The sequence below is a fragment of the Emys orbicularis genome, chromosome 18 (genome assembly GCF_028017835.1).
Source record: "Emys orbicularis isolate rEmyOrb1 chromosome 18, rEmyOrb1.hap1, whole genome shotgun sequence".
NCBI lineage: Eukaryota > Metazoa > Chordata > Testudines > Emydidae > Emys > Emys orbicularis.
In genome coordinates, this window is record NC_088700.1 from 6,291,053 (window position 1) to 6,363,141 (window position 72,089).

The 72,089-nt window shown below is 42.2% G+C and overlaps 1 protein-coding gene across 1 annotated transcript; it reads right to left on the reverse strand.

Annotated features, from left to right (window-relative positions):
- Positions 1-24,513: 24,513 nt before the first annotated feature.
- NACC2 (NACC family member 2) lies at positions 24,514-46,489 on the reverse strand. Its single transcript, XM_065418925.1, has 5 exons — positions 45,625-46,489; positions 33,892-34,059; positions 29,428-29,533; positions 28,426-28,523; positions 24,514-25,013 (listed from the first exon to the last, which is right to left on the reverse strand). The coding sequence occupies exons 1-5, from the start codon at positions 46,487-46,489 to the stop codon at positions 24,514-24,516; spliced, it is 1,737 nt and encodes a 578-aa protein (XP_065274997.1).
- Positions 46,490-72,089: the final 25,600 nt, after the last annotated feature.

Below are 72,089 nucleotides of genomic sequence, written 5' to 3' on the forward strand. Positions count from 1 at the left end.
GGGATTCTGATAGCAGAGAGTTGCTGGTCAGGATTGAAGCGTCCTGGCAGAGCTGACCCATATATCTGCCTGCACCATGCTTGGCTCCGCCCAGAGCTATTTAGTCTCTCATCAATATGCACAGCATTGTAAAAAAGAAAAGGAACTCACCTTGAGCGCTGAACAGCTCCCCTTTTATGGGCAGATAAAGTCCTGTGACAACAAAGGTTTATGCTGCAGACTGTACATCAAGGATCAAAGTGAGAAGAATCAGTCTCAACCTTGCAATCTTCCCCACAAAGAGCTACTGTTCCAGGGGTCGCGCACACTTGGCAGGGGATGGGCCACTCAGCCTGGCTTGGGAACTGCTAGTACAGCTGTGTTTTTAAAGAGACAGAGCTTCCGCTGGTGTAGGTTACTGCAGCTCCAATGGCTAACCTGGTTTACACCAGCCGCGGATATGGACCAAATACTCTGTTCTGTATTGGTAACTGCCCTTTCAACTGCCAGATAGGACCTTGCAAAATGTCTCTGATTCCGTGATTCTTAGAACAAACGCTTTCTTTCCTCAATGTGATAAACAAAATTCATCCACTGGTCTGACTAACTAGCCATCTTTTTTTTTTTTTTTACCTCCCCTAACTACAGCCAAGATCTATAACCAGGATTGTGTTAAGTAAAGCTACAGACAGCCAACAATCACAATATTAGGAGAGGAAAAAATAACCAACCCCAAACAATAGACGCCAACAGCAATTACTTGGGCTAGCAAAGCCTGCCCTCTGTAGGGCATTGCCGGAAGGTGCAACTGCACACTACCCATGTGACCTCCCAGCACTGTAGCATTAGTGGACCTCCTGGGATGTACTCTCGTCCTGTGTCTCCCCTTCCACCAAGTGGTTTCTAAAGACAAAGAGTCAGTTCTGGTGCTGCCTATGTCGCTTCTCCAAGCCACCCGGGTCCCCCTGATCCCTTTTTGCCATTCAAACAGTCTGCATCTTTTATGCCACAAAGACGTAGGTAACACTAGAAGAACTGCATTTATTTATATATTTTTACAAACACTCAGCACGTGACAGGAGCCAGAGCTCAGAGTATGTCTAACCTGTTGCTATTTATAGCTTTTCCTTTTCTGCAACATTCTTATCATGTCCTATCTGCCAAGGACCAAAAAGCCATTTTTTAAAAATAAAGTTTTAATTGCTACTAAGAGGCCTGACCCTAGTCCCATTCCGATTTCCCCATCGACTTAAATGGGACTAGGATCAGACCCTTAAGAAGAAGAGTGACAGAAACCAGTGTTTCTGCAACTCTAGAAATCGCCCTGTCCTTTTCTAAAGCCGCCCTTAAAACAGGCCTGTAACCGTGATACCTCCTACTCACTCCCACTTGCCATTGATTAAGCAAGCGAATGGCTGAGGCTCCTGTTTTTCTGCTAAATGCTGTTTGTTTTATTACAGGCGTGGGCAAACTTTTTGGCCCGAGGGCCACATTTGGGTATGGAAATTATATAGCAGGCCATGAATGCTCACGAAATTGGGTTGGGGTGCTGGAGGGGGGGGAGGGCTCTGGCTGGGGGTGCGGGCTCTGGAGTGGGGCCAGAAATGAGGAGTTCAGGGTGCGGGAGGGGGCTCCAGGCTAGGGTGCAGGCTCTGGGGTGGGGCTGGGGATGAGGGATTTGGGGTGCAGGAGGGTGTTCCAGGCTGGGACCGAGGGGTTTGGAGGGCAGGAGGGATATCAGGGCTGGGGCAGAGGTTTGGGGTGTGGGAGGGGCTCAGGGGTACAGGCTCTGTGCGGCGCTTACCTCAAGCAGCTCCTGGAAGCAGTGGCATGTCCCCTGCTCTGGCTCCTATGCGGAGGCATGGCCAGGTGGCTCTGCTCACTGCCCCATCCGCAGGCGCCGCCCCTGCAGCCCCCATTGGCCTCGGTTCCCAGCCAATGGGAGCTGCGGGGGCGGCGCTTGGGGCAGGGGCAGCGTGCGGAGCCCCCTGGCTGCCCCTACATGTAGCAGCCGGAGGGGGGACATGCTGCTGCTTCCAGGAGCCACACGCAGAGCGGGGCGAGCCCCCGACCCCGCTCCCTGGCTGGAGTGCCGGAGCAGGGCGAGTCCCGGACCTTGCTCCCCAGCAGGAGCTCAAGGGCCAGATTAAAACGTCTGAAGGGCCGGATGCGGCCCCCAGGCTGAAGTTTGCCCACCCGTTTTATTACCTTGTCTTCTACCCATCCTCATCCTGTTTGTCTGTTTCATCCACCTGTCGGATCCTGTGCGATACCTAGATCGTGAGCTCCCTGGGGCAGGGACGGTCTGTTTTGTACTGGTCTGTACAGTGCTTAGCACAGTGAGGCCACAGCTGGGGTCCTGAGCCCTACCAGGAACCCCAGATAATTACAACAGAGCTTATATCATAGAATAAACTGCAAAGAGTCTCCGTGTTTTGCAAAAGGTCTAATCTGCAGGAAGATGCCAGGCAGTGATCAGAAGAAAGATCTGGTTTTTTGGTCTCTTTTCAGACTGGCTGCTTGGCCATTTTCTCTCTGGGCATATAACAGACAGGGCTGTTACAGCTCGTTTAGCCACTCCTATATTTTAAACCTGGTTCTCAAGAAGGAGATGGGGCAAAGTAAACATTAGCTGAAATATAATCAAATGTATTCACACTTTCTAGTAAGTGTCTCAAACAAGGATTTAATTTAGATTAAATAAGACATTTATAGTATGTTAATAAAATATCAGTTGGGCATTAAAAAAAAGTAAGGCCTATAAGTCACATTTAAATAAATAATGTATCTATAACAATGTAACAAAGGACCTGCTGGTGCCTCTCTGAGAATTCACAGCCACTTCCAGCAGAAGTTTCTGTTTGATATTCATGAGCTATGCGGACTCCATCACTCACAGGTGACACAAAGTGGGATCTGAATGTATTGGGGGAGGGGAGTGACTGGCAAAATTCAGAGTGAAAAAAAAGGCAGAGGAGTTTGTGTAATGGAGGGGAGACTTAGAGACAACGGGGTCAAATGGAGATGTCACAGCCTGAGACAACTGGGAGAAAGAAACAAATGAAGGTACCAGACATCCTCTCAGCTAAGAGTTTTTGGAACTTTGGGGTAACTGGAGTGTGCATGTGAAATCTGGTGGGTGGCAGCTGCACCAGGTACGCCGTGGTGCGCAAGGGAGCAGGTTGGTGCAGTGAAGACGACATCTAACGCAAGGCAGCCACTGCAGTTTCTTCACTGGCCAGCATCCTTATAACAGCTAGAAGTTCCCCAGCCTAACTTCCCTACATTTTACATCACGTCATCTCCCAGAGAGGGATTGCAAGGGATGTCTATACATTTACACATCACCCTAGATATCACAGACCTGGGCAGTGTAAAAAGGGATCATATTTTTAGGTGGATTAACTGATCTGGAACAATTTTTCCCAGTGTGAACTCAACCAATCAGCTTCTTTAAGAAACTGTCTACTCAGCAGGTGGATACATATTTTGGATGATTGAACCATCAAGAGAGTTAGGATAGGTCCATTTATCGGAACTATCCCCAATGCCGGACGTTCAGGACATAGAAGGACCTGGGTCTGAGACAGCCCTGGGCTTTTGCAAAGCCAACACTTCTGCAAAACCAAAACTTGCACCTCGCTGGGCAAAAAGATGAGCACCCATCAATAAAGAAACAAGAGGCCGCCAGAATCTTTGCATTCAGTAGAGGCTGTAATGGATGGAACAACTGCCAATCAGTTTTGCTTTTGGGGGTGGGGGGAAATAACTGGTCATTGCCAAGCCTTAAGAATATGATTTTTTCCCCCTGGAAATTCAAGAATCTTTAGCTCTCTAATTTATCTCCAGAATGTCAGGTCTATCTCTCCTCATCTTTCATCTCAAGTTGTTAGTCAATTACAGGGTTCTCTTGGGAGCACAGCACATGGTAATTTCAGACATGGCTGTAATACTACATTATCATTATTGAATGTATTAAAAGAGGGACACCGAACAGCATCAGGAATAGATCTGTAATGATTCCAGTGATTAAAAGCCTAAAGTGATGTGGTGGAAGAACTAAGTTAACTGACGGTGTAAAGTTTTAGTGAATAAAGTTCCTCTACCATGTTTCCTTCAGGAAGGATTCTCAAGAAACTGAAGACTTGCTGAAGTCGGCCCTTTCACCTTCAGATCCTTCCTTCTGTAAATCAACTGTGATTGCAGCAAAGCACTTAAAAAAAAAAGAATCCCCTCCCGCAACTCTATAGCAGAATTTGGTGCTACAGAAAGTGAGGGGTAATATTAGCATAGCCATGAGCCAGGTACTGCACAAACGTCCCCACACACCTCTCCGAATGCACGCAGTAACCTACCCTTCTGCCATTCTACCCCTTAGCTCCTACACAACTCTGCTGATGGGCCTCAGTCCTGACCCGCAGCACTGTTCTGCTAAGCTACCCCAGCTCTGCCAATGCGCTTCACTGCTCACCTGCACAACTGTCTATTACGGTAGTCCGAGCTTTCTGGGGAGCTGACACTGCAAATTGCCCATCCTACTGAACTGTACCACAGTGGGCAATCGTTGATTGATGTCCACTAGGAACTAAAGCCCAGACCACAAGCTCCATTGTAACTGGTGATCTCGGACAGGACTGAACATGACACGTGTCTCTTTGGTAGCGATATAAGCTCAACTGGAAAAAGCAATAAGAGGGGATGACACCGGTATAAGACAGAGGTATAATGATACCAGAACAGTTATGCTGGTGAATTTCCCTGTATAGACAAGCCCTCACAGGGTGGAGGATCCAGCCCTGATATTGCCCAGGATCAGGCCCATCAACTGCAGTACCCGAAAAGCGCTTGGCCACTTGGAGCACTGTGAGGCTCTGTCAATGAGTCGCGATCACATGTGTTCAGCTTACACGTGACAATGTTTTCTCTGCCAGCCAGCCCTGTGAGCAGCCTGAGCATTGCAAACTGAGGTCTGCCTTTCAGTGTCATGCGGCATCACCCGCAAACCGGCCCCTGCCAAGCTGGGCTTAGAGCAGGCTGAAAAACACCAAGGATTCTGCTTGGGACATTTTGAAAACTATATTTTTTAATTTCCTGAAAAAATATATGTTTTTTGACACAAAAAATGCAACCCACGCCTGATAAATAATGTTTTTTAACAATCTTTTCAATAAGGAAAAAAAGCAGTTTTCAAGTAAGAAGTTTCAAATGTCAAAGGGCAAAAATGTTTACTCAAAAAGGTTGTTTTTTTCCCCTCAAAAATCTGAAATGTTTTGATCAAAACAAGAGTTACCCATGAACATTTTCATCTTGGTTGAAAAGCTGTTTTTCACTGGTCGATAGGAAAAGCAGCAGTGGCCTGGTGCTAAGGGAGGCGGTGTTTTAAAGTGAAGCATTAGGAGAGAGTTCCATCAGTGACAGCAAGTGAGCCATGCAACAGAAGTAGCGTTGATCAAGTCACCAAGAAAAGTTTAGAGAAGATGTCAATGGGATAAGGTAGGGAGGAGTCCCGTGAAACACAGGTGGTCCATCTGCATGACACACAAGACTTCTCGCCGATTCAGCAAGGAAGAGGGTAGGTATATTACAGGGGGAGTTAGTGCGCAGTGGGGGCATGTGGCTGCATATCTGAAGGCAGGGCCGGCTCCAGGCACCAGCTAAGGAAGCAGGTGCTTGGGGCGGCCAATACAAAGGGGCGGCACTCCGTCCAGTATCGGGGCGGCACGGTATCGGGTCTTCGGCGGCGGGTCCCTCATTCCCTCTCTTCCTCTTTGAGCTGCCGCCGAATTGCCGCCGAAGAGGAAGAGAGGGGGGGCCTGCCGCAGAAGAAGCGGCGCGATTGAACTGCCAAAGTGCCGCCGCTCGTCTTTTTTTTGCCGCTTGGGGCAGCAGAAAAGCTGGAGCCGGCCCTGTCTGAAGGTAAAGGTTCTGCATCTGGAACTTAGTCAGTTTCGTCATGATGTTGCCGGAGCCGGAATAGAACCCAGCTCCCCCTCCAGTAGCTATTTTGCCTCTGCAGGGTTAATAGGAATAAAAACTAATTTTGGTCAGTGAACACGGCTCCGACTGCACAGAATGAGCACACCGGCTGAGTAAGAGGCAGCCACTTTTACATGACCTTTTCTGCCCGCACTAGCACTTGAAAGTGTCCACATGAAAACATGATTCAGCCCGTGGGGAGGACGTTTGGTTGTCTGTAGTGACTTTTAACATGAAAAACAAGTGGATCATAGAGTCTTAACACTGAGCAATAACTTCTGATGAGGAAAATGGAAAACCCAACCCCCTGGATGGAACATTATGAACTTGTGGCCGCATGGACACAGAGATAAATTTTTTGGACAGGCCAAGTTATAAACTATCCGCTCTTTCTAGCATCCGTGCCAAAAACATCTAATGACTGAAATACAGTATTTGCAAGTAAACAGCCTTAAGACGGGCTCCCTCGTAACTCATCTGCCTGTGCTTAATTTATTCATGGGAATCATTTTAATGTGACATCATACATATTCATGCAGATATTGATTGGGATAGAAGAAAATATTTGCAGTCTTCTGCAGAATTCTGAGGCCAGGAGCTCACATTTCCTGGGAAAATCCTTCAAGCCCAAATGCAGAGCCTCAGCCCCTCCAACTCCAGGACGTCCTGCTGTGGGTGATCTGCAAGGATCAAGTCTTCAGATGGGGAGGGGATTTGGCAGCAGATATTCCCTTTGGCATCATCCTTCCACTCAGCCCCATAGGGCTAAATTAACATGGATGGAGGCTCAGTTTAATTTACATTGGGAGCGTGGGTGGCATGTTCCTCCCAATACTCAGGGGATGGCAAGTCAGGGGAAAAGGAAACCGAAAAAGTTTGCCCCAAATCCTATGAACTGGGTGGCCAGGTGTCCGGTTTTTGATGGAAAGTCTGGTTGAAAAAGGGGACCTGATGGTGTGGGGTCAGATCTACTGACCAGACACCCAAAGTCCAGTTACTGCGGGCGGGGGAGGAGGGGAGGCACCGAGGCATCATCCACGCCAGCCCCTACTCAGCCAGGGCCACCTCCTACCTGCATCAGGTGGCTGCAGCTCCCAGCCCTGGCTTTGCAGGTGAGTCCCTCCTGACCCATGCAGGGAGGGGAGGAGAGGGGAAGAGCAGCGAGCGATGGGGGGAGGGTGAAAGAAAAGCAAACAGGGGTAGGGCCTCAGGGGAAAGGGCCGGGGCAGGACCTTGGGGGAAGAGGTGGGGCATGGGTGAGGCCTGGAGGGAAGGGGCGGGGCAGTGGCAGGTCCTCAGGGGGAAGGGGTGTGGAAGGGGAGGTTCTGGCATGCCTGCTGGAGTGTCCAGTTTTTAAATATTACAAAGTTGGCAACGCTATGTATGGGAAGAGTTTCATACGGCTCCTGGTGCTCTGTTGAGATCAAAGTCCAGGAGACAAGGCACTAGCCTGGCACTCAAGAGACCCGAGTTCTAATCCCAGCTCTGCCACTGCCCTGCTGTGTGCCCTGGGACAAGTTGCCTTCCCCCTGTGTCTTTGTCTACGTAGACTGTAAGCGTCTCAAGGCAGGGCCTGTATCTGCACAGGGCCTAGTTCAATGGGGCTCTGATCTAAGCTGGACCCTTCAGGTGCTGCTGAAATGCAAATAAATAAAAAAAAAAGAGAGGCCATTTGCCTGTAGTCCTGCCATCTGCTCCTTTCACTTTACGTCCCTGGTACTAGGTACGGGATTGACAATCTTATGCAGTCTACATAAATCACAGCTCTTCAGTCTCCCTGGGACAGGCAGAGGAAGGGCAGACATTTCATAATACCACTACTAAACGGATGAAACCTTTTTCCTATTTGCAGTGGGTTGGTTCCACCAGTTTGTCTGGGGTGGGCTGGGGATTGCTGGCCTAGCCCATTTCAAGCTTATAGAATTTCTATAGTATAATGAAACAACCATTATATCGCTGTTTAAAAAAGGCCATCCCCCCCTTTCCCTCTCCGCATTTCTCCAGTGACATCGTTTACTTTGTTAAATAACTCATTTATCTTTTTATACTCTGCAGATCATAATACACCCACTCTGACAAAAGCGCACACCAAAGACCTAATTTTAGAAATGGTGTTTATAAGTAATCAGTTTGAAATACTGGAGCAGCCATATGATGGTTTTTCTGAAATACTGACGTTTGCAAGAAAGCTGCTCATAAGGAAAATTCTGATTATAACAACTCATTTAGAATAAATCAGTTTGAAATGGTTTATATAACTCAGCGGGATGTGTTGTACATAGGAATCCAAGTTTGTGTTCTCCCTTCGCAGAGATGAGATTAAATGAAATCCCAAATGCTAGCAGGTTTGGGTGGGTTTTAATTTTAATATATATATTTTTATAACTAGAGGAAATGCAGCATTTCAACAATTTTGTGGCCAGTTGGGCTAGGGAGGAGAAAATAAGACAAAATTTACAGAGAACAGAATTCTAGGTCTCACAGCCTCTCCTGCTCACTCTTTTCTTGATTTAGGAATCTTTTTTCAAGAGCTGGACCGACATTTGAGCCTATTTTTATCTGCTCTTGCTTATGATTTTAATGCCATATTATCCCCCGCCCCGATAAATGGTATTTTACACACCATTACTAGTTTGCACTCTTAGGCCCAAATCCTGCAAAGACTTACTCCTTTGTGTAACTTTGCACACTGTGGGTAGTACTATACCGTTATGTAGCACAGGCAACTTTCTTCCAAGTGCCCCCTCATGGCTGGAGATCGGTCTGCAGCACCCTGCCTCTGTTTTTCTAGGGTTGCCAGGCATCCGGTTTTCGACCGGAACACCTGGTTGAAAAGGGACCCTGGCGGCTGCAGTCAGCACCACTTGTCCTGGTTCTGGGTGGCTCCTGGAAGAGGCCGGCATGTCCCTTCGGCCCCTAGGCGCAGGGATGATCAGGGAAGTGCCGCGTGCTACCCAGCCCTGAGTGCCGGCTCCACAGCTCCCATTGGCCAGGAATCACGGCCAATGGGAGCTGCATGGATGATGCCTGCGGGCATGGAGCTGCCTGGCCGCCCCTCCGCCTAGGAGCCGGACATGCCAGCTGGTTCCAGTAGCCCTGTGGAGCCAGGGCGGGCAGGGAGCCTGCCTTATCCCCACTGCGCCACCAACCGGGAGCTGCCGGAGGTAAGCACTGCCCAGCTGAAGCCCACCCCCCGATCCCTCTCCTGCACCCCAACCCCGACCCCAGGTCGGAACCCCCTCCCGCACGCAAACTCCTTCCCAGAGCCCACACCCCACAACCCTTCCCGCATCCCAACCCTCTGCCCCAGCCCTGAGCCCCCTCTTCCACCCCAAGCCCCTCATCCTCTGCCCCACCCCAGAGCCCACATCCCCTCCTACCCCCAACCCCCTGCCCCAGCCCTGAGCCCCCTCCCACAGCCAAATTCCCTCCCAGAGCCCACACCCCACAACCCTTCCCACACCCCAAACCTCTGCCCCAGCCCTGAGCCCCCTCATCCACCTCAAACCCCTCATCCCTGGACCCACCCCAGAGCCCCCCCAGTCAGAGCCCTCACCCCCTCCCACACTCCGACTGCCTGCCCCAGACCAGAGCCCCCTCCCCTACCCGGAACCACTCATTTCTGGCCCCACCCCAGAGCCTGCACCCCAACCCCTGCCCCAGCCCAGTGAAAGTGAGTGAGGATGGGGGAGAGCAAGAGACAGTGGGAGGGGGGATGGAGTGAGTGGGGGTGGGACCTTGGAGAAGGGGTGAGGCAAGGGTGTTTGGTTTTGTGCAATTAGAAAGTTGGCAACCCTAGATTCCCCCCTCTTCAGGGCCCTTTAAGAACTCACTCATGTCAACAATAGTTCAAACAGTTCCCTGTTGGGGTCCAAGGTATTGAGTCCTCTGGTGCATACAAGCCCTCTAGGTCCCAAACTCAGTTTAGTCTCTCTCTCTCTCTCTCTCTGTGCTGTATGTTGTTTTGGGCTAATCAAACACACATTTTTCAGCCCATCTGACCCTTACCATCTCTCTCACCTACCTGGAGAGCTTTCTCCCATTCCCTCCTCCCCCTTCAGCTTCCTTCGCCCCTGAAAGAGGTGACACAGCTCAGGCTCTTGGGCTTTGCCCCTTTAACGGCAATTTCCTGCTCTTTTTATATGGGGAAATCACTCGATTCACCCAGGTGTGGCTGGTCCTGTAATCAGGGCCAGCTTAGCCTCAGTCTCTCCAGCTCTCAGGCCTCGGAACATTTGCAGAATTAGGGGCTTAGACAAAAGCGGCGGCCAAAATATTTCTGTAGACACTTGTGATACAGTCTGATTGTCAGGTTTCAGAGTAGCAGCCGTGTTAGTCTGTATCCGCAAAAAGAACAGGAGTACTTGTGGCACCTTAGAGACTAACACATTTATTTGAGCATAAGCTTTCGTGGGCTACAGCATCCGATGAAGTGGCCTGTAGCCCACGAAAGCTTATGCTCAAATAAATGTGTTAGTCTCTAAGGTGCCACAAGTACTCCTGTTCTTTTAGTCTGATTGTCATAATTCACACATATTTACTGCATGACCTTCAAGGTAAAACATCACCCGGGCACTGTATGCATTGCTGTACCTGTGCGCTTCACTGCTACGGCAAATTTAATTAAAGCAGAATTAAAATAACTTCCTAGGAGGCTACCAAAGTATTAGTCTGATAAGAACTCCATCCATAAAGAGACTGCTAAATTTAGCTCTCAATTTATATTTTGTTTTTAAAAAGACTTATACAAAACCCTAAGATCAATGGAAACTTTGGAATGGCTTTTCACAATTCTAGCATCAACAGATGTTTTTGTAAACAAATGAATATTTCCTCCTGCATTGTCTGCAACAGTCAGACCCAGGAAATGCAACTGACTATAAACAAAAGTGACACCGACTTCCTCGATTTTCATTGTCATAGCTGAGAGAAATGCAAAAAGTAAACAAACAAATGAAACCATGAAAGCAAATGCAATGATTAAGATTCTCAGTTTGTTCAGTCTCCATTCTATTCTATTCTTTCTCCCACCACCATGATCGCTGTAATGTCCGAGCACATTCCAGCAGTGCATTAAGCAATGTGACTAACATTTGACACATGTGGTTTGTTCTTTCTCTTGTCCTCTCCCCAGGCGGAGAATTGTGTGTGCAGTGCAGGGTTTTGTTCTGGTAATTTCGTTCAATGGGGATGCTGCTCTGTGTCTGTAGCGGAGAAGGCAGAGAAGAGGATGTGCTCCTTGCACTTGGAGTGGAAGGCAGTGAGGTTTTGAGGCCCTCAGTTCCTGTAGGAGTTCGTTCCATGTGACCCATTCTAGTCTCTGCTTCTTTACTGAGGCTGCCCGCAAGTGTCAAGGTAGGATGAGCAATGTGGGCAGATGTCCGTTAGGAAGAGGACTGAGAGCCAACTCGTTGCACAAAGGCCACCCAATAGATGCCAACTGCTGAGCAGCACCAGCTTGAAAGCCATGAGCAAGAGGTGATGGTCTCAGTTCCCGTCAATCCCCTCAGCCAGCCAGTCCCACTCCGAAAAATTCCATACAAGGGGTGACATCATCTGATTAAAACATGACCATATAGATCATTGTTGCAACCACTGTAATATGTTTGCAGCAAATCTTGTACAAAGGTTGTCAAGTGAGGTGTCTATGAAAAGGTTATGATTTGCTGGTTATGATTGTGCTATCTGTATGCATGTATCATTTTTGTATTTGAAGTTATAAGTATTGGCTCTAGACTTGGATTTCAAATGTTTGCTCCTGGGATAACACCCAGAAGGTAGCCAGCTAACACATCTTGGAGGGACTATTCAAATTGAGTGGCCCATCAAAAGAACATTCAACTGACAATGGACCATGGGTGATGCCCATCTACACTTAATGGAATTTCCTGCTGTGACTAGGTGAAATGCATGGACAGGGGACTTGCCCATGTGACTCCATACTCCATCTTGTTGCTGTAATTTTCCACAGTAAGAACACTGGGATTCCCTCAACATGGCAGAAATTATAAAAGCCCCTGGAAACACCTCCATTTTGCCTCTTTCTTGCCCAAACCTCTGGACTATACTAATGGGAGCATTCTAACCAATAGACTGAGGTCCTTCCAATGATTTGGAAGCAGTAACGTAAGCCAGCAGTTTATTCCATCATGGCTACAAGCCTGAACCAAGAACTTTGCAATTACTGTATGTATTTGATTCCTTTAACCAATTTTAACTCTCACCTCTCTTTTCTTCTTTTTATGATTAAACCTTTAGATTTTAGATACTAAAGGATTGGCATCAGTGTGATTTTTAGGTAAGATCTAAGTTACATATTGACCTGGGTGTGTGGCTGGTCCTTTGGGATCAGAAGAACTTTTTAGTTAGGGTGACCAGACAGCAAGTGTGAAAAATCGGGACCGGGGTGGGGGGTAATAGGAGCCTATATAAGAAAAAGACCCAAAAATCGGGACTGTCCCTATAAAATTGGGACATCTGGTCACCCTATTTTTAGTTGACGAGACTGGTTGTAAAGAACCACTCACCTTTAAATCCAGTGTTTTCAGTGGTAATACAAGGACTGGAATGTTGGAGGAAACTGCTTTTCTGACTCCTTGTTAGCCAGTGTGGTGAAACAGAAGTTTACTTTTGTTGCTGGTTTGGAATATCCTATTGGGGTGTATCTGCCCTATTTCTCAGCAGTTTGTCCTGAATTTGGCATCCTCAGTTGTGACCCACTGAGGCACGGTTACACAAGGTTTAATTCTCTTTGGCCTCAAGTGGAATAAGGCCTCCCTTGACCTCTTCCCATTTACTCAACAAACTGTGACACTGGGATGTTTGGTTCATTCAGGATGACTGTGGACAGCCAGGCACCTGAGCAAACCTTGCACTTGGTGCATCCTCAGGCGGGCCAGTCCCAGAGGCCAGGGAGGTGACCAGAATGCCTTGCCAAGGAAGCACTTCCACATGCTGTTACTGTAGCAGTAGAACTGTAAATGCTGACTACATCTACCACTGATGGGAAATGAGCAGTGATAAATAGTGCTTAGCGGTTTTCTTAACGGGATCTGCCGCAGACAGATTGGGTTGATTCCCTGTCATTATAGGAATCCACTTTTAACCCTCCTTCCTGAGAAATGGGGAGACAATCCAGAGGATTCCACATTAGAGGCTGTTGTTGCTTTAGCGACATGGAAAGAGCAACGGGAGAACATTTTTATAGTAACAGTGTGAAACCCTCACACATTCTCCTCCTGTATCCTCCAAGCAGCCCTGTGATGCTTTACCCTCCTGCAAGTAGGGTGACCAGACAGCAAGTGTGAAAAATTGGGATGGGACGGGGGGGAGGGGGGAGAAGGGAAATAGGAGCCTATATAAGAAAAAGACCCTAAAATCAGGACATCTGGTCACCCTACCTGCAAGGTTCACCGAGAGCTCTACAAGCATTAGCGCATTGGGTGGGGCTGGTGGCCAGTGATATACTAGATGATCTGGTGGTCCCTTCTGGCCTTAAAGTCTCTGACTCTATGATTAAAGAGTTAAGTTGCACCCACATCCATGAAGCAGATTATCATCATCCCCATTTTACAGATGGGGAAACTGAGGCATGGAGCTAAATGCTGTAGAAAACCCTAAGGAAAACACATGGGCCATGGCAAAGCTGGAGACATATCCTAGATCTCCCAACTCCTAATCTTTCACAGCAAGAACATCCTTTGTGTCAGCATCAGATACCTAGCCCTCTGGGTCCCATGTCCAAGGCAGTACGAGAGGGACGGAGTTGCATTCATAGGTGCAATCAATAGCAGGAATTCCCATTGTGCCACCCATTGCTAATAAACGGTTGCTACAGCCTGCTGCATTTTAATCTGGCATGATATGAATGGGTGATTGTTACTACCTATACACTAGGCCAGTGGTTCTCAACCTGTCCAGACGACTGTACCCCTTTCAGGAGTCCGATTTGTCTTGCGTACCCCCAAGTTTCACCTCACCTAAAAGCGACTTCCTTACAAAACCAGACATAAAAATACAAAAGTGTCACAGTGCACTGTTACTGACAAATGGCTGACTCTCATTTTTACCATATAATTATAAAATAAATAGATTGGAATATAAATATTGTACTTACATTTCAGTGTATAGAGCAATATAAACAAGTCATTGTATGAAATTTTACTTTGTACTGACTTTGCTAGTGCTTTTTATGTAGCCTGTTGTAAAACTAGGCAAATATTTAGATGAGTTGATGTACCCCCTCGGGTACACGCACTAGGCAACTGGATTGAGACTCAGCAAATTCATTTCACACAGGGCAAACTGAGCTATCGGCCAGTAAAGGCTTTCTGACACTACCAACCTGGGCCCGAATTCAAGGCAAGGACCTAGGAGGGAACCCTCTGTTTCCAGATTTTCTGAATTTGACTCTATTGTGTTCTCCATCCCGTGTAGCTGATCCTGTAAGAGCCTCCCCTGCACATGTATCCAGGGACTCCAAAAGCTGCTCCTGCCCCAACAAAAGTAATTGAGGTGCCTGGATTTTTGGGAAATGTTTCCCATTTTCCTTTATGAATCTGCATGAAGTGCTCAGTGAAGCAAAGAAGCCACATTTTTTTGGCTGATGCTGCAGCTTTTTTGACCTCAGCACTTGAATCTGACAAAGAACCAGAAAGCGGGTTGGGGGGTTGTGACTTCAATTTTTTTTAAACAAGAAAAGATTCTGATGCTTAAGTTATTTCCATAGAAACTGCTGCAGCAAATAAAAAAAAGATGGTGATGTGGAGGGCAGCTCGAGATAATCTTCAGTAAAACCAAGTCTGCAGGAACATTGACCTGACAAATGCTAATTTTTGTGGTGATGTTTCTCATGGCTGGAATCTATATAAAACCACCAAACACGACACATTTATCGGTTCCCACCATGTAGTACACTCACCTTTGTAACTCCTGTAACTGAATCTATAAACCTATTTCCTGGAGGCGAGCACATGTACATACTGTATCCTAAAAGCCCCCCCTGGAAAATACAAAATCTCAGCAGTTACTAGCAGTGGTACAATTTAAAGTTCAATATTGTAATCAACGCTGCATTGTGGTGCCACAGAGAAGGCATTTGCGGTGCAGATAATCATGGCAAACAACTCCAGGAGAAGACAGCAAAGAGACTGACCAAATTCGGGAAGGATGTGTTACCCAGAAGCCACTCTTTCTGTTGTGAGTTATAGCAATATTGCATTTCTACCCCTTTCCATCAGAGGTACTTTAGAAACAAACCTCAAACACCCTGTTTGAAAAGGAAGCATCACTTACAGATGGGTAAACTGAGGCACACACTGAATCAGGGGCAGATTCGGGAGGGAAGCAGAGAGCAGCTATAAGGAAAGATACTAACTTTTTCTCCAGTAGCGCTGGGAAGAAATCTAGGGAAAGCAGCAGAGAGCAGGACACAGGGAGCAACATGAAAGAAAAATGAAGTTTGCGAGACCCCAGAATGTCCTGAAAACTCTTCCCCAGGAGACAGAATTAGTCAGCTGCCCTCCGTGGTGTTGGTCTAAGCTGTTCGAATGCCCAATGATATGGCTCTCCGTCTCCTTCCAAGCCCCTCCTCACAGCTATGCATCTCTATGGCAACCCTTTCAGGCACCTCCCACTGGATGGTACATCACTCCCAAACAGGCTGGCGGTATGATGCGAGATGCACCCTGCAAAGGCTCTGCCATATCAGGACCAATAAGATTTGCTCCAATGTGAGTCGGGTAGTAAACTGCCCATCATCATGTCTGTCCTGGATGCTGGTTGGGTAAGACATAGAATTTGGGTTTGCTATGGTGGGCAAAGGGAGACAGCTGACAGGTTACACAGCATTAATACTTCACTTTCAGAGGCGGAATGGAACATCTCACTAGCACATTTGATTCACTGGAAAATACCCTCTTCTATGGGGATTGAAGGTGGAACCCATTCACTTTCAGAAGAGATCGGAGGAGAGTATCAACAGCTTGATCGTGAGCCATAGAAGGGGGAGCCAGTGGAGGGATTCAAAGAGGGGGTGACATGGTAAAAGCGACAGACTAGGAAAATGACCTCTCCTGTGTTCTTGTTTTGTGCACTGTGGGTGAAATTCACCCATGTAAGCCCTATTTTGAGGGCTGATGTGGTGCATATACCTTATATTGGGGCTCTGTGCAAAAGTGAGTTTCATCCAGAATGTGAGGTGCATGGCAGGCTCTGCCCCCTCTTCCCTAACAGGTTTTGAAAGCAGACAGGAGTAAAGATGATCTTACCAAGCTACACACTGTCCCGAAAGAAACCAGACCAAAGTGTGTGTTCTAGGAGGCAGATCGCGCATGCCCCTGCGGAATGCAGCTCCTGAGATGGGATTTACCGTCTTCTCCTACAGCTGGAGGCAGAGGGCAGGGCAGTCAATGTCTAAAAGCCCCATGACCATGCAGACTTCCTCCAAGCCAAAATTGTTCTCTCCTCCTCCAGTTCCGCCACCCTCCTTGCCAAACTATTGACTCCCATGATCACAGTCCCAGCTGGTTATTTTCTATCTTTGAATCTCTCCATAAGCCCAGCCACATGGAGAGGGGGTAGACACGTCCCCTTCTAACTTTTGCCAGGCTCTGTTACTCATATCAAATGCCAAATCTTGGGTCCTTATGGATAAGAGACACTCCTGGAGTGCTACTACCTGCTCAGTACCTTAATAAATGAAACCTTTTTTGCTTTCAACGTAAGCTTAGCTGTATGGGGGAAAAGCTTTAATTTTTGTTCAGCTTTCCCATATTGCTATCTCCTATCCATTTATCTTAGTTTTATACTACTGCCCATCACCATGGTATCTGGGTATCTTCCATGGAAAGCCAATAGCAATAGCAAAGCCTGTAGCACTTCTCTTTTTGATTTTTTAGATTATATTAATTTCCTTAATTTAATTTATTCATTTTGGGTTGGTTGGGGGACTTCATTGTGCACACTCTCAGTTCTGTGTACGCTGGGGATTTCTTTTGGCTCATTCTTTGGCAAATGAAGATGGATGGTACCATTAATACGTTATTCTAATAACTCATTAGCGTTACAGGACAAGGAATGGCAGAGATGGTATGCAACGTGCATATTCATCTGAATTTGCCATCGGAACGAGAGAGGAGACAAATCTGTGATAGAGCCAGCAACACGTCGGACAAGTGCAATGGAGTTCAACTTACTGGTACGAGGAAGCAGGGTGTGCGTACACTGCTCTAGACATCTTGTGAGCCCTGTACCCCATGGGGCAATGGAAGCTTCAGCTGCTGCTGAAGTGGTGAAAGATCTGGGCACAGTTTGCGGTCAGCTAACGTTATCCATTTACCTGTCTGTGCAGTACAAAAACAAGTCTCAGAGGCTCTATGAAGCAAAAGCACCTGAATTGTCTGACTCCTTTGTGCGTATGCAAGGAAAGATTGACCCTTTATTGATAATCTCTCCATATAAACTGACTGGGAATGCAGATCAGCCCACGATCCTAGCCTCCATCGCCCACTTGTTACAAACAAGCTCCCTTGTGCTTTCTCCCACGATGCCCCTCATGTTCGGGAGGAGCTACCTCTACATTCACCTTCAAATCGCACCTTAAAACTCCCCTTTGCTGTGTTGCCTACTTCAAACGTGACATGTAGACTGTTTGCGTGCATGCTCGATTGTGCTGACCAATATTTTCTCATTGTTTTCTTGTACTCCCCCCGCCCCCACCTGCACGTGTCCATTTGTTGTATCTGGTCCTATACTTTGTAATCTCTTTGGGGCATGAACTGCCCTTTTAAACGGAGTGTGTACAGCGCTGAGCACAATGGGGTCCTGCTACATGACTGGGGCTCCCAGACCGTACAATACAAATAATAAATACTAACAACACAGGAGTGTATCCAGAAATGTGATTCACACCATGCTACTTTTGGAAGTGTCTAGCTAGGATTTCAGAGTATTCATGTAATAAATACTCTTTATGGAACTTTTTTGCACATGTTTTTTTCTATTAGTACTATACCAATAGAACCTATTTACATACCAGCTGTGCTGAATTCGATATCGTAATGACGATTACGAACCGTCCTCGGTGTCCACATTCCAAAAGGGGCGGGGGAAATGAGGCACACAAGAGCTTTTAATTTAATTTACTTTATTATTTTGTAAATGTGAATTTTACAATTAATGATCACATCTGGTTCTTTTTTTTAATGGATTTCTCATCATATGAAAACAGCTATGAGCACACTCCGAACTCTTGGGGTTTATTTATTTTTTTAGTTACTGATATATTGTGTCAGCCATGGCTACAAAATAACAGTCTTAACTCTACGGAGTAACAGCACATAAATACCAGTGAATAATGCACAATTTAAAAAAGCTAGCGTCTTTCGTGGCCGAGACAGCTGAGAAACATAACTCAGTGGTACTGTGAAATTTTTCTTACAGCACAGAAAGGTTTTTTTTTTTTTTTTTTTTTTTTTTTTTTTTTTTTAAACAGTCATGAATTACAGTACTACTTAATACCCTATACAGACTCTTTAAAAACAACCTTGTACTTTAAGTCTTTTTTCCAAACATCCTGTCCAAAGGATTAATGTTCTATTTGAATCAAGTGCCATCCAAATGTTCAAGTCAAAAATATTTATACATTTATACTTAGGTTTTTTTTGTTTTGTTTTTTGTCTGCTAAAAATAGTATTGCAAGTTTTGGCTTTTATTTTGACATACAAATCACAATCCTGTGCAAAATGCTTAGAATGGAAGAAACTGATCAGAACACTTGAAGGTTTTCCAATTTGAGTGCTTTAGACTTCAACGTTTTTTTATATTTACTTTTTTTTTAAACCCTCATTTTTATAACCATCTCATAGCAAGCCCTGAATATCTTGGGCATGGTAATAATCATGTCTGGAGCTTGCTTGTTGACATAATGACGAATTTATACAGCAGGAACACTTTGAAACAGTAGTTGAAGCCCAAGACAGCTATGAACTCTCAATTTTCTGTTTAGAATTTACTGCCAGTAGAAGCAAACAGGGGTTGTCTATAAGTTTTCAGTTGGTTAATGGGCCATACACCCTTCTCCACTTGCAGCAAGATATTTCCATAAAAATAAGCAATCTGAACAAAACCTTAGCAGTAAAATGACTGAGGAAATGCATCAGTCCTTTGCAGAATACCATGTCTAGAATGCTATGGTCCTTTAAACATGTGTTAAATAGGGAACAATTCCAGTTTTGTGTCGCTGTTAAAAAAAGACTGTAATAAGATGAGCTTAACCCTTTGTTTCTCTTTCCATATTAAAGCACTGCACTATGCAAGAGAATGAATAAGAGGAAAGAGAAAGATTAAAGTGTATGCAATTGAGCGTGAATCCATTGGGAATTTAGACAGCAATAATTCTAGCCCCCTTAGGAGAGTCTTCAGTATGAACAGACTGCAAAAAGGTTACACTCGCTAAGGAAGTGTCAAAGCAAACAGTCCACAACACATGGCAAAATGGACCAATTTTTCGGTTTTTGAGAATCTAAGGCGAATTTCTTCACGAGTTTTTCCTAGTCACCTAGTCTCCCCCTCTCCTCCCGGAGGTAAAGAGCAGCATTCTTAGGAAAACACAGTGGGCGTGATTTTCTTCTCAATTTCATTGGACTTCCACCAGTGTAACTCCATTGACCTTAGTGGAGTTACTACTGATTTACCCCGGCATAAGTGAGGAGATCAGGTCCAGAAAGACTGGGCAACCTCCAATAAATTGAAGGCTTGGCATTGATTCAACCCTGCAGTAAGAAGGTGCATGGTGTGACTGCCTATCAGTTCATGAAACCCCATCATATGTTGGTAACATTTTTGTTACGAATCTTAGCTAAAACTGGAATCGCACAGTATTAACACAGGATGGATAGAGATACAGTAGAAGGTCATGCTACCCTTCTACACAGCAACTGTAATCAGGACATTGTTCTTTAATTTGAGCTAGCGAGGAGGAGAGAGTCCGGGTTCTACACCATATGGCAACTGCATATAACTTGTAAGCTTAAATGCCATTCAGTTTTTTCAAAAGGTGCTTGATATAACTTTAGATATATAATATACATGTAATATTGCTAATAGTCAAGCATATGAATAAAGGTGCAGACATACCATAAATACTGATGCTTCGATTTGTACTACCAGATCTAGATGAATGCAGTTTCATATTCACATTATAAAGCAGCCCCAAATTCTATGATTTAAAAGGGTGTCGTAAACAAAGAGGAGGGAGGATTTGGTTATGATCTGATTTTCTTAATCTGTTTTCCTGGGAAAAAATGATCAAAAAATTCTAAGGCACTCAGGAAAGCCCCATACAATCAATGGACTGCTCTGTTATCACTTTACATTCAGTATTTTAAAGGGATTATTTCCCCCCCAAAGAATACAATCATCATCCATATACATTTTCAAACATATCATTAATCCTCCACACACAGGAAACATTAGTGCAAAATGCTTGCCCTCATCTACCAGACAAGGAAAAAAACCTCCACCCTTCACATTTTAAAAGTTTGCCTTTCTAATTTAAAAAAAAATAAAAATAAAAAATAAAAGAAATTACAGGAAGTTGTGCTAGATATAAAAATATATATTTTTTTCACTGTGCAACTTGACTCTCTTCAGATTCTCTGTCCTAAGCCATTCTATATCATTCAAGTACTTCTGCTGCTAATTCAGTCTAGGGTCTCCCCATTCAGGGCATTAGGTGCATTTATTTTGCAGTTAGGTTGGTCCAGAGAAGCTTTAGCCAACTGTGAATCTCAGTTGGAGGGTTCAGTAAATTTACCAAACACTAAAAGTGCCACACAAAAGAGGGTGGGATTTTTAGTATCATTTTGAAAAAATACATAAAGGGACAGTCAGTACTTAAACTGTCATTCTGATGATAGGACTGAACTCCTCGGGGCAGGTATGTAAAGCAGAGACTTACATCTTGTATCTCTATTTCCCAGCTCATTTAATCTCAGACTTAGGAAAGTTGCTGACTTGTAATGAACTCTGCCAAGTAGCTGAAGGATTTGCAGTGAGAACGGAGGCTCACTGCGAACACTGCTGCCCCACCAAGCCTCATTTCATATGGGACGTGCTACCATGCGGTTTGAGTCAGTCTATTCGAGGCAGATTCCCAGCATTTATCTGGGGTGACAGTGAAATGGCTAAAGAACGGGACCAGTCAATTCCCTGAAAAAAGCAGCCCCAAGCAAGTCTAGTTCTATGGTCCCTAATAAGATTTGTTCCTAGGGCCATATCTTGACAAGCGGCACATAAGCACCAATCTACTATGCAGCTCAGAAGGTGCATACTCTGTGTGATATTCTGCCAGCCACTTGGATAAACCATGCAAACAGAGCATGGGGCGAGCTCTGGGCACCGCATGTAGGAGAGAATGGGCATTTCAAACATAGCAAGAGGAACATTTTCATTTGCAGAGGTGGGCAAAGTGAAAATATGATCCACAAATGCCCTACTCTTTAATACACACAAACAATACCCACTCAGCCACACAACTTTGCATAGGTCTTAAGGGCACCAATCCATGTGACTGGGGAGGGCAGAATACCAGCTCAGTTACATCTCAAGAGAGCCAGATTCAAATCATACAAAATTTAGAGCTACACAAGACGTAAGGTAGAATAGACCCCGCTGTGTATTTTATTCAGGGCAAATCAAGAAGGAGGTTGGAACACCTTAAGTGTTGGAGAACTTTGCTAGTAAGATGCAAACACAGCTTCAAGTATTGAAGAAAAAAATGGCCAAAGGCTGGGTCACCCCCTTTCCCCGCTTTTACATAGAGAGAGGAGTAAACCCCTGAGCAAAGCGCTGTCTGTGAATTCAGTTACCAAAACCAACTCTAAATAGCCATCAATAGCCTTCGCAGATGACTATTTGTGCACTTAGCACTTGTTCATAGTTTCAAACTTTGTTTTTACAAGGAATTGTAAATAACTTTAAAGCAGGCATTTTAGTCACAGTAAAAACAAATGAAAACAAACAAAAACAAGCCGTATTTGGCTTTCATATCACTCCCCCTCCCCCCGAATCTTAAAAGCATTCCAAACTCGGCATTATCAAGCACCAGCTTCATGCCGATGAGCACCTGGTATTTCCCTTTTCTACATACACCACTGTCTCCATGCTGGCTCTCAGCACATACTCACAGCCTCCCTGACTCCCATCCAGGTAACCTTGCAATCCTCTCTCGCCTCTGCAAGTAGTACAAACTTAATAACGGAACTCACGTAAGAAGCACGGTAATGAGAAGCGCAATCCGGGAACTGCGTGCCATGCTTTGCACTCTGTATGTTTTCAGAAGTTCTGGGGATGTCGTCACTTTCCGGAAAGGTTTACTGTCACTTTGGGGATTTTCTCTAGTCTGACCTTCGGTTTCAAAAATGAAAGCACTCAGAAGAAGTCAACATAGAGAGAGCACATGTCCACTCATAGCTCTGGAGGACAAACTTCCATTACGACTTGCGCATATACCTGTATACATACCAGCTGCCCCTTCACTTAGCACACGCTTCTAACAGTCAGATATAACACAGTGTGTGTTATTGCATAATAATGCATGCCGAAGTGTCTTGTTAGACACAGGGCCAAGAAGGCAAAATGCCATAAAATGTACCCAGAAGGGCATCGCAAGGATTTCTTTTTATAAGTGATCAAATATTTCCCCTGGATTCTCTTTCCATGAAGAGGTATTTGGAGTGAGAGGGTAGAAGGAAAAAGTACTTCATGGAAGGACAGAACCAAAAATCATGAAAACAAATCAGATTTTTCCCTTTGTATTTAATATACTTTACATGTTAAAAACACAGGGCAGGCTATAGGCCTCTTCAGGAGCTTACAGACTGTGGCAGCTGTCAAGGAAACCGAGTGTTTCAACCCAGGCCAGTCTGACTTTGCCAGGCATCTTTGGAGGAAGAGTTGCTATTTCAAGCAAGTATGGTCTCTTTGGAGCAAAGTTTTCTGTTGTTTAGAGTAAAAAGAGTGAGGTGGCTTTCTGTTCCAGTTGCCAGTAATACTGCATTTGGAGGGGCTGAATGCATCCTCGCAAGCTGACAACTACATTCTGCTGTGTGGCTTGGGGAAAACTAGTTCCTGAAAGCTAGGACTTTTGTCTCCTGCAGGGCCCAGTTAAATTTTAAAAGGGGTGATAGGTGGGTGGGGAATCTTAATTTTCTTCTACCCTATCATGTGCACCTCAATGCAAGGGAGGGTGTGATCAATGGTGCATTCCAAGCAGTGGATAGCTGTTATTAGTGCATGCCTACAAGTTAAATCAGACCGCTCCCTCACTCCAAGCCATGTAACAAGCACAACACTGGAAACGAAGTTCATTCAAACCATTACCAGGTATAGCTGATTTCTCACTGAGGCTCACTCCATCTGCCTGCTACATTTACTTCCAAGTATCATTCCCCTACAACCTTTGTCTAAACCTTTTTAAAGGAAAAAAACAACGTATCTATCTATATCTAGATCTGTTTTCCCATTTCTGCAGTTCAGTTTCTCTCTGAAACTATTACAACCTGTCTCAGCGATTGGACTGAAATTAAATATTAAGGAGTATTAGCCTAGTAAAGAGGTGGCCAAGGGGTTGCCCGGCAAGTGGGCCAGTCGAGTGACTGTTTGCTCTCGTCACTGCCACAAGGTAAAAGAGGAGGAGGTGAGGTTGTAGAAGCTGATTAAATCAAGAAGGTCAGTGGTATAAAGCTACACCACGTGCTGGCAAGGGGGGGAAAGAAGGAGTAGCTCCCGGAGAGACAGACAGGAGTCATACTGCGGGAGAATATCACACCCAGGGTCTCAGTCTGCAATTACCACGCAGTCCTCCCGACTCATACAAATATAAAATAAAAGGTGTGGCCACCCCTACCCTATAGCAACTAAAAACAACAACAAATCAGCGGACAGACACTGAAGAGCCCTCTGACCTTGGTTACAGCCTCACACTTAGTAACACCAATGTTAAGGATCTGTTCTCTGATCATTTAACAACAGAAGGTTTTTTTAAGCAATTCCCCACCCCACCCCGCCTTGTTAGAGCCAATCGTACAGACAAAAATGACTAAGTCACATGACTTCTACCTTAACACATCTTTCTTTCCTGTTAAGTGACGGTAAAACTTTCTCTCGAGGAAGAAGTTAATGATGGCTTTACTTCGGAGCTGAATAATGTATGGGGTGGTGATGATGCGGCGCAGCAGCGGGGAGTATCAAGCTTTTTTCCTCCCCTTCTTTAAAAAAAAAAAGCTACAATCTTATAGGCTAATCTCAGGAATATCAAAAAGGAGCCCAATATTTGTTTTCAGTAGGTCGCCATAGACCTAGTCATTTACAGTGTAACGAATGCAATTATTTCCTTCATAAATTTTAAATACAAGCAGAATAAAAATCACATTTTTTTCAGGCAACAGTAGCAGTTCAGTAGGTAAGTGGCTTGATCACATTTTTTTGTATTAGTAATGCATGCAAGCAGCTTTAGTATTACGGATCCCTTATAGGTCACAAAATGTTTTCTCTCTTTTATAAAGTCCCTCCATAAGTACCATCTTGTCTTCTCACGGGAGTTTCTGGCCGGCTAGCGGAGCCAGCACCTTGTTCGAAAGGTTGTGGAGTGCTTTGGGTATCTGACGCCACGGCATCTGTTCCAGCTGCCTCCTGTATACCAGAACCAGCCCCTTCGGCATCCTCACTCTGTTCAAATGATTGGTTGGATCCATTGCTTAGATCGACATTTACTGTGTTAGTTCTCAAAGCTACTATAGTTCCCGAATCACTCCTCCTTTCTGCATAGATTCGCTGCTCAAAGACTTGAGCGGTGCTGGGTTGGAATTCCGGATCCAGGGGGACACTGTTTGTTGTGGAGCCCATGACTGTGCGGTACATCTCCATCCCTTCTGGCAACATGGACTTAATCTTCGGAAGCCAGCGCTTGCGGACTCGTCGGGCGTTGGTGCACATATCGGCTGCAATAACATTCATCTCGCTTTCCTTAAAGCTTGGGGCAAAATTCTGACAATACACTGCAAAGACAGGGATACATTTCACTGAGGACTACTACATAAGCAACACAAAGAAGTTTGTGTGATCAGAGCCTTTGTCCCATCTCAGCACTGTACCACAAGACATTAATAACATGCAGGTATGGTTATATCTGACAGAAAACATACGGTTTTATCACAAGAACATAATTGTTATACTAGATGAGACCACTGGTTCATCTAATCCAATAGCCTGTTTCCAGTACTTGTACCAGATGCTATAGAGGAAGGTACAAGAAATCCCTTTATGGACAATTATGGGACAACTTATCCATAGGGGAAGTTTATTGCTAAAACCCAGGCAGTTACCAGCTGGCTTACACACTGAAACATGGGAGTTTGTATTCCAGATGGTATCACTACTATCCAATAGGCAAGTCCATGCCTTAAATTGCTCCCAAATTTTCTAGTAGGATTTTACTAGACGTTTATTTAGAGGTAAATCATCACTAAACCTGTTGTGGGGAGAAGGAGAAAGTTCTGCAGCAGTGCTGAATGGGATGTTATCAGGACAGTAAAAGTACACCATCAGTATCTGTATCAGGACTGGGAGTGGCTGGGTCATTACACAAATTGAATCTATTTCCCCAAGCTAAGTATCCTCACACCTTTTTGTCTGAAATGGGCCATCTTGATTATCACTACAAAAGGTTTTTTTCTCCTGCTGATAATAGCTCATCTTAATTAATTAGCCTCTTAGAGTTGGTATGGCAACTCCCACCTTTTCATGTTCTCTGTATGTATCTACATCTTCTTTCTGTATGTTCCATTCTGTGCATCTGATGAAGTGGGCTGTAGCCCACGAAAGCTTATGCTCAAATAAATGTGTTAGTCTCTAAGGTGCCAAAAGGACTCCTGTACTTCTTGGTGATCACTTCATTCAGATCTCACTGTACATTTGGAGTATTCAACTCATTCCTTCATTTAACTATCAGTAATTAAATGGGTAACATACAAATTCAAAACCCCAGGATTTTTCTGGACATAGGGTCTTGCCCTATTGTCCAGAATCCATTTGGGCCTGTACTATGATTTCAGGGCATCCATGGCTATTTATCAAAATTCCCCTGGAAAGTGCTTTCATCTCCTACAGCAGTAGTGGAGGGTGCCCAGTGCTTCTTGGGAAGTGCTCAGCACTTCGCAAGACTGAGCCTTTAGTTGGAAAGTTCTTCCTTCTCAGGGACTCGGGCTTTGCTTTGTAAAGCCCCACAAACAATCTGTGGCTCAGGAAATAATGAATGGAGTCCAATATTTCTGACTTTTACGTATCAATCAATGTCTTTTGCTACCTCTTCGCCTCCCTCCACGCCCTACAGATCTGCAGTTGGGGCTCGAAGGCCCTCAGAGTTCTGCAGCAGAACAACAATTAGGGCGAGGAAAGATTTATTTAACAAATCTAAAAAAAAAAAAATTCACTCCACTTCCATTTTGTAGTGAGATATTTACATAAAGATTTACTATCCAGACAGAATCCATTGAGGGGAAAGGATGAGAGGACACTGGCTTGCGCTGTACATCAAACATATATTAAATGAGCTTCACTGTACTAAAAGACCAGCTTTTTCTAAACCACAGAGTTCCTCACTTGCAGTTGACATCAAGCACCATTTGCTCTACTAATGTGCTTCTTGTATTCAAAAGAATTACTGTAATAGGCAAATTTTTAACCACTTGTTTTGTGCCTTGTAGGCACATATTTTTAAGTATAAAACTTCTTTTTTTTAGGATGACTATTAGGATTTCTATATTGTGATCATCAGTTTTCCCATATTCAGAGCATAGAAAATGGGCCAGATCCTCAGCTAGTATCAATCAGCATAGCTCCACTGGCTGACGCTCCGCATTTAGATATCACAAATACAGGAATTAGTTCTTAGCATCTCAGACATTGAATCACTGAAGTTAAAGAGCATTATTTATTAGTTAAAATGTATAGAGTCTTACCTTATGGCCTTTTGGGACAGTTTCAGTTTTTAAAACAGTTAAATCCTATTACATTATCAGCTCTAAAATGGATTTTAGATCCTCTATGTACAGACTGGATAAACGGCTTGATATTATATAGAACCTTGGTCAGTTTCCAAGTTTAAAAAATTATTAAAAAAAAAACCAGAAGCTATTATTGTTTACATATATCCCTTTTAAAATGTAATTATTTGCAGAAAGACTCCCTTTTTTACTTACAAAATAAAAAAAAGGTTTATAAACAAGCATTTTCAGGGAAATAGGCTGTGAAACACAAATGCTTATACCCAGATGATGAAATAGATTAATCCACATTAACAAGTTCTGATGCAGACTGCAGAATTTCGAATTCTCAGTGGCCAATTTACTCATTAAGAACAAAAAATTGTGTGCCATAAAGCAGTGGTTCTGAAGCAGGGGTACGTGTATCCCTGGGGGTACTCAGAGGTCCTCTGGGACAGCTCACAAATGCAGGGCTGGCATTAAGAGGTGGCAAGTAGGGCAACTGCCCCAGGCCCCACGCCATATGGGGCCCCTGCAAACCTAAGTTACATGCTTCAGCCCTGGCGGCAGGTCTTGGGCTTCAAACAAGGCTCACAAGAGAAAAACAGCCTCAGTATCACACTGAAATGATACTTCTAGCCAATGGATTTATTTTACAATTCTATGGTAAAAATGAGAACGTCAGCCATTTGTCAGTAACAGGGAGCTGGGACACTTTTCTATTTCTATGTCTGATTTTGTAAACAAGTAGTTTTTAAGCGAGGTGGAACTGGGGGTACTCAAGACAAATCAGACTCCTGAAAGGGGTACAGTTGTCTGGAAAGGTTGAGAACCACTGCCATAAAGCACTGCAACTTTCAGGCACAGCTATGGCCAGGATCAAGGAGGAGCAGACAGAGAAGCACCGAGGGCGCATATGGAAAATCTCTCCTTCAAATTTGGTTTGGCTCTGATCCACACGGGTGGATCCCTGCACCTACATGAATCTGGCTGCAGGCTCAGAGCCCTAGTTTAGTAAAGTTATTTCACACTTTGTGAAACAGACAGTTTCAGTTATCAAGCATGTAAGCCAATGAAAAAATAACCCCCGTTTTAAAAAAATCTCATCTATTAATAAAAGTACTGTACTGCAAAATTAGCGATTTAAAAAAATACCAAACCAATTCAAGATCATGTGAACAATAATGTTCAGTTTCACACTGTGATATTGTCAAACACAAAATACTAACTTTGGACAAATAATGTAAAGTATTTTTTTTAAAAACAGTGAAAAGATTTGAATGTTCACATTACCAATTTCAATGTATATCGTCACAATTATTATACACTCTTGATGGCCTTCCCCTGTTTAAACTGCAGCTCTTTCCTAGCCTTTTGTTTTTGCCAGACGGTTCTAACCCGGCAGCAGTAAATCTCTCTCCCTTACATTTCACTGCATTAAGAACCCTGCTGTCCAGAGGCTTCCTGCTGGGATCACTCGTGGAGGACCGAATTCCAGTTCCACAGCTATTGGCAAGTGTGTTCCTGCAAGAAAGGGAGAGAAATGCAGATCTTATCCCCAGGATTTCAGGGAAGAGTGAGAGCTTAAAGTGATGCAGAGAGATACTGTCCTATTGAGTTTATTCTCTTTCAGATAGCAACCAAATGGTATATTTTTCAGTTGCGGAATCAGAAAAGCTGGCACTTCAGATCATAGGCGCTGACACCTTGGTTGCTCTGAGACTCAAGCACCCACCAAAAAAAACCAGGGGGTGCTTAGCATGCGCAGAGCCAGATTAATGTTTTGTTGGCACCGCTCCTGGCTTCGCCCAACCCCTGCTCAGCCTCTTCCCCCTGAGGCCCCCGGATGCGAGGGGGAGGAAGGGGTGGAGAGGAGTAAGCGGCGGACGGGGCCTTGGGGGGAATGTGGGTGGTGGGGGACACAATCCGGGCGCCGGGGCCCCTTCTCCGTGTGGGTCTGTTGCCACAGCGCCATTGTAAACCCAGTACTGAGCACCCATGAGCCACAGTGTTGTTGACACTTTCCCATCCAAAAAGCTACAGTGAGATGTAATGTCTTTAAACTGGGACGTTAGTGAAGACATCTCGTAGGTGAGTGCAATGATTTTAATATACTGTAATTCATGATAATGTAATTATGTAGTTCATTATTATTTTAATAATGATTAAATTGTTAAGATACCAATGATAGACACATATTCAATAACTGGAATATGAAAGAAGTGTATAAATATGCTGAAAATAACCTTACCCACAAAACTAGCAGAGCCCCCACAACACACACACACACACCTCTTCAAAAGCACCCACTGGCAAAAACAAAAGTCAGCGCCCATGCTCCAGATTAACCCATCGTAAAGAAGAAAAGCAAAAACAAGTATGGGGGAAAAAGGCTCAAATTAATTTTTTTTGTCAAAAAGGAACATACCGGTCAAAGAAAGTGGCTAGAAGACGTCTCAGAAGAACCTTATGTTTGACACCTGCGCATAGATGACAGTTCATGAGCTGCCCCCGGGTGATATAAACACCTGAGCCTGCAAGAGTTAAAGTGTACAGAGTTTAAAATCCACACCCTTATTTTCCCTAAAGGTGTAAATCCCACTACAGAATGCAACACAAAATATTTCTGTTTTCCTATTTAGATTGCAAACTCTTCAGGGGAGGGGTGGTCTCCTAGTATGTGTTTATAAATGGTCTGGGGAAAAGGGGTAAATAGTGAGGTGGCAAAATTTGCAGATGATACAAAACTACTCCAGATAGTTAAGTCCCAGGCAGACTGCGAAGGGCTACAAAAGGATCTCACACAACTACGTGACTGGGCAACAAAATGGCAGATGAAAGTCAATGTTGATAAATGCAAAGTAATGCACATTGGAAAATATAATCCCAGTTATACATATACAATAATGGGGTCTAAATTAGCTGTTACCACTCAGGAAAGAGATCTTGGAGTCATTGTGGATAGTTCTCTGAAAACATCCACTCAATGTGCAGCGGCAGTCAAAAAAGGCTAACAGAATGTTGGGCATCATTAAGAAAGGGATAAATAATAAGACAGAAAATATCATATTGCCTCTATATAAATCCATGGTACATGCACATCTTGAATACTGCTTGCAGATATAGTTGCCCCATCTCAAAAAAGATATATTGGAATTGGAAAAGGCTCAGAAAAGGCCAACAAAAATTATTAGGGGTATAGAACGGCTTCTGTATGAGAAGAGATTAATAAAACTGGGACTTTTCAGCTTGGAAAAGAGACGACTCAGGGGGGATATGATTGAGGTCTATAAAATCATGATTGGTGTGGAGAAAGTAAATAAGGAAGTGTTATTTACTCCGTCTCATAATACAAGAACTACGGCTCACCAAATGAAATGAATAGGCAGCAGGTTTAAAACAAACAAGAGAAAGTATTTTTTAACACAACGCAGTCAACCTGTGGAACTCCTTGCCAGAGGACGTTGTGAAGGCCAAGACTATCACAGGGTTCAAAAGACAACTAGATAAATTCATGGAGGATAGGTCCATCAGTGGCTATTAACCAGGACGGGCAGGGATGGTGTCCCTAGCCTCTGTTTGCCAGAAGCTGGGAATGGGCGACAGGGGATGGATCACTTGATGATTACCTGTTCTGTTCATTCCCTCTGGGACACCTGGCACTGGCCAATGTCGGCAGACAGGATACTGGGCTAGATGGGCCTTTGGTCTGACCCAGTAGGGTCATTCTTATACAGTGCCTAGCACAACAGGGCCATGATCTCAGTTGCATTCTCAAGGGACTACTGTAAGTTCGGGGTCTATGGGATCTGGGCACTCACTCCCTTGGGGGTCTAGTGAGAATCACAGCCCATAATAATAATCTCCTGATTTTATCCAAACAGAAAGAAGATCCACTGCAGTCTGGTGAAAGGATCTAGTTACATAAAAGACACACAGTGCTATGATTTATTTCATTTTAAAAATGATCCATAGCAGACTACTACCATCCTTCCAGAGCAACCATCCATTCGGCCTTTCCTTCTGTCAAGGAAAGAGCTGTAGAATACACATTTAGACTAAAAAAGGAGGCTGGCATGGAAGAGAGAGATATTTATTTTACAAATCCATTTATTTCCAAGAAACACAGCACAACCCTCGCTGGTAATTTTGGTGAGCTGGGAATTTAGTTTCTAGTGCCTAGGAATTGCTGGGTCTCAAATATATTGGCTTAAAGTATGTTTGTAGGTGAGAAATCAACCTTGCTAAGGAAGCTTTACATAGCCAGAGGTTTGGAAACAGACTGTCAGTGTTTTATAGTAGGTCTCTTACCCTTTCATTATCAAACACTTTTATATAGCACATAGCTTGCGAAAGCAAACCTACTGTATGCCTCAGAATCTGCCTGCTTACACAAAGATGGGGAAGTGCATATTTTCTTTTCACGCACACAGTTACAATATAAAAGTTATTTTTTTAAAATAAAGCTTAAATATAGGTCACATCTAGAGTTGGAACAGACTAAGTTCTTGCAGAAGCCAAGATATACAGGAGAAATAAAATTACTTCTTGCATTTCCAGGAAAGCCTATGCATGATTAGTTCTGTACTTACCTTTAAAATTAAGAATAAAAGAATATTTAAAAAACTAGTGGGACAGACTCTGAGTAAACCTGGAGCAACTGCATTGAGCTCAATAGAGTAACTCCCGATTTACAGTGTAGAAGATCAGCGTTTGACCCTTTTCCTCTGTGGTGAAATGGAGAACTAAACAACATCTGTGCTGTCCTAGCGCAGGCAGTAAGATGACTGCTTGATCTTTCACCAGGTGATGGTTAGCTCCTTTCCTCTTACACACGGTTTTTTGAATATAAGGGTAAGGAGGGGAGAAGAGCAAGTGGTACTGTGGGATTTCTGAACCTTGCAGCTTCTGACCATGCTCAGTGCACTCTCTCTATCAATCAGTTTTACTATGATCATTTCTAGAGAAATCTGGCAAAGTTTTCAGAATCAATTATGGCAAGAAAAATCTGAGATGAAATCAAGTACTTAGTATATGGCGGTTACTAAACTTTCACTGAAAGATTTTTCTTATGTACTTTGGGCAGAACCACCCCCATCCGTTTTTGCTAAGTTTGAAACCGTAATTAGCCGCTGAGCCTTTATTCGTTACAGTATTTTAAAACAGAAGCCGTCAGAGAGAAAGCCAGATGCTACCAAGGGTAACTTCACTTTAATAAATAAAAAATAACCCAGGCAGCCGCTATCCGAGATACGAATCTACTTTTTTCCAGATTGAAAAATGTAAATCAAGCAAAGATGCCCCGAGCCAATTTGCAGTTCTCACTGTGAAAATAACCTGCATCACTCGATGGCTTTAAGTCTTACATAAAATGCAAGCAGATACAAAATGAATATTCCAGCTACAAAATAAATACTTGGGGTTTTATGCTATTGTACAGTGGGTGCATTTTATTTCTGCCTTCCATTGAAGAAAATATATGTCCTTGATCAGAGAGAAATCTGTCTAGCTAATTTTTGAAATTAACATTCCTACAACAGGCTGAAAATAAATGTGTGCTACTCATAGTATTGTATCCAAGATATAAAATGGTCAGAAGGAAAGGACAACTGGTTTGGATCGATAGTACTAACTCACTTTTCCCTTCTGTGACGTTTTCCGTCAGAAGAACTCAATGCACTTGACAGGTATTAATTAATCCTCACAACAACCTGTGAAGTTAGTAAGGGCTATTACATAGGAATCACATCACCCGAATGGAGTCACTTCTGGGGTAGAAGACAGCAGTTCATAACACTATACAACAGTGGAGGCAGGAAATGGAAAAGAATACCATATCCAACTGAAACTGCAATGGGCATTTAGGGAGGTAGACTGTAATTACCCAAATTGGAATTTGGTCTGGACATCAAGGTCAACACATCCCTCTTACATAACAGTGCCATGGGATGTTTAATGGCCACTAAAGGACAGGACTACAGTTTTAAGTCTTGCATATTTTATATCTGCATCCAGCTCTACAACTCTAATATATCAAACCTGAACAGTACCATGTCTCAGCTTTCTGAATGCCTAGCCAAAATATGCATCCAGATAAACAGTAGCTCGATTTGGCTGATCCTAGAGAAGACTGAGAAGAATGTGGTGGAAAAAGGGAAATGCTTCAAAAAACCTTGCCTCCTCTCGAGCATCCCCCACTATCTAGGGTATCTGTCCTTAGAATGTTAAATTGGTTTCCAGCCTTGGGGTCCTATTGCCTTACTGGTTGCAAAAAGTGACCAATTCCATCTGTGACTAGCCAGAAGATTACAGCCTCATCCTTGCCACAGATACACCAAATGTGTCCCTAGGATCGATCCTTGCAATTCATATCTAGGGAGAAACCCACAAGCCCAACAGTGTAATTTTTTACCCACTATTAAAGTTTTTGTTGTTTTAATTAAAATCCAAAATGTCTAAATGTGTGTTCATTTCTATAAATCCTACTTCCACTGCTCTGTAAATCTTAACATTTGATAGGTAAAAAAAGTAATTTTTTTTTCATCTGTGAAGCGAAATTAAAATACAGTTGTGATGCAGCCCATACCAATCAGGAAGAATACAAGCTTAGGGAATTCAATTAAATGCTAAATTAATTCAATTGAATAACTCCTGCTAATGACACATTCTTCTGACAGTGAATTAAAGGAAATTTAAGATGTTCTCTGTTTTTTTTCCTACTGATTAGTGATGGGTACATTTGTTCATAGTAATACACAAAAAGGGAAAATTTGCATACAATATGTCTGATTGCAACTAAGGTTCAAGGGAGATGAGGGGTAAATTCTAAAAAGAAAAATGTCTAATCTTCAATCATTCTAATGTAAAAAAAAAAAAAAAAAAAAGTTATTACCTGCAACAAGTTCAAGTTTTTCTCCGGGATCTCCCTCTGAGTAGAGTTTTGGGTGGCACCGATATCCAATTTGACTGATAAGACTTGCTGGGAGAGCAACTAAATCACGTCGAATGAGGACACAGGAACGACTCTCTAGTGGGATCTGCTCTGGCTTCTCTTGAGCCACTTGAAAAAGAATTAACAGGGAGAACCGTTAAATGCTTTTAAGGTGCAGGATCCAAATGAACACAGCTAGATTTTGATGATTCAAGATCTTTTTCACAACATTGTTCTTGAAAATAGTCATCTACTCAACAAGAATGATCATTTTATACGTGGAGGCAATGGGCACCGTTATGCAGGAGCAGGGCTAATATCTGTGATCTTCAGAATGAAGCTTCTCTTGTCCTTAAGTTTAAACCCAAGGCCTTCCTTTTTTCCTGATCGCTTTCGGAAACACTAGCTCCTGCAGGAGCCTTGCCTTGAATGGATTCTGAGAGAGGGATTAATGTCACCTAATTGTGCTTTCATTTATTTTTTTAACCTTTTAGAAAAATTGCTATTTCTGAACATCTGAGATCACTCTCTAAATGTGGACAAGTATACTGAATCAGCTTTCTAAAGAGAAGACACAAACTATTGTATGCAACTAACCAAAAATAAAATGTTATGCAAATGTATTAGAGGTTTCCCAAATAGGCCATAAATTGTCCAATCAGGTTAGTAGCTACTTCCCTATTATAACTACTTTTCTTTAATCTTCTGCTGCTGAAAAACTTTATATACACGCTGAACCAACAAAAGTTAATCTTAGCAACTCAATATTATCCGTCAGCACTCACTTTTCCTAAATCAAAACGTGATTCCTAGGTTTCCTTTCCTCTCCCATTCCCACTTCTAAGTGTCTAAAATTTTATCTCATCACCACCAAAAAACCCGAAGTTTTATTAAGCTTTGGCTTTAAAAAAAAATTACACTGAAATACTAGGATATTGCTGTGATTTCCTTTAAAACATTTCTTTACATACAATTGATGGGGCCTGCCACTGCCTTTTAGCAGATGTTAATACTGAAAAGATCAAACAAATGAGTTTTACTACAAACAAACACTGCACAATGCTAGGTTCTGTGAACATACAGAGGATTAGCTTTCTAAAACGTGTTTATAATGGAAGTCCATTATCATGCTTAAAATTACCTATCACAGCAAAACAGGTCTCATACAGCTGTGCATAGGTGCCAACTGCATCATCTACAATATATTTTAAGCATTTATAAATTATAAAAATACATCTAACTGTATAATGGTCTACACCTTGATCAACAAGTTTTGATAACATATGTCAAACTCTATACATATGATCAGGACTGCTCCTTGGAAAGGATAAATACACCCTTAGTACAATTGGCTGTAGATTTATGATTCTTTAAAACAAAAAAATAGACAAAAGCATTGGATCAAACATGGAATCACTTAGCCTCTTAAATGTATCTTACTCTCATTATTTTGATGTTTCCCGTTCTTCAGGTAGAATAGCAAATCTGGGGACTTTTGTGTAGTTGTTGCTACAGTTACCACAACAGAAAGGTCTCTTTTACAAAGAAATTAGTGTTCTAACTAGGACATATCCTGCAATGTTCTATTATGTGACAGCACATTATAGGACAAAAAGTTGTAAAAGCCAACAAAATGTAAGGCTATACTGAGTACCAATGTATTGCAATATTATTCTTAGGTGAGAAGCAGTTTAAAATGGAAAGTTTGTGTTTGTATGAGGTGTGTGGTTTTGTTTTAAGAATCATGGCATCAGCATGTATCTCCTAAAAAAGATCATCTTAATGTACCAGTGCACCCAGAACAACAGCCTGGCATTACCAGGAATGGTTGAGGAATTAATAGTGGAAGTAGGGTGACCAGAAAGCAAATGTGAAAAATCGGGATGGGGGTGGGGGGTAATAGGAGCCTATATAAGAAAAAGACCCAAAAATCGGGACTGTCCCTATAAAATCGGGACATCTGGTCACCCTAAGTGGAAAAACAATCCAGATGATATTTTAAAGCATAATTTCTCCTACCACTATGGCCTGATTATCTATGCAAAGTAGAAGTACTTTGTAATGCTGATGTGCAGTTCACTTACATAAGAAATTTTCACCAACAGAAATAAATTTTCTGTTTCAAAGCTCTTATGAGGAGAATTTCCAAATATTAAGATGTACGATTTTAGAATGAAATTGCTGGTTCTTGCGGTGGAAGTATCTAAAAGAGGCTTTTGGACATTGAGAAGGGAAGGATATTAACTGAAAAATATTAGAAGTATTTAATTTAAATAAATCAAGAATTGGAGAGCATTTTATCCAGCACTAATATTTAGACAAAAGCTACTCTAGTCTCCTTACAGTCCCTTTGGTTTTGCCAAAATTGCTCAGATAAGCACACACCAATATCACAACCACCACTGCAAAAATATATCCTGGGGACAGAAGGGTCCAGTTCTTCTCTCCCATTTAGAGCCCATGAGAGAACACTATATACTGTACACCTTTGCATGACTCCCTATGACAGGGAAGTATTCAGGTATAGCACAAATACCATACACAACATTAGGGGATATGTGGGTCATTTAGGTTAGATGTCTGATGTCCTTAACAGCTGCTGTTCAGGAAAAGGATAGCATACATTTAGGAGTCAACAGATATCAAAATCGGGCAGCAGTTTTTATTTTTTAGTGAAGCCACAATGTTTTTGAAATGCAAGAGCCACAGCAAGGGATAAAGATTAGGCCATATTATTTCATATTGCTTGTGTTAATTGTGGGCAAGCTTGCCAGAGAAGTGTTCTAGCAGCTTGTCATTTCTTTCTACACAGTCATGGTTTATACTGCTGAGCAAAGGCATAAAGTACCACACAGACAAACAAAACTCCCTGCACTATTTATTTCAAGCTGCAATTTTTATTTTAATTAATGGCTTTGGGTGAAAAATGCAAAAACTATTTATTGCCTCTTTAAAAACTGGCAGATCGTAAGCTGTTAAAAGGGTAAGAACATAGTGACATTAATTTTCACAAGGGCTGTTAAAATGTTTCCATGTTAGTGTCTTTATAAAAAATAAAACTGAAGTCAGGTTAAAGAGCTGGTGTAATTGCAGAGAAAGTATCCTTGAAAAGTTGCAGCCAACAGAGCAAAAATACAAACATTTCACAACAGAAGGCAGCCCCTTTGGTTTCCATCATACTTATATATTCTAAACAAATACATTTAGACTGAGATTGTGGTTAATTGCTATTTTCCATAATCACATAGATGTGATTTTAATTTATCTTGCTAGATAAAGTTTGTTAGCAGCTTTAAAAGTAGGCAGAGCTAAAAGATGATCCCCCCCATGAATGAAGTAACAAACAACAATAAGTATTTGAATGTATAGAATGCTTTTAATCCATATATTTCAAAGCACTTTACAAAGGTTGGTAACATGGAAAACGGAGGAATACGATGGTTAAGTGACTTTCCTAAAGTCATACAACAAGTCCGGGAATAGAACCCAGGCCCTCTTTATCCAACTCTTTATGCATTTCTTTTTCAAACTAACTGTTGTAATTGCAGGAAGTTAAACAATATACACAACATTCAGACCAGCAAACAAACTGCACCAGATGACAGACAGTGGATTGTAAATGTCTGTGCATGTCACACAGAGTGACTCTGAAGGTACATCAATTTTTGGGCCGGCCAGTCTTTGCAATAATAAATAATGCAAAGAAAGCAATATAACGCAGTCAAGAGACTGTACTGTGCTGGTATTAGTTAACTTCCTAGAGTAACTAATTCCAGCTGAAGCTGGTGTCAGTCCCATTTCCTGAAATCCAGCTACTTGTTCTGAAAAACAACTTTAACTAATAGTACAGACAACACTGACCTACCCAAATTGTGTTTTTGGAGATACACGCACACACAATATTGGGAAATGTCAGTGACGTTTTGGCAGAAAAAAATATTCTTCTGATTTATTTATAAGTGCCCTGTGTTTAAACATAAGAACCAACAACGCCATAGGTGACTTAACATTCTCTTTTCTGAAGCTAAATGTCACGAGACCTCAGCCAAAATTTGTGCTAGAAAAAACCCCACACAGTGCAATCCAGATTAATCCATTCTAATATAATTCAATACTGTTTCTCTTGCTTATTGCCTCTGTCTATAAAAAAATCTCATTTCTATATGGATACTTACCTCATTTGTGGATTTTGTTTTGGTTAAAGAATTAGTACAACTCAAACAAGATTAAACAAACTTTACCAAAGATTTAGGTCTTTTTTAATGCTACTGTACTTCAATTCAACGAATATTAATCACTGCACACAGAATGGTAGCATAAAAAAGCAGGGTACAAATCACTTTGGTCCCATGTTTTCAAAGAAAGCAAGTCTGTTTGGCCTTTATGCTCTACAGAACAGGATAGTATTCGTGTCTAATTAATTTGTATCTTCAGAGGGCAGCTGCTCCTCTTCCTCTGAATAAAATGGCAAACAATGTGAAGTATTGTCTAATATAGTTTTGTACTAGACTAAGAAAGCAGATTACCAGCTAATGCAGAGGAAAACAAGAACAATTAAAAAGGCAGTGGTAGCTATGAAGCAGCACCAATATATTTTATTTACACAAATATATATTTGGGTCTGAAACGTGGAAGGGTTTGATAACATGCGGCAACTGAACTACAAGAGGACACATCCAGGATTTGAGTATAGAAAACTACCTCAAAGCTACTTGGTTGGGTGAAAACTTTGTGCCAAATCCCAGGAAGTGCTGAAATTAATAGGAATTACTGGCACTCAACAACTTGTGGCATTGGACCCTTCCAGCATCTCCTTGGTGGTGCTGAGTGCCTTTGTTCCACAGGCCCTTAAGATGCATTCTGCTTCGCAGAGGTCTGTTACGTAAGGTCTTCCATTTCTAAGCATCACTGTTTTAGTTGACAATGGGCTGTTACAAACCATTAGATCTTTAGAAGTATTTTATTATTACCTTTTATTACACAGTTGTAAGAAACAATAATCCAACTGGCTATACATTTGTAAATATTATTCGTGTGATGTTAAAAAAACTAATACAAATTAATTACTGTACATATAAAAACCTTTAAAAAAGTAGAAGTTATAAGCAAAAATGAAATTCTGATGACCTAGACAATAAAGAATAGGTTAACTGGCAGGGCTGACAAGAAAGGTAAAAGGGGGACAACTGTATCTGAACCCCGAGCTCAGCCCCCTCCCCATATCTGTAACTGGGTGAAATGGGAGGGGCTGCGGCCCCAGCAAACATAATGTACCATGGCCTCAAATTTCTCTTGGCAGGCTGTTAATGGGCCTAGTGGACATGCATCACTTCAGAAAGAATGACAGTAATATGTTAGAGTCCAACATTTTCACACTGGGATGCCCAAATCATGCAGTTCGACGCCTACTTGGGTACCTAAATAGGTGACCTCATTTTCAGAGGTGCTCAGCACCCGTGTCTCCCACTGACTTTAATGAGCATTGCAAGTGCCCAGCACCTCTGAATATCAGTGCTGAGATTTTGATGTCTAATTTCAGGCATCCAAATTTGAAATGGTTGACTGTACTCCCTAAAGACCAGTTACTTTAATATCTTCTTGGCTCTTGCCAACTCAAAGAGCAGAAATACCAATTCCCCCTTGGAGGTTCACAACTCCAGGGGTTTTCGTCTGGATTCTCTTCTTATTCTTCTCATTCACTTTTCTTCAGGGTAGGGAAGTATTATTGTTCCTATTTTACAGACAGAGAACAGAGAGAGCGGCTGAAGTTACTTGATCCTTGTCACACAGGAAGTGTGAACCCAGAAGTCTTGGGGCCTAGTCCACTGCCTTGTCCACAAAACCATCCTCTTCTCACCTACCATGGATGACTGGAATTTTGAAGAACACACCTAGTTGCCCTCCCTTCCCCACAGAGTCAGAAGGTGCCTTTCAAACAAGAGTTTACAAGAATCCCTACGTCAGACTTGCTAGGTAGCGGACATGAAAACAGTAGCCAACATCTGCAGCTATTTTCACAGATTCTTAGAAGATTTACTGGCAAGCGGTATGTATGTTTATAGATAAATACACGCATGTGTGCGTGCACACAAGAAGAAAAAATGATAATATAGTCCACCATAGAACTATATTTTACTAATAGTGCCTTTTGCAACAGTATACTCAACTGCAGAGATATGATGTGTGTCCTATTTATACACAGAGTTCATCTGGAAGAACAGGAACAATATTACTGGTTTATAAATGCCCATATCTTGCCTTTGTTTCAGATCTCAGACAGGAGTGAAACATCTGCCAGTCTAAAATTAAACATCTGTGTTTTACTGTGAAGAAACAGGGACTAGAAGTTTAATGCCAAAAAAGGTCTGATGCAGAATGACACCCATGTGGATCTTAAGTTTCCTCAGGCTGCCGAGTCCTTAATAAGAGGGAGAATTTCTTGCCTGCAAGTTGTTTTCTGTGATTTGGTTGATACAAGTTCAGAACAATTCACATTGATTAGACAGGAGGCAGCCAATGAAGCCAAAGATTTTCCACACCCTCTAGTCGGCATTACACCTTCCCCCTTTTTCCCTCACAGCCATTAGAGTATTCCCACTTTTACAATAAGAAGCAGATAAGACCAACTCTGTCTGATGAGTGTGATGCCCTGTTCATTTCAGAGAGCCATTTTTCTCCATCTCCTCTATGTTTGTACCTAGTTTGGTGTTCTTTTATATTTCCTGGAAAATAGATTAATTCTATTCTTCTGTTGATTGCCTCCTGCCTGATCCTAAGGGTCAGACTACTCATTGATCTGTATCAGAGGCAATTGAGTCAAAGAACCATGACTGCAGTTAAAACAAGCAGTTTTATGAAGATTGCAATTATTTGGTTTCAAGATGTTCACGGGATCATTGCTACTGGCTGTGGTTTAAATTGTAACATTTCTTTTCTAAGCTTGGTCTGGGATCATCTTCATACAGTATGCTATGTATCCTCTCACTAAAGATTTTGGATTGTTTCTTGCCCTCTTTACTTACTGTCAAGAAATCAGAGGGCCAGGAGAGAAAACTATTCTCTTAGCTAATTACTGCAATTTTATTCTATAACAGCTATTTTAGATGAATTTTCAATGAAATATGCATGTGTCAGTTTGGGATTTCATAACTTTCAGGTCCATCCTTTATACTCTAGCAATTTGTTGTGTGAGGATTTAAAGACACTTGGTGCAATTTCACTTGTGCCTGTTGAAACTGAATAAAATCAAATACATCTGCTAAACAGTAAGGTGACTGAAAAGAATATGGTTTGACACTGAAAGATGATGAGCATCTGAAGTTCCATTGAAATCCTTTCAGGATCAGGACCATGGTGCTATAGTTAAAGCGATATGTACTTTGCTTTTGTTTAATATCCTACCTAGCTGCATACTTCTCAAATCAAATGCTAGAGCCCATATGAAGACTAACTAGTTTCTTTAAGGCCTAAATGTTCTTCAAGTCTAGACCTATTTACAGAATAAAAAGCCATCATATGGAAATGCTATTAATGCACACACAAAAGTTATGCAAATCCTGATAAATAATAATAATAATAATAGCCAAAGCCAAACAAACACACACACACACACACAATTCTAACATCCTCTGACTCTATACTGGAATGTAATGTGAGGAATGGCCAGTTTCTGAAGTCTGGTCTGATGCAGAATGGCAATTCCTATATTTCCCTCTGAAAATTAGGGACTTCTTTCATGACAGCTAAACTTTAATTCTTACATCTGCAATGTTTTTTAGAAGGGGAGTTAGCCTTCCCCTGGATTTATTTTCAGTTTCTTTTGCACTTCAGCATTCCTTATGGTTCACCACACTGTGCCACTGGTTTCTAAGTCAGCTACTTAATGACGCTTAAGCTTTACTCTGACTTTCTACCATCAAAGCCCTTTGCCAAGGTCATGAATTTGCATGTTGTTTCTTTGGTTTGTGCCGAGTTTCAGAGATTCAGTCTGTTTTTTCAGAAAGGCTTTTATATAGGAGAAAATAAACAAGACTCTACAATACCCAACTGCTTTCAGAACAGACCTAAGGAACAATGGCCGGGACCATCCTACGAGCCTTCTTCGCTGGCATTCAGCACCTTGCAGAGCCAGGCCCCGACATGGAGATGAAAGACGACAGAGGACACTGAACAAAAACTTGAGTTTCAGCTTTAAATGTCCCCTTACAATGAAGCAGACAAATGTCCCTAACAATGGATACCTGGCACCATTCTGAATGACACTAAGCTGTGCAAGGAGAGAGAAAAAAGGGGGGGGGGGGGGCGGGGGGGAAGCTTCCCATGCGATTCAATGCATGATCTGGCTGCGTGCTCTTTTTTTGGCTTTGTTTTTGTTTAGACTCAAAAGGCTCTTGGAAACTTTGGCAATCACTATTTTACACTGTTTCCCCCCGTCTTTTGTGAGATTGTCAAGATCTACGTGCCGGGAACAGGATTAGCTCTTCCTCGCTCTTCCATGTTGTAGGGTTTTTTGTTGTGTGTCTTTTGAAGGAAGGTTTTTATTCAGAGTCATTAAAACACAGTGAGAGTTACACAAGTCCATAATCGGATGGAACAGCCTCAATTTTCATTTCCTTTTTTAAATCTTTCCCTCTCTCATCCCCAGATTTCGGGGCAGCCTGGGACTACAGCTGTGGTTAAAACAGAAAACCCTTTTTCAATGTGCTTGTGCAGGAGAGACATGTTTTAGCTAGAATTGTATAGATTATAACCCTGGGGGAGGGGGCATTGCCTGGCCTTCAAGTTGGACAGAATGGTGACAATGCAAGCGCCTACTTGGTGTGAGCTCCTCTGTCATTCCCCCGTACCTCCCCAGACAAACTACCCATGGCTATGCCTCACCCAGCAATTCAGAAGCCTACTCACAATCTGCATAGGGAGAAAGAAAATATTACTCCTCTTCTGGACCATCAGATCCAACCTAAAGGCTGGACAACTGAAAAATTATCAAAGCCAGCAAGTCAGCTGTTCAAGTTTTCTATTTTCTGAGTGGAGCAGCTCTGTTTTAATGTTACACAGTAATAAGAGTTATATGCAATAGCCTGCTGGCTTAGAGTCGCATACTGTACCATCCTATAGTTTTTCCTATGATAGTCTTCTGTGTTTCTATTGAATTTGTTCTGTTCTGCTATTATATAAATAGGCCCCATGACTGAGAAACAAAATATTGTATATAAGGGTATAATCCTGTTTCTCTAAAGAACAATGTTAGAAATGCTCAACATGGTGAAGACAAAACACTACTCAGTCATAATGCTCTGCGGGGGGGAACAAACATCCATGCAAACAGCCTCAGCTCTGTCCAGTTAGACGGAAATTCTAAAACACATCCTATGCATCACACTCCATCCCACCAAGTATACAGCGCACACACCATTCCCTAGAATACATTAGTCTACTCCTTTCTGAAAGTTTACTGTCAGTACGAGGAATTTGGATTCTTTCCTCAGGAACGGCAACTGAAAAAGCAGACTGGCTTTTTAGAGACTGTTCTAATATTTAAAAAAAAAACCCTCAAAATTTGCCAGTAGCAGTATTTGCTGTGAGAGTGGAAAGGCTAGTTTAAACAAGATACAGTTTCCCCTACCCCTCCAGTAAAACACATGGCAATGATTTCTTCTCAGCTCTCCATTTACAGATTTGTACAGCAAGGACATGACTGTTTTGGGGGTCTGTTTTTATGGAGAGGGTTGGAAAGCCACACTTGGGAGTGTCTTGGTGCTGAGAATTACCACCACCATGAATTACATAACTGGATCAAACAGAGGTTGTCAATGCAACATTTTCTACCCATCTCTAAAAATAAAATGGTTCCAAGGAAAGGAAGCCAACTTTTCAGCATATGTGAGAGAGCTAATATTTTCAAATTAGTCATTTTTGATCCAGCAATTACAACGGGAAATAGTAACAGTGAAAACTAAGCACAGACTAAAGAAAATTCTGCGTTGCCAGCTTGACAAATCTCAAGAAAACCATGAAATATGTTTCCACCCAGGAACTGAATACAAATCAAAGCTGCATTCTCAAACACCTGCAGCACCAATTAAGAGTCCACTGTGTTCATCCAGGAGCCTCTTTTTGGAATGCAGAAAGAATGTACATCTCCCAATATGTTCTTTTGAAATGCCTCAGAGAGAAATGCTAGCTGTGGAGATTAGATTCCCCACGTGTTTGCTACCACATAGCCTCTATCCTCCTCTCTAGCCCTCCAAAAAAGCCAAAACAAAACAGGCACCAGAGACATTTCCAAACGTCAGTTCAAGATCTTGAAGATGAACAAGGCCAATACGGTTATTTTTCAGAAAAGTTGATCGCTTGTGAGGGAAGCAGAAAAGAGAATGTCCCCTCATATACTCATACTGCAAAATCAAAACACCTGTGTGTCCTTGGTGGCAGAACCCAGTAGTTCCTTGTCTAGCAATTCATTGCTGAAACAATGTTCTCCTTTAGCTAATGCTTTCACAGTGCAATACTACCAGGTGATGAGTTAGGTCAGGGGTCGGCAACGTTCGGCACGCGGCTCGCCAGGGTAAGCACCCTAGCGGGCCGGGCCAGTTTATTTACCTGCTGACGCGGCAGGTTCGGGCGATCGCGGCCCCCACCGGCTGTGGTTCGCCGTCCCGGGCCAATGGGGGCGGCGGGAAGCCGCGGCCAGCACATCCCTCGGCCCGCGCCGCTTCCCGCCGCCCCCATTGGACCGGGATGGCGAACCGCAGCGAGTGGGGGCCGCAATCGGCCGAACCTGCCGCATCAGCAGATAAATAAACTGTCCGGGCCCGCTAGGGTGCTTACCCTGGCGAGCCGCGTGCCGAACGTTGCCGACCCCTGAGTTAGGTTAATGAAGACTTTAAACTAGTCCTATCAATTATTTCTGAAGGGAAAAAGGGAACTTAACTGACAGCATACAAGATAAAAATCTTGGCTAGGATATATGTGTTAGGGATAGGGGGAGAAAGGTTTGTTTAAATTCTCTCTGATATACCAGAAATCTGATTTATTTGAGGTATTTGGATGGAGAGAGCAAGACATACATTGTAATTGATTTTTGTAAAAAAGGGAGGGAGTAGGGGGGAAATAAATGGATGAGGTGATTTGCAATTGGGTACAAAGCCTTTCACCTTCAGATTGCCGGTTCTAATCCAAACCAAGATGGGTAGTGGCTGAGGTAGCTCTTGGATGACGTACTGTATGTGAAATTAGTTTGCACTCTCAGTTCAGCAGTTAATGGATAGGTGTCCATGTTGCAAAAGCACAAAACAAATGGAGTCCCTGGCTGAGACTGCCAACAGGAGGAGGCTAAGGATTAAACAGACTACGGTCACTGCACTACACTCTCACCCCTACATGTGGTCTCTCCAGTTCCGAGAAGAGGCACATTAGTGGAGTGGTGGTGGTGGAGTTTGTACTGTCCTCTGCCCATGTTGTACCTGTTCTGTGGATAGAGAATTCAAGTTTTCTGGACTGTCAGGCCAGCAGTTTTCAACAGCATTAAATTCACGAACACAAATCTTCATGTGTAAACAAGCAGGATATAAAAAAACCTGATGAACAGTCCAAAAAATATATTCTGGACAAAGGAGAAAAGGACCAAGTGGCAACTTAAAGAGGAAGAGGAAAACAAAGGGGTTAGGGAAAGGGAATGTTTTGGTTTATTACCTGAATATCCTCCTGAGGATTTGATGTACATCTGACCATACTGTTCTTCGACCATGGTATCATAAGCCTCATCATCTTCTTCATCCTCCTCATTGTGGTAGGAAGTGGGACTATCAGTAGTTGGAATGCTGCTGGCTCCTGGGCTCGTCCGCTCCCCTTGGGAGTACTGCACTTGCTGTATGTTTGGGATGAGAGTAGCTAAACTGGGCATTCCATAGTATGAAACACGAGACAACTTTAGCGGAGCAGCATTAGAAATGCTCCCTCCTGTACTATCCCGAGTGCTGGCTTCCAAGGGTCGCTTGGCAGGAAGGCCTGACACAGCTGTGGGTTGCAGCTCGAGATTTTCATGTTTCACCCGGGTGAGGAGCGGGATGGGCATGGAAGGGGACATGACGTAGGGCACAGAAGCAGACTGCAATTGGTTACAAGGGCTCTGAGGTTCCGAACTAGGATCTTCTATCATGGTGGTTTGAGAGTCACAGTGGGGAGAACTCACTTTGAACATCAAGTCTGTCCCTTTTTCTACGATATGTTGGATCTGTAGGAAACCTGCAGTGTACATCACTACCAGCTGTTCACTTGCGGCCATTGTGAGTTTCCCAGTGTAACAAAATGAAAGGATTTGCTGGAAGCAGGCTGGTGGCACGGTACCTGGGAGCTCAAATGCACTTTTGCTGTTCCCGCTAAACAAGTCTCTGAAGTACAGGCTGCTGGCTGCTAACACCGCACGATGTGCCTTGAAGGCTTGGCCTTTGACAACTATGGAGACATCACAGTAAAGCCCCAGCAGCCTCTGCTCATTCAGGCAGCCCAAGACGGTGTTCCCAAAGTTGGGAATTTCTATGTGCAGCATCTGTGACATGGCTCAGGATTAGTTGGAGCTCCTTAGACATGCAATGCAGAAGTATCCAAAGTAGGGCACATCTGAAAAATGAAGAAGGCAGGGAGAAAAAAACCCAGCATTTTTAGACAGTTCTATGCAACAAACAAATAAAAACAAAAACAAACAACCTAACACAACTGAAGACTCAAAAGTAAACCTAAGGGTTGATGTATAACACCAACTGTTTATAAAATTACTTATTGCTGTTTTTAAACAAACTTTTTAAAACAATGTAATTAAATATTCAAATATTCTCAAAGATTTTTTTTAAATTTATCATTGGTTCTTTCCTCTGGAGTTTAAAGTAAACAGGATAATATGGATGGTAACAGAGTAAGAATGAATAGTAAGGTAGCCCTATTAATATTCAACAGACCTTTGGAAATGGATAAAAATACCTGCTGAAACTCGAGATGAAATAGTTACAAAACAATGTGCCATTCTGTCTGAAATAAATATAGCATTCTATCTAAGCAGTTATTGTAATGAAAACATATTTTAACGATCCTAGACGATTCCCCTACACTTGTTTTAAAAAAGAAAATATTCAGAGTTAAACTACTTCTAAGTGGAATTATAAGTGCCATTTCATTTAAAGGATATGAAAATTAAGCCAGGTAATTGAGTCCAAACAAACAAAACCAAGGTACTGCAGCAAACTTAGCATCAAGTCATTTGTTTTTTCTTTAAATACAGACTAGGGCAAGAGAGTCTCCACATACGTCCCCCTCCGGCAAGTGCCCTATGTTCTGTTCCTGGTCATATTAAAAAGGGATTCTGTAGGTGACATAGTGCAAGTCTAATCCAAGGCAAGACATGCACCCCGTAATAGGAACAACCCCATCTTCTGAAATCAGAAACAGTACTATCAAGAATGCCTCTGAACAATCTCAAGTCAAAAAAAAAATACATCTTCAGCCTATCCGACTTTCGACTTTGCATCAAATAACAGCACAGAGTGTGCTGTTTTAGGATATCAGCACCTTTTGGGGATGAGAATAATTTCTCCTTTTCGGTACAGAAAGAGGCAAGCTCTGAAACAAGCCCTATAGGAGCAGCAAGATTAAATTAGGTAATTTTAGTGCATAAAATTCCAGAAAAGCCAGTCAGTGCTTATTAGCCCAAATAAAGGCTACACCCCAAGAATCTCCTGCCCACCATCACCCAGCCCCCCCTTAAGAGAACAGAAGATCTCAAATTATTTGCACTTGATGGTACTGAGTAAACTGTGTTTAACTAGCACCAAATCCTCATGACAATGGCATAAAAAGAAGTTTACCTGGTAATTTTTTTTTAAAATCTCCTCTGAAAAGAAAAATAACCTACAAAGAACTTCTCTGTTCACACTGCTGGAAAAAAAGTGCTATCTGGAAAGCCACTGAGGAACAGGAAGAAAAGAGAACATGCTCAAAGCCAATTTAATTGTATCTGCATGGTTTAAAAGAGAATTCTTCAAAGCAAGGAACTTCTATGCCCCCTCATCTGATACCATGCGAACATACCTTAAACAACGAATGATCCAAGGTACTGCTGCTCAATGAAGGATCTCTTAAGTCCCTTTTTATCGCCTCCGTCTGCTACACTAACTGCAGCAACGAAGATCGTTCAGGGGGAAAAAAAATAGTATCAAAACCTCCGTTTGTATCTGCTGTAGCTCAAGCTTTTACCAAGTCAAATCTCGACGGCAGTGCATAGCATCTAAATGAATAGGCCGGATGCAGATTAACATTCAGGCTGCTCTCTGCAATGAATAGAGCCCTTTGATTAGGGACCTGAAGTAAATGCCAGTTTCAAACCGAAGCTTTAAAAACAGAGAAATATCAGTGCCAGAGGAATGCTCTCAGTGTTGGTACAAGACAGACTTTTGATGAGTCACTGCAATGCAAACAAAGATGGCAGAAATACTGTACTGTATGCTGATGAAATGCTTAGTGGTGCCACGGCAACTGAGACAGGTTTTAAATTTATAGCGCAGTTTTGCATATGAATTACGCTGTAAACTGCCTCCTCTGCCATCTAGTACATCCAGAGTGTCAAAGCATTTAAACTATTCCAAACAGTCTGCAGGGCTGGCACTGCTGCTGTTTAACTCCTCCAGCGTGAGGAAGAAATTAGTCAAAGGAAGCACATCTGCTCCAGAAAAAACTGCCCATCCCACTAAGGGGGCTGCTCAGTCCTTCACTCTGGCTCAAATCTCTCTGCCCCACGACAACAGATGAAAGGTTTAAAACCTATACAAGAATCTCCCTGCAACAAGCATCTAAAAATGTATATTGGGGGTGCCCAAATCAGTACTAAATAAAGATGCTCCAGAGTCCTAAGTGCATTTGGAGCAACATTCATGGCCACCCTCCCCCTTCCTTAACACACAAGAAAGCTTTTCAAACACAGGAAAACGTTTACCCCTTGGGAAAGCTTCTCAGTCTGTGGCTGCATCCACTAAAAGCAAATCCATTTGCTTAAGTAATGAAATCCTAGTCACATTGTCTCCCAGATTCAAATTTTAAATTACCTTAACATTTATTGAGCATGCTGGTGCTTTTTCTGGGAAAGGGGGTGGGGTCTTGCTTTTCTTACTTGTTTCCTGCCTGGAACGTTTTTTATTTCAATGAATGCTCTGTGGTTGGTTCCAATTCCTCTGCTCATATGGTGCCACAGATAAAATTCAAAACTTAAAAAAAATAAAGATTAAATCAGGCCACCTTTAGTCAAAAGTAGCTATAGATAATGCAAATATGTGGGGCTCTCCCCAGTCACTTATTTAGTGTGTGCATGCCTGGTGTTTACTGTTCATATGTATACTTGGTGCATTAAATTCAACTCTGCAGAATCAAAGCAAAACACTGCCACTTTTGAGATTACAGAGGTTGGAAGCAAGCCTGGCTTTTCTTTTCCTTCCAGCAAAAGACACTAACACATTTACAGGACTAGAGGCCTCATAACAAGACTTGGCAGTCCTCTAAGCCTTCCAACCAAGGATCTCAGAGCGCATGGAGAAGACATTAAAAATTTAATCCAAACACACCATGAGCCAAGTTTTCCCTATTTTGCGGATCAGGAAACTAAGGCACAGAGTGGTGCCCAAGGTCACACAACAATTCTGTGCACAGCTGGGAGCAGACACCACATCTCCTGGCTCCTAGTCTCATGCGCTAACCACACTGTCCCCATCTTCCCTTCCAAGAATTGCCCATCGCTTTAAAAGTAAAACAATCCTATTTGAAAAAACAGAGATTTTCCCCACACCAGTTATTCTCTCTAAATTTCTGATTGTATTTCAGGTTCTCACTTGTCATCACCTCTACTTGGACTAAAGGAGAAAAGGAAACGTTTGGGATCATGGTCTCATAAGAGATTTCATTACTATGCAGCAACCTTAACCCAGGGAAGCAACACAGCTGCTCTTGATGTTGTTGCCCACTTGCTAGAAGAAACCTCAGCAGAACTGCATCTCAGTGGATGGTATCAAACCCAGGGTCCTCATGCAATGGAAAACGAAAAGCAAAAAAGTTTACCACTCAACCTTCTATGAAGGAAGCCACGGCTATATGGAAAGCCAATCCTGGGTCAAGAATGAGCTCTCTTTTCTTATAGTAAGAGCTCCCTTAGAGATATACGAGAGATTAGGGAAGTATCAGATGGTATCTTTTTTTTTTTTTGTACTCAATCACAATCCCCCTGCTTCTGAAAATTAGACAATGTAACATGAATGGAAAGAGCTAAAGATGGCTGATATTCACAAACAGAAGTAGCCAAGAAAAGGTACTATAGAGTAGATAAGCATTGTTTTCCTTTAACACTACAGATTAATCAATTAATGGAGTCAATGGGGATATCAGACAAACAGATTATTTTGCATGGAAAATGGAATGAACTCACAAAAACATCTTATGGGGAAACGTACAGCAGAGTTTCCTTAAAAAAAAAAAATCAAGTCAGATTTGGAGTATAGCATTGAAAGCTTCACATTTACATGCAACTTTCCTCATCTGCCACCTCACCCAGTTGCCTACCCACCTTTTGTATCTACCATAACATCAGCTAGAAGTAACTTCTTTTAGTGGTGCAAAATAAAAGAAGTTAAAATTGGCACGCTTCCAATGAAATTCTAGAATATCACCTTCTATGACAAGCCTGTTAAAGTCTTCAACCTACTGTCTGCTCCCCATTTTAATTCAAAATATATTTGTTACCTCTTAGAAATGCTGGGTGGGTTTAGCTATGATGGAGTAGGATTTCGTTTGTATTTTCCCTTAAAAGAAAGAAGTCGTGCCAAGAAGATACCACCACATTGTTACCCCCGGAAATTAGGGTCACAATGGTCCAGGATACACTCCTTAATAAGTACCAAAAGAACACAACTAGACAAAAGACTTCACTTTAAACCACCATGAATCGCCAGAGCTTGAAACGGTTTTTAAGGTATGTCTACACTGCCCAGCAGTTCAGACTATGGGGTTGTGAAATCAGTACACACCAAAGTGCTGTGCTGTAATTTTCTTGTGTACATGCTGTGGGCGGTTTTTGTTTGCACCTGCAGTGTTCACGAGAGGGAACTGCAGCGCAGCACTTTGATGAGCACGGACATTCACACCTCCATTGTCCAAACTGTGGGACAATACAGACAATAACCTGGACTTCCAGTGGCATTCCATATACAGTATTCATTTGTTGCTATGATGTTTCATGAAGGATCCAAATTTAAACATCGCACCATTCCGATTACCCTCTTGCCTTTTCTCCACTTCTACCTCTTGTAGCAGCTACAACTCTCACAAACCACTAGAGTTAGGACTCAGTGTTTCATATAGTATAAAATAATAGTTTCTACTTCTAGATTTTCAGGAGATAAAAGCTTCTGAAATCAAATTCAAACTGAAGTGGAAAAAAGGCAAGATAGTAATCAAATTAAATTGACAATTTTAATTTCTGATATTTCATGATCTGCCAGGTCTAGAAACACTATGAGAAAACTAAAGCAAACACTCTCAGGACCAGTTAGGGTGGCCAGATGTCCCGATTTTATAGGGACAGTCCCGATATTTGGGGCTTTGTCTTATATAGGTGCCAGTTACCCCGGACTCCCGTCCCGATTTTTCACCCTTGTTATCTGGTCACCCTAGGACCAGTAAGCTTTTCAAAGCACTAGTCCTGGCCCAGTGTTCAGAAAAATGTTTTCTGATCCTTGGCTATCTTTCTTCCACCCTTTTATGGCCCATGTTCTACCATGGTGAATCCAACTGGTGGACAGAGAGCTAAAATAAAGTAATCTTGGAAGACTGAATAAAAACCACAAACGCTATTTGTCACTGTACACGCCTGAAGAAATTGCTGAGAGTTTCTGATAATGGTAACATTGTCTTATACCTGACAGGTCTTGACCTAATGTTTCCAAAGTAATGCTAGTCTTTCTCCAAACTCTTTGTTCAGAAAAAGAGGACCAATAAGTCCTTTGAATTGTTTAAACTTTGTTTTTTACTATATTAACCTTGTGAGTTCCCTGTGCTGAAATAGAAGGAAAATGCCCTTAGAAGTGAAAGGTGTAAATTACTGGTTCACAATACTGCACCAAATGGAGCTACTTCTGTGTAACCAAGTCCTTGTCACTGTATAGAGCAATACAGTTTCTTCTTCACGTGGCCAGTTTTATCTCTTTTAGATTCAACTTTTTTTAAATAAAAGACAATCAGACCAAGAAAGTCTCCCCACCTCCTCTGCACAACACTTTAGCTCAAATGGGAAAAAATTTAACTAAATTTGATGTTTTTTAAAAAATAAAGAATTAAGATGCATTGAAAGTCAACTGAAAAAAAGATAATTTTCTTTTCTTGCTGAAAACCCCTTGTTGGGAACTTTTAGGCATCTATCAAAACAAGTTTACATTAAAACATATTTTTAGGAAAGCCATAGCCCTAGTCTTAACACATTCCTAAAAAGTTTAGGCATTATTTGCCATAAGGCATGTTACAGTTTTGTGAATATCCCAATACCGCTCTGTTGCAGCTACACACGCACTTTGGATGCTGAAGGTTTGCTTCTTCTAAATGACTTGTTTGTTTAAATGCCCAAGTGGTCTGGACCACACTAACTTTCCCTGAGGGAAAAAAGTTATCTACCTAGAACAAGATGCTACCATCACAGCTCCTTTAGGAAGCAGAAGTAATGAAATAATGTATTTAAATGGTCTTTTCCTTAGACAACATATAAAGCTCAGAGACAACCAAAGCACAACTTATTTATTTTAAAAGAAAGGTCCTTGTCATAATTGCTTTCTTAAAAGTAAGGTGTACTGAAAAGCAGCTGGACGTCAGAAAAATAAAAGATTCAGTGACCCTCAGAGGGCTGTAAACAAAACTCTACAGAAAAGCTTTCACAGCTATCCCCAGCCAAAACTCTCATCAAAAGAAAATAGCTGAAAAGTCCTGCCCTTGAAGGCCCCAATGGGTCAAAAGAAACTTCCCTTTCTTCTGTAAATGAGGAGAGAGAAAGAAAATCACACCCTTCAATTTAAGGCTGCTAGGGGATTTCTAGCATGGAAGAGGCACATTTGAAAGGAACAATAGAACCAGCTTCAGAAGGAAAAAATGAACAGAATTTTCTCTGCTGAGAACATAATGGTGCAGGAGTGGAGCAGGATGCCTAATTCCCTTTTAAAACTTGGTCACCAAAATACATGGTTCTCCTTTGGCTCATCCTCAACCAATTAACTGTGTAAGGTTCCCTTACTCCTAAATTCCTTAGGAAATCCACAAGGGAATTGGAGGGGTACTTACAGAAGCATGGACCCTTCTCCCCACCGTTTCTGAGGAAATACACCTTCCATACAGGACTAAGGAAAAATATGCAACAGTTCACTACAACACTTGGTGGCTGAATTATAGTCTCTAAGTGCCTAATCATTGTAACTCCACCAAAAAGGGAATACCAATATCAAAAGTATCGTGTAGGCGGGGGCAGTAGGGATACAAAAGAGGGTCAGGGATACCACTCTCCACAATAAGGAAATAAAAAAGCATTGCATGTTTTTGTTTGTCTCCCCCAAAGAACATGAATTACAAGTCACTGTCTTTTCAGCGAAGAGGGTGCGAGGAACTCAATCACAAACATGAAATTGTGCAAATGCCAGTATAATTTAATGCCAGTCCCTGTCAGGAGAAGGAAAACAAGGTTATCTTCAGTAATCAACTGACAGTCATATTGAGAATCTTTTTTTTTTTTTTTTTGGCTGCATTTGTTTCTGTAGCTTCAAAGCATTAAAAAGGAGTAATGATTTATTTTGAAATGCTGAGTTGGAAGCAGTAACCAGTGATAATCCACCCTATTTTTAGTGTAGCAGCAAGTGACAATTAGTGAATAGGATTAATTCTGGTTTATTAAGATAGTGGAAACTAATTTTGCAAATATTAATAAGTAGCATACAAACAGCGCATGCAGAACAGATATGCAACACACAGGACAGATATACTTGGTTTATGATTTTAAAAAATGAGCACAGAAAGGAATGCATTAGATGTTCACATACCTCAAGGGAAGAGGGGAAAAGATGAAGTTAATTAAATTAATGCTGGTAATCTAGCCTAACAAAGTGGGCACAAATCCTTTATTAAAGCAGCCCAACATAAGAGTTACTTGGAGCTTTCCTCCTGAAATTACAAAGCACTCCAGCAGCAGCCTTTGACACCCATGCATTAGATGTACGAAGAGATCTGTCATACTGCAAGGTGAGTCACTCACACAGCCTCAATGAAACACTAGCGCTTGAGGTCATCCAGTCACACTGGATTCTGTCTCCAAAAGTACAGTAATTTCATCAAGGCAAAGCATGCTATTTCAATTATTTTGTAATTATTTTTTTTCTTATTCATCGCAGATTTTAAGACCTTATCAAATCAAGGACAAGCAAATCTGGAGAACAAAACATTTAATTTTTGCAGGTTGCTACAAGGGAGAGGGTGAGGCATAGATATAAAATAAATAAAATTATTTTGCAAAATTTAATTTTAACAATCTAATAAAAGCTTCTGAAGTCCCAGGCTAACTCACAAACATAAGCATCTCCAGAGAGAACACGGTCTACTATTATCATGCTTTCTGCAAAAGTGTGCCTTTCCTGCATTCCATTACAGACATTAATTCATATCCATAACACATCAAAGACAAGTGTCATGCTGAATTTTATTACCCTCACTCCTTCTACACAACAGCATTTGCTAGCAGTATATATCCTGCATGACTCAGTTCTACCATCATGGCAATACGGAACAAAAAACCTTAAAATAAGTACATGTCTTAAAAGGTCAATTAAGAGAGCTTACAAAACATCAGACGCTGCTTCTTGCTTGAGCTCATTACCTAGTATGGTGGAGCTGCCTGTGTGTTTTTTTTCTTGTGCAAGTTAGTCTGTGAGTCAGCATTAACACACATGAGAACATCAGGAATACTGCCTAGTTCTGATGCAATGGAGGTTGTATAAAAAAAAAGGCGCACTCCGTTTGGACAGGAGCCTGTAATTCAATTGCCTTTACTTTTCAATTACTGCATAGTCTACTGTTACCAAACTACATAAAAGAAGGGAACTTTGCTTACATATGCGTCTGAAATTAATCACTTCTTACTTCTGGCTACAGTTTATTTTCTTGTGCTAAAAAACAACAACAACATGCATATATAATTAACCCTTCAAGGGCAGAAATCTCTTTGAAGCTACTAAGACTGTCTCTTTTTGTACCATTTCCAGTGTAAGCAGACAACACTGCCAAAAAATTTTGGCCAATGAAGGCATTTATACATTAAACTTTTAATATGCTCTATAAAGTGAAGCTACAACTGCATATGAGCTTGATCATTAATGGAAATATAAGCTTGCCTTTAAAGGTTCACATAAGGGAAGTTAAATTCTACAGGAATTTAACTGCATATCTAGCATCCATGGTCATATGAGAGCTATTTCAAAGACTGTTTGTGCATCTGGTTGTTGATCAAAGGCATTTAAATTGATAGCAAACATGGTGAAACCTGTGCCAGATTTTAGGTGAGGTACTAAGCACCTGATCAACATACAGTGCTTTCCACCCACGTTATGAAAACTTTTTTAGGACACACCTTGTGTACAAAATTACAGCAAAGTTGGCAAACCACCACATGAAAAGCTTATTAGAACAGTGTTAATTACAACACCTTTTTTATACACATCCAAATGTTTGCCTCCAAGGATTGTATTTTTAACTGAATGTGGGATGAAATATTGGTGCTACAGTACAGAAGTTCAGCTCTCCTGGATCCCTATGTACTGATTTTTGGGAGCGGAGATCCAACCAAAAACCTCACACATCATGTACTGCATTTAGCCAGATGATCTCAAAGAGTTTTAAAAAGCCTTTGTACATTATTGCACCATTCACATGATCTACATCCACTAGATGGCAAAACAGGTGAAGAGAAGTTAGGTCATTTGCCAGTTACATGAGTAACAGAACCCAAGAGCCCTGATACTCTGGTAACAAACAAACATTGCCTCTGTTAAAGACGGGTAGAGAGGTACATATGTATATATGCCACACACAAAACCCAGGAGAAGTAAGATTAATATTCCCATTTACTGTGTCTAGTTACTGTAAGGATCACCACAGTGTGGTTTTGAATCACGTGAGCTGCAAGATCAAGGTAAAAGTGGCAAGGACTAGGGTGGGAGAGTCACCTTTAACTTTCAATTTCTGACTTTTCTGTTCATGTTACAACCCTCTGTGTTTTGAGTATACAACAATTACAGGTTTTGAATATGCATTGGCCTTTGTTATCTACATTCTACTGACCCAACAGAACATAATGGCTCCTTCAGAATTTCAGTGCACTAAGTTTCAAGACACATACCTGCAATGCACCCCATAGGCAGCCTTGAAACAACAATTACAGTCCACAGGGTAACTACCAAGAGGCACAGGGAAATTACAGGATTTTGGAGGTAATCCTAGAGTCTGAGAACTTTTCGTGGTGTGCCACAGATGCCAAGATCACAAGCCCTGTCACCATGAAAAGTGCCAGTGAATATTATAAAGGGGGAAGGAGAAAATCTACACAATGACACAGCAATCCTTACAACTGCCCAGATTTACTTAAAGCACGAGATACATTTTCCTAATTTTTTTGAAATCAGATTTGTACACTTTTTATTTTTTATCCCTAAGTAGCAGAGAAAAGCTGGAGATTGGAGGGAGAATAGTAAGGAAATCTCTGGGCTTTCAATTTCACATTGTAAGAAGATTACCTTCACGCACTAATTTTACCTCCTATTAAAAAAATCATGTTTGGTTTATAGATGATTGAACATGGATTAATAATCCAACGGATCATCATAAGGTTCTAAATAAAGGTTTTTATTGTTTTAAGAGCAGGTGCAAGTTAAAGCACTATACATTCCTATTACACTTTTGTAGGAAAAGCTAAGTAGCTATTAATTCAATGTCAACAACCAAAAAAAATGTTATGGTCCAATTTTACCTAAACATAAAAGTATCTTAAAACAGTATAATCCTAGTGGGTTTTTTTTTTTCAAAACATGTGCGATTATTCAAATACAGATGAATTGATTTTTTTAAAATGTAAATTGCCTCTGGGCCAAATCCTTGTGTGCCAAACTTCTTAACTACTACAGTACTGCTCGACAATATTTCAAAAGAATTTAAGTGCTGTTTTGAATACTGCTGACAATCTTCCTCACCCAAATTTGTAATTTAAATACCTTAAATTTGAAAAGCACTCTCCCTGTGGCATACTTAACTCCCCCCTCCCATTCTTCATGAAAAATTAAGCTTTTCTGAGTATCTCAGTATTTTCCTAGCCCTTCCTTATTAAGGACCCAATCCTGAAAACTGCTGTATGTGGCTGGACCCTTGTGTCCACATGGATCAATGATACACCACATCACAGAGCAGATTGTCCAAGCAAAAGAGCTTGCAGAATCAGGGCCAAAATGTTTACACTTTAAATGTTCCTAAATTTGTTCTCCAAAGGGCACTTCCTGTGTTTGCAGTTAATAATTTTCATCTACATAACATGTTTCATCTGAGGATCTCAAAGCCCGTAGATATTAATGAAGCCTCACAGAACTCCTTTGGTGTAACTATGATACCCATTTTCAAGACAAAAAGATGTTAACTGAGTTGTCCAAGGCCATTTAGCGAGCAAATGGTTAAACCAAGAGTTAAACCCCATCAGTCCTGGCTCCCAGTCCCGCACTAACCACTAGACAAGACTTTCTCTCAAATGACTATAGTGTATGTATGAGACCATAAGAATTTTATGTAGATGAGTCAGATTGGCGAAAAACAGCTAATTATTTTTTTCTGGTAAGTGTGATTTTTGTATGAAGCAGTTCCATTTTTGCTGAAACATGTTTAAGATTCCCTTCGAGTACTGCAAAGCACCTTGAAAGGTCAGCAAGCACTTTTATATTCTCAGAGATCTATCTACAACCCTGCAGTAGATGAAACGGATTGACCTATACAAGAACTGAAACAGCCTCTATGAAATAATCTATCTAAACTCTTTTGTAGCTGCAGCAGTGTTTGTCATGGGCACATTTGAAAATAGTACCTACCTACTGCAGCTGATACAGGGCTTGATATGTTTTAAATAATGGTCATGGTCTCTTGGGATGTAACCAAACATGGAATGAATAGCTGCAGAGCAGAGAATACAGTACAAAGATAAAATACGCCCATATTAAAATGTGTGCAGAGCCCCGTGCCCATTACTGAACTCATTAAAGACAGCGATACTTTGTAACATACTCTAATCTTTAATATTCATAGCCTGGTTAATTTGCATATCATGCCATAAATAGTTGAAGCAGAGGTAAAACACAAAGCGCTCTACTTGCATTTCTAATTATGCCTAAAATCAAATGTAAATCATAACACATCCAAGATACTGAAAATATTAAATTTGCTGTCTTGCAGTTAAAGTCTTTTTAAAAAAAACCAATTATCTGTAAAAGGAAGACTCAAAGAGGGTTCTATGTATGTGTACGAGGGATTGTATTGGGTTACGTTGCCAGTTAACATGTTCACGCTATAACCTTGGGAGGAAGAGGAAAAAGATGTGCAACTACATAGTTGGACTCAATTACCTAGTAGTTACTGTCAATTCTTCAGGCTGAAGGTTACCAAGGTGCCAAACCTTCCATTGTCAAGCAACCTTTGCTATTGCCATTTATAATGCTTGCTGCTAATCGGCTGATTGTTTGCAAGAGGAGAATAAAGGAAGTTATGTTCATATTTAAGGTACTACTGCAGAACTCTTTTCTATAAACAATATTGCTATGTCCTTGCCAAATTTCATCAGTATACTTGGAAAAACAAAAGATGTTTCCCCTTTTCTGTTTTTTAGATATTTTCTCTGGTTATCTCACAATGTTCCACATCAATAGTCACCAAAGCAGGAGAAAGACCCAATGATTTGTACCTTCTGCCAAAAACAGGAGAATTGGAAAGTGGAGACTATTGGTGCCATTTGTTAGCTCAGGGATTCTCAAACTGGGGGTCAGGACCCCTCAGGGGGTCGCGAGGTTATTACATGGGGGGTCACCCCCAACCCTGCTTTGCCTCCAGCATTTATAATGGTGTTAAATATATTAAAAAGTGTTTTTAATTTATAAAAGGGGGTCCACAAAGAGGCTTGCTGTGTGAAAGGGGTCACCAGTACAAAAGTTTGAGAACCACTGTGTTAGCTACTTGCATCTTCTCCCATCACCCAACGTGGCCTTATCCGTTTACTGCAGTGGTTTTCAAACTTTTTTTCTGGTGACCCAGTTGAAGAAAACTGTTGATGCCCGTGACCCAACGGAGCTGGGGATGAGGGTTGGGGTGCGGGCTGCGGCCGGGAATGAGAGGTTCATGGTGTGAGAGGGGGCTCTGGGCTGGGGCCATGGATGAGGGGTTAGTGGTGCAGGAGGGGGCTCCGAGTCTGGGGTTTGGGGCACGGACTTACCTTGGGTGGCTCCCGGTCAGCAGCGCAGCAGGGGTGCTAAGGCAGGCTTCCTTGCCTGTCCTGGCACCGCAGAAGTGGCCAGCAGCAGGTCTGGCTCCTAGGCGGAGGCACACAAGCGGCTCCGCGCAGCTCTCGCCCGCAGGCACAGCCCCCCCCCCCCAGTGCGGAGCCGGTGCTGGGGGGGGGCAGCACGTGGAGCCCCATGTTCCCAATGCCTAGGAGCCAGACCTGCTGCTGGCCGCTTCCAGGGCGCAGTGCGATGTCAGAAGAGGTAGGAACTAGCCTGCCTTAGCCGGGCAGCACCGCCGACGGGACTTTTAACAGCTCGGTCAGCAGTGCTGACCAGAGCCGCCGCGACCCAGTGCCTGACATTCCACCACTCAGTACAGGTCGCGACCCGCGGTTTGAAAACCACTGGTTTACTGCACTGACGCTGCTAGCTGGAAAGTAAAACTGAGTCCGTTTAATTATAGAAGAACCATAAATCTCTCTTCTTAGTTCCAACTTAGTGCCAACCTCTTCCTCATCTCCAATAAAGACAGACTGCTAACTCACGTGCTCACCTGCTGACAACTAAGGTGAGAAGATGATAACTAAGATGTAGCTTGCTGAGGAGAGCAAATTTAGGGAAACACAGTAAATTGACAGTAGCAACTCACGCATCTAGCCAGCTTCCAGATTGGCGTCCAACAGAGCAGGGCCCAAAGGACAGGAAACATACAGCCAAGAACCAGCTACGACACTGAAATTTCAACCCAGGATTTTCTGTGATTTTGCTGAGAGGGTTTGTGTCCACACTGAACTCTGGGGGTCGGGGGGGGGGGGGGGAGGAGAACAATGGCATCTGTGTATGCCACAACACTGGAGCCTGGGTTTCTCTTCAAACTGGCATCTCTGTGGTCCCCTCTTCCAAGACAGACCTCAACCAGGGCAGAGTAACCCCAGATGCACCTAGGATGGTCCTTCACTGCTGTAACAGTTCATAGTCAGTGGTGTTAAAACAGTTAAGGATTTCCTTCATCTACCAGCAGCCAACGCCAGGGCAAGCAGATCATCATGCCAACTATTAAAAAAAATTGAGTTGATTATCACTACTACAGTGAGCTGCAGTTGCTAATTTAACCTTGGGCTAGGATGAAACAACAGGAGCCTTTTTCTTCAGGGAAGCTGGGAACTATATCTTAAGTGAGGGAGGTAAATTGGAAGAACAGCTAGAATTTGGGATTCAACTAAAGCTTTAGAGCTTTGAAGGTTGCCAGTTTGGCATTACAGGACTGTGTGGAAAGAAATCACTGACTGAAAAGTTAGTCCCAGAAATGGAAGAATTTTCTACCTCCAAGATCTTTGAAGCTGCTAAGTCACGTTCACTGAAACCAAAAGAGGCAAGAGATTCAGGGGAAAACAGGTATCCTAGATTGCTAGATTCTATGGTTCTCAGCTCTGCAAGAGTGAGAGGAAAAACACTGCTTCCACTAAGTTACTGAGACTCTGCACATACAACATGTTCCATTTTTCGTCTCTATTTTTTCCTGTATTTTACACAAAACATTTAATTTCAAATTTTTCTTCTTGTCACTGAGCAGGAGGAATGTGCTCCTGTGATTCAGTCCATAGCCAGAAAGAGAGACTGGGAATTCCAGATAGAGATGAGGGGATCTGGATACAACTAGTGCTCTAGCCTCTCAATCATGTGGGATCAGGTCAATCCAGTGCTCCGGTATGGAGTTCTGAGCTGCAGAGCTCAGTTAACACAAATGGATGTTGCAGGTGCCCACCAATGGTAAAAGACATGGCAAAGTCTTTCAAGACAAGTTAAATATGAGTATCTAACTGGGTAAGTATGCTGTTTAATGGAAAGGGTCAACCCCCACAGCTCAGATTGGTTGTGGTTCACAGCCAATGGGAGCTGCGGAGCCGGCACTGGGGTGAGGGCAGCATGCAGAGCCTCCTTGGCTGCCCATGTGCCATGGGGCCGCAAGGACCTGGCGGCAGCCGTTTCCGAGAGCCGCGTGTAGTTAGGGCAGGCAGGGAGCCTGCCTTAGCCCCAGGCCCCCGCTGCACCACCGACCAGACTTTTAACGGCCCGGTTGGCGGTGTCGACCAGAGCCGTCATGGTCCCTTTTCGACCGGGCGTTCCGGTTGAAAACTGGACGCCTGGCAACCCTAACTCCATTCCGTGGGTGATTAAACACGACAGCCGCACATACACCCAGCTGTGAGAGCATCGTTAGTGTATGCGCTTTTGAATTCCCTGTTCCATCCCCTTTAAAGATACTTTCCTCTGCATGTATGACGTTTACCTCAGCTTTACATAGGTACGTTTGCATGGAAGTGGAATAAAAATCTACTTATGGAAACTGAATTTATCTTTATTATTCTCCATCACATGGTGGCTGCTGCTAACAAGCAAGACAACAGTAATAGGTGCCTGTGCGTTGTTATAGTTGGACACACACAGCAATCATTACCAGGTTCAGACCACGGTACAAACAAACAATGCCAGGCTCAGCACACTACAGCAACCCACATTACTGTGGCTCTGTGTTAAAATGTTCCTTCAAGGCCTCCCTCAGTCGAATAACCCCCGCATTGAGCTCCTCTTATAGACTTGTGTTCATAACACACAGCACAATACTGAAGAGCAGTGCAGGATCCAGGCTTTCTGACAGAGATGGCTGGCTCACAGGTTACCCGGGCAGTTGAAAAGCCGCTAAAACCTAGTAGGGATGCCTATGGAATGATGGGATTGAGAAACCTGCATCACGTGATGCTGAACCTTTCCCACAGGAGGCATTGCAAACCCTTCCCAAAACACCCTGCGGCCAGTTGCACAGTGCGTGCACTGCTCTCTGTGTAGATGCAAGAGCTGCTACAAGGAGCATAGTGTGGACATGCAACAGTGGTTTAATTACAGCGGTGGCTGTACATCGACATAACTTAAGTTGACTTAACTTTGTAGCGTACACATAGCCTAAGAGAGGTGAAGTGATTTGCCTGTCTGTAAAACAGAATTAACAATACTTTCCTACCTCACAGGCATGGTGTGAGGCCTAATATCCGTAAAGCAATTCAAGATCCTTGGATAGAAAGTATTATTACTACATTACTGTCGAAGGCATAAATAATTTCTCTTTAAAAGCTTACTCCTTTATCAGGCACAAGTGGGTCTTGATTTTATGCAGAGTAGTTGCATGTTTTATGCAGAAGGCCAAGACCATCATTGACAAAAGCATGGATTTTAGCACAACAGTGACCTCAGGGACCCAGATATCTATGCTTTTTGCCCACACTCTTCTCCATGTAAAGCACCAGAAGCAGAGTTCCTTGGCAACTGGGCCCCATAAAACAAAGACATAATCCTATCTCCACAGACTTGACCCCACAGGGACATTTTTATCTTTGCTACTAGGCAGGGGCACATAATGCTCCTCTGATGGGGCCACTCTAATAGCACGTTTCTGCTCTGAAAAAGCTCAAAATCTTCCTCCTCAGTGTCCACAAAAGTAAGTAGAGATAGGAGAGGAAAGCATCCAGGGCGCGCACAGTAAAATATGTTTTTACAGAGCTATGTTCAAAGCTCCAGTTAAAAATCAAATCAACCAAATCTCAGTAACTAGGACAAAAATAACTTCCAGCAAGACAAATTTTAGGAAACAGCAGAAAGCGTGAGCTACATGACAGATCAAGGTGAAGGAAAGATGGTTTACTGTTATCTACATTCTTTGTAACTTTTTCACTTTTCTTTATTTTACCACTGGGACTCCACTCACTGGTGCACCATGCCATTATTTTAGGCTTTTTGGGTGGCTGTCCTCAAGAAAGCAAGCATTTTGCAATCATCTGAACTCAACTAACTGATTCTAAGCAAAGAGTAAGCTAAATATCACCAAAGGGAGAAAGGTAATCGAATTTTCAAGTCAGACTATTATTGAATCTATGCAATATAATCACACCATCACTATGTTCCCCTGTCTTTAGGCTTGTCTACACAAACATTTAGTTCTCAGCAAGCTGGAGTGTAAAACTACTCTGCATTAGCCTGCCAAATGCTATCTATCCTTGTGGACCCTGCCGATGCACAACAGTAGTTTGTCAATGCATTACCTGATTTGGACCAGGAGTAGATAAAAGCGCACCACAGTTAGTGCGCATGACCAGGCTTCACACCGACAGTTAATGCACGGCAGACTAGATTCATACCACCCCAGCTTGCCATGAACTAAATGCTTGTGTAGACAAACCCTTAGAAGACACTGCTGAGAATGAACAGATGAAAAAAAAACTCATTACATTTTTCTTCTATTTTCTCAATTTTATGTTGTTTCCAGGGCAAAGAAACCTCATCAATAGTGGGGGTGTTAGACTTTGATCCCAAAGTTCTTGTGTTATGATTATTACTAGTAACCTCCTCCTGCCTCCTTTTGGAACTTCTGTTTCCATTTCAACTGAAGTATAGTAAAAAACGGTACAGATTTTATCAGAGTCAGAACATCTTTTTCGTAGTTTCTACCTTAAAGGAGTTGCAGAAGAGAAATCACAAGTCACTCCAAAAGGTGACCATTTACCCCTTTTTTCACAGTTAATACAATCTGCATGTAGAGAGAAGTGAAAGCAAGCTGCTCAGAGTGTACAAAGCGTTTTTGCTGTTCATATGTACCCTGGCATTTTGCCCAGACCTATTTTTAAGCCCATTTACTAGAAATCCCACAAATTAAAGGAAATACGGATAATGTTGTAAGAATCCTTTGGGCCAAATAAAAGCTACACATAATTTTCCTTGTGCATCAGAGTAAGATCCTAAACCACAAAAACCAGATTTCCCCAAAGCTCTTTTGCAACAGTGAGAGAATCTTGTTTTGTAAAAAGTTGCTTTGATTCGCTACAGGATTACAAGGAATGATGGCAGACACCACCGCTTAGTTCAATATGCCTTTAAGCTAAAACTGTAAAAGGTAATTACTGTTATGAAACGGAAAGGTGTTAAGAGAACACAAATAAGCTAAATATCTATAACTCATGAATGGTTATTGTTAATGACAGCGAGACATGCAGAATGGGCTCATACAGAGAAGCTTTAAAATAGTTATTGCAGTATTTTCCTCGACACAGGAGACTGCCACGTATTTTTATTTTCTAGTTTCTTTCAAAATGTAAGTTCAAATTGTTCATAAAAGCCCAACAAGCACTAGTTAAAGTCTGCAATGGCGCAACAACATCCTGTACCCGCTTCCCTCATACTGCTCAGCACAGTCCTTGCTATTCCAGTGCTGAGAAAACATGAAAAAATTGTACCAGATATTCTTCTGTTTTGACTTTCTACCCACATGGCAAATAATGAGACCACTAAATTCATTTCACTTGTACATAAAACCAGGGTTTTAAGTCAGGCACCTCTCTGATGGAACCTCTTGCATCAACCAGTTCATTAAATGAATACTGGGTTGTACCAATGACCTCTTTTGTTTCTTCCCAGTAGCTACACCATAACACCTGCCACCTCCTTACTGGGTCTATGTCATAGTGTTGGGGCTTGGTTCACTGCCACTACTTGCCTCGCAGTCAGTTGAAGACACTTAACTACTGCTTGTGGATTTAGTACAATATAAAAGGAGAACTGTGCACAATGGTGGCTATTATGACAAGTCTAGATGTCATACAGTGATGTGTCATTGCATCATCATGCTGTGACTGGATGCAGTAAAAAGAACGTAGAGAAAAAACAAAAAAGATCTGAAGAACTTATCTGCAAGAGAGGCCAGTTCCTGGTGCTCCCCACCCCAATTTCTACAAAGTGCCCTCATTTGGATGTATGCAGTGTTGTTGTAGCTGTGTTGGTCCCAGGGTATGAGACACACAAAGTGGGTGAGGTAATATCTTTTATTGGACCAACTTCTGTTGGTGAGAGAGACAAGCTTTCGAGCTTACACAGAGCTCTTCTTCACATCTTTATGTAAGAGATAAAACTTTATTAGTCACTAACGTAAGTCTGATACTGCATTAAGAAAAATAATTCTATTAGTTCTATAAAAAAACCCACCCTTTGAACCTCTAGCACATGATAGTCCAGCGATAAGAAACGAACGCCAGTCTAAATACCATTATACTACATTCTAAGCAAGAATTGGCCAGGGCTGGCATATGTTTAATTAAGGATATGATTTGGTCACGGATTCCATAACTTTAACAGATCTCCATGACTGGGCGCCGGCTTCAGCCCTGCTGTGAGCAGGAGCCAGCTTCAGCCCTGCCGTGACCATACCCTGATTTTGTACGTTTTTACCATGACTACCCTGTGAATTTTGCCTAATTTTACTGTGACAAAATCGTATCCGTATGTATAATAAAACAGTTCTACTGAACCTTGTGACTCTAGTAGGAGATAAACATATACAAGGAGGCACAGAAACATTTGGAGCAGCTGCAAAACAGCTTAATGATATCTGTGTAGAGCCCCATGTGTGTTCAAACATGGTCTCTGCCCCAAAGGATTTTCAGACTAACGTATAGGCTTAGGGTGACGCACCCGTTCCAAATTGGGTGGGGCAGTCCCAAAATGCAGAGTTCACGTCCCGGTCCCAGGCTGAATGACTCCACGACAGCATTTGTCCCGGATTCCCTGCGGTACCGTGCCGCACCTGCCCGAGGCTCAGGAGCAGTGGCAAGCCTCTTCCCGGTGTGGGTGGGCTGAGGTGGGCCTTAGCCCCCCCTTTCCACAAGACTCCCCTCCCCCAAGATCTCGCCTCCTGGCCAGGCCAGAAGCCGGAGCCAGGCACTAGTAAGAGCTGCCCAGCGAGCGGGCCAGGGGCCGCACAGGGCAGGTGGAGCGGCCTGGGCTCCCTGAGTGGCTCTTATCACGGCCCAGCTCTGGCTTCCAGCCTGGCCAAAGGGCAGGGCTCCTGCATGTGTCCCGCTTTTGCCTTTTGAAAAGGTGGTCTGTGTAGGCCACACTCTTCTTGCCTTATTCATGTGAATAGTCTCACTGGGAATGTCTACTCTGCAACATAAGCCCAGGATTAGTGTGATTCGAGTCAGTTGACCGTGTTATGGAACTCTGGGCTTGAGCATCTACATTGTATTTTAACCCTATGTTAAGACTTTTCCTAACCCATGCCTGAACCTAGGGCTCTGGTGTCCACCCTGCAGTGTGCAGACCTGAGTCAAAGTAACCATATCCCAAAGTTCCCCCTAAACATGGCCTCTCTAGCCCTAGGACCATGGTGCACTGTGGGAAAACTTTGCTGCCCACCCTGCACATTACCAGAAAGCAGCTTGCTTTGCAAAAGGCTTGATCGGTTTGCTGTCCATTGCTGTCCAGGAGGTTCTCTTGACAGTGTGTTTGCAGATTGATGATCAGAAGAGAACGAGTTAACGCTGATCTCAGCTGCTGCCATTTGCAAAGGGCGGGCATGACTTCCATTTTCAATAGAGTAGATTGCAGATTATTGGAATAAACAGGACTAAGGAAGCTGTCCCAAGGAATTGTGGGATATTTCCTGCTGTCGCCTGGGACCTGAGTCTAGTGAGGCTGCATCTCTGCTGCAAAGCAATAGGGCTTGGAGCCTGCGTCCCAGCTTAACTCGAGCTCAGATCCTCCACTTCTGCAGAGTCCTGGGACTCTGGGCCCAAGCCCTGGGTTAGCACAATTGCAATGTAGACGTAAGGTGGGTTAGTCTTGAGCCCGAGCTCAAGGCTGGGCTTACATAGCAGTGTAGACACACCCACCGACTAGTTGAGTAAGTGACCAGGATACTGCTCTAATTTAAGACATATCTTGACAAGAGAGGAGGGTAATAGTAGTAAGGTCACATGGTTGCTTCAGTTTGTAATGCACATGTGCAAGTCAGGTGAGTTCTGATCCTGCTTCAAACCCAGTATACCTCGTAATAAGTCCAAACTTGTCACCTACTGGGTTTGGCTTTACTTGTTTGTAACCAAACAAAACAAACCCCAGACTAAGTCTTTTCCTGATGCTTGGCTGCTCCTAAGGAATTCGTCCAGGACCTCCTCCATCCCAGTCCCTCATTCCCTCTGTTTATGGCAGAGTCCCCAACCACTCTTACAAGATCTACCTACCAGTAAGTCAACTGGGCTCTAGTCCTTCAGCTCCACAGAGGAGTCTTGCATTCCATGACACATTCCAGCAGGGTGGCAGTTCCAAGGACACTATTTTCAAAGCTTTAACCACATCCACATCAAGGAATCTTCAGTATGGAGTTATCCCTTCTTACTGTTTCTCATAAAATAAAGATGGCTGCAACTCCCTGATAAGTAAATTACAATAAACATTTGCACCAGGGACTTTAGAAATATATTTTAACACAATGGCCATAGTTTTAAAATATTCAACGATCCTATCAAATCAACTGAGCAATACCTAAAGTTAGTAAGTTTTGGTAAGTTTTAAGGAGAGATTAGCAACCAGCTACATGTGTCAGCAAAAGCTATAATTGTGGTTAGCTCCCCTGGACTGTGGGGATAAGGAAAGGGGCTGTTTTTCAAATGAATATGATACAAAATGAAGCAATCATCATTACACATGGATCCCTCTTCACTGTGGTTCGTACCCAACCGTCACTTACTAGATCTCCCTTACATTCATTTAAACTTCCCTTAAAAAAAGTAAAATAATTACGCAGGGGATTAAAGAGTTTTTCTACTCTACAAAATGCACCAATCCAAACAGGTAAACGTGTCACTTTGGGACCCTTTCCAAGATTTATAGGTTTTGCTTGAACAGCAAATATTTTTTCCTGCCTGGGAAAATATTTAAACCACTAAACTTGTGAAGCCAAGTCTGTTTACTCCTATTTTATGTTGCTTCTCAGATGGAATCTAATGAGCAATTTAAACAGTGGAGTAAAAATTCAGTGCCGGTCAGCGACACAGCCCACGAAATTTTAGCTAGACCAACGTGTGTCTCAAGTGAACAAACAAGCAATTTTGTTCTAGCTTGCTGATCTTCCAGCCATTATCCCATTTATTTGGAATACAGGTTATCCAAGCAGATAACACAAGACAGTGTTAGTGGTAGTCCTCTGTTCCCTGCCCTTTCTCAAACATACATTTTTAGGTCCTCACTCCGATAGGGCAACCAGCCTCAAAAGTAAGAGGGAACGGTGTGTGGCATTCCTCACAGCTAAGTGCTTTCTCTGAACTATGTGTTGGACAAATGGGATTGCTAAGAACAAAACGCAAAAGCCAAACATCAGCTGTTTGAACCCATTTTTCTCTCCATAACGGTCTTAAATTTGATAGAACCATGAAACTGACATCTCATTTCAAAGCAAGAGAGTATAAAGGTATTCAGTAAAAATTCAAAGATCTTTCATTCGTCATCCAATCAACAGCTTTTAGTAGCCAATACTCAAATTATTGTATTTCAGCACCGTAACATCTTACTATGCCCATATTATTAACACCAAAAAAGGCCTTGTTTCCCATTTGCTAGAATGTATGCCTTGCTTGTCGAATTGCTGGCGCACATGACAAATCCTATTTTCCTACTGGAGCAGACCACTGGTTGTCCAAGCCCAGTAATCCTATGTTCAACAGCAATCAATAATAGAAGCTTCCAAAGAAGGTGAAAAAGCAATCCTAATGGCTATGGCTAGTTGTTAGGATGTAGTATACTGGCAGTAGGCATAGTTACTTTTGAAATCTGAGAGATCAGAGTATGCTATAAGGCATGCAATTTTACTATCCTATTATATAGTAGGAAGAATAGCTATACAAATATTATTGATCATAACATTATCCTATCCTTTTTCAGTTCAACCACTGATTCTGATTACCTGCACCAGTGAGTTCCACAGATACACTACCTGTGCATGAAAACATTTATTTCCTTTAATTTGATTTTTATTTACTGCCCATTAACTTAGAGTAAATCTTGGTCTTTTATTATGAGACAGTCTGAAAGGGGGAGACTGAACAATGACAAATGTACTTTTGATCTGGAATATGTCATGCCATTGGACTGACTGATTAGAATCAGACTTGAAGCTGCTAAGCAGATGCTGCTTCTAACTCTTCAGTATAAAATGGTCCTCAGCACAAAATTCAATACAATTAGAACAAGCTCAGACAGATTCTGAATATTCACTTCATGAGAAAAACATAAGCTCAGGACACTTGGCCTAAATTCTTTTGCATCCCTAGAAAGAGCACAACTTCTAAGACAGGGTTGAGATGACATCCATTTTAATCTTAACTTCTCCTATGACATGACCAGGGCTTTTCTTTATGAAGATGTTCTCATTTCCTCTTAACTGTCAGAAAAAAAGAATATATATTCCTAGTAGTAAGCAATTACTCCTATACTGGGATTTTCTTATGGGCACTTTCATTTATGCAAGGGCAGCCTATTTTAACATTGATCATTTCATAAGTGTACCAGGGAGTCTAGTCTAGTGGTTGTAGCAGACTCCTGTGTTCAACCCACTGCTGACACTGACTCTCTGACTTCAACAAGCATTGGAGTGCATCCTGCGTGACCTTATGCAAATCACTTCACCGTGCCTCAATTTACCCATTTCTAAAATAGTGACCTACCTCAGAGGGCTGCTTGGCTTTAATTTATTAAAGGTGATGACACATTTTGAGATCCTTAGATCAAGAGGCAAAGAATTTTAATGTGGGTCAATGAAGGAAGGGTAAAGCCTGGATGCAAAGAGCCTTTCACCACAAAAGAAACCATTATCACTGCAAAAAACAGAAGTAGGAGTGATTTGTCTCTTTTATTTATTTTTTTAAATCTTCCTGGCCAGTTAGACAAGACCCATTGCAATTGTGAAATCCAGGAAAGTTTGCTGCAACACTGTGTAATACTTACAAGGCGATTAGCCAAAAAAAACACACCAACCCACAAAAATAAGTTCTTTTTTGCCACACAATTCTTACCACTTATTATTAACCCACTTCTTAAGAAAGTCTGCTGAAATAGGTTCCAACGCTGAGGCATGTCAGCTTGGCAGAAGGAATGGAAAAAAGAAATAGCAGCATTTCTAGCATATGGTGAGAAAGCTCCTCAGCTGGTGTACATCACAATAGCTTCTTTCAGCATAGCTCCATTAATTTACATCAGCGAAGGATAGGTCTGTAATGTAGGTCAGCTCCTCACAATCTTCTCCAGCAACGGTAAGAGACATTGATGATTTCCCTGGTCCCTTCTGCCTTCTTATTCTCTCGGGCATGGACCTTGAATTGTCTTGCTGGTGCAGGCGACCTTTTCAACTCTCGTTCCCCCAACATCTTTCTTAAAAGCTTCTTCATGGAAACTCTGCCTTAGATGTGTCAGCTTCCACCACTAAACTTGACTCTTGTAGCACTTGACTCTGTAGCTTTCTAAATAAGTCACAGCAAAAGCAAGACGAGAACTAGTGTCTTCTGGGCAATGTTTAGGAAGAATAATGGAACTATTAGATTCCATATTTAGTTGTAAAACAAGTAAAAATTGTTTTAATGTTATAAACTTACATCCCCATATGTTTCATTTACGCAGCACCTTTCTTTTGAGGATGTCAAAGTGGTTTAGAAACAATAATTAAGCCTCACTAACCCTCTGGGACGTAGGTATCCACCTAAGGATAAAATCGAGGCAGAGAGTGGTTAAGTAATTTATCCAAGGTCACACCCTGAATCAGAATCACAATTGAAACCCAGGTGGCCCTGACTCTCATTCCCTTGTTCTGAGTTAATAAATAAATACATACATTAATAATAAAGGTTTCAAATAATATTTCCATTAAATCACTCCCCCCACCCACACACATCACCTTTTGGGAACTTGGGGGGTAATAATAAGGCTACCAATAATGCTACAAGTGTCCAAAGAATTACAAAAGAAGAAAACAGACTGCCAAGTTGAAAAGGAGTCAAGTGTTTGCATGGTTTTAATTGAGAAATGAATCCAGCTTTAAATATAGTAAATGGGAGACTATTCTGAATCACCTCTTGAATTTTTTAATGCTACTCCTGGGAGCACTGAAGGTAAATATGTTAATTTGACTTCAATCATGGTTTAGGGGGGAAAGCACACTGTATTAGTTTAGGGTACCAAGTCTTAAAACTATTCATGCATTTCTGCATATTTTATACTCAGCAAATAAAGTTCCAAGGTTCTATAAGGAGGCTGTGAAATTATTCTGAGTAAGCAATAATGAGGTGTGTATTATATAAGCCTCATACTAATGGTAATTTATTATTAACATTTAAAAATTATAGCAGCCACATTTCAAAAAGAGTCCTACAGCAATTTTTCTTCTTTTAAGAGGGAAGGGAACATTTGTAGGACTGAAGTCTGAGGTACCACAGGTTTTACACATTCTACAGACAGTAACCATTTACTAGAGCTATACAACACATTCTTCTGGAAAACCTTATTCTTTGACAATTCTGTAATTAACTCTTCCCAAGTACACCACCATTTCTATGATAGCTACAGTGAGGAGCCATGTCCACCTGTTTATTACATAGTACCCGGACAGAAAAATTGCCTTGGTTTCAAATGAAGTTCGTAGTCACAATACAGTTCACAGACTGATATTTCAAGGAAATGTATTTCCCAACATGGATTAGGAAGCAGAAAAATCAA

Excerpts from the sequence above, each read along its gene's own strand:
- NACC2 (XM_065418925.1), bottom strand. The coding sequence starts at position 46,489 with ATGTCACAGATGCTGCACATAGAAATTCCCAACTTTGGGAACACCGTC. Across the intron at positions 28,524-29,427 it reads CTAGCCACTTTCTTTGACCG|GAACACACTTGCCAATAGCT; the intron begins GTATGTTCCTTT and ends CCTTTCTTGCAG. Across the intron at positions 25,014-28,425 it reads GGTTCTTAATGCAGTGAAAT|TGTATTGTCAGAATTTTGCC; the intron begins GTAAGGGAGAGA and ends CTGTCTTTGCAG.